Source organism: Elephantulus edwardii, unplaced genomic scaffold (assembly GCF_000299155.1).
Source record: "Elephantulus edwardii isolate Elephantulus edwardi_28Jun2011 unplaced genomic scaffold, EleEdw1.0 scaffold00007, whole genome shotgun sequence".
Taxonomy (NCBI): Eukaryota; Metazoa; Chordata; class Mammalia; order Macroscelidea; family Macroscelididae; genus Elephantulus; species Elephantulus edwardii.
The window spans coordinates 34938867-35010955 of record NW_006399757.1 but is presented as its reverse complement, the minus strand read 5'-3'; the positions used below and the strand labels follow the sequence as shown (position 1 = coordinate 35010955).

Genomic DNA, 72089 nt, shown 5'->3' with positions numbered 1-72089 from the left:
GTAACCTGCTTCTCCCAAGGAGCAGCTGATGGATTTGAAACACATACATTTGGGTTGGCAGCACAATTTCTTACCACTAGGCCACCAAATCTCCTTCAGGGACTAACTGCCACTTGAAAAGTGTTTGCAAGTAAATTCTCTTTTAAAAACTAAGACCTTCTTTCAGAAGCCTCCACTAATTTGCTATACACACAAATATTGGAAACCATAGTGGATGCGTGTGTGTACAGGATTGAGAATCTGACAGACTTTGAATGAAACACCAGCTGTGGCACTGGGTGACTTTAGACAAGTTACTTAACCTCTCTGACCATAACCTAACATCATGAGGCTATTCTGAGGATTAAATCAGATAATAAATGTAAGAGGCTAACCCAGTATCTGGAAAACGTTGACCATTGAAGAATAACATTCTGTTGCTATTATTTTTAATTCCGTTGAATATTTTCAGTTTTTTTTTTCAGGAAGCAATTTTATTTCAGATTGACAGACTAACTTGCCCTAAATTTAGTGAGGAGTGAGCACTTATGTCTAAAATAACTTAGCTCCTCCCCCAAGATTGCACTATTTTTTTCTTTGTATTTCCCAAATAACCTGCATCTCTACTATTATGCTCTCTCACTTTCTTTCTCTCTCTCACACACACTCAACAGCCCAGCACTAACTTGCCCATGTGAGGATTTCAGTAGACCATGCAATGCTAAGTCTAGCAACATCAGCACAGTATTTGGCACACTTGAGCTTGTTGTTGTTGTTATGTGCCGTCGAATAGCTTGTGACTCATAGCAACCCTATGTACAACAGCCCTAAACTCCACTCTGTCCTGTGCCAATCGCACTGTCTCTGACACTCCCATTCCAATTATCCCAGTCACTGAATCAATCCACCTCCTAGAGGGCCTTCCCCTCCTGTGCTGTCCCTCCACCCTACCAAGCAGAAAAAAAATTTAGTGAAGGCACCAAAGAAGGAGACTCATGAACTACCATAGCCCCAGCCTCGAGCCTGAGCATTAAGGACAGCTCCCTCCGTGTGCAGGGTGCAGGCCTGAGAGGAGCCTTGCACAGTCCATGGTTAAGAAGTCAGTTGTTAACTCAACGACTCCAATCCACCTAGTTGCTCAGTGGGAGGGAAGTGTGGCAACAGCTTCCAGAAAGGATACAGACTTGGACACCCTGTGTGGAAGTTCTGCTCTGTCCTAGACCATCTCTGTCGAGATTATAGTCTTGGAAACCCTTTGGGGCAGTTCTGCTCTGTCTAGAATTGCTATGTGTTGGAATAAATCTCAATGGTAATGGGTTTGTTGGAAAAGGGTACAAATGAAGTACAGATCTTCTAATGTCATATCCACAGCCAGCCTCTCTTCTTATTCAGGGTCTTACAGCGTCACCCCCCTGAAGACCAACCCCAAGAAGCCCTGCTGCCCATCAGCCTGAGCGGAGTCAGGGACCCTGCGCAGGATGGCGGCCTGCTGGAAGAGAAACCTCAGTCATAAAACGGGAGGTGAGTTTCTGGACTAAGTGGGGGCGGGGGGCGGGAGGTGGTCACACAACTCAGTGAAAGGGGGCTTGTTTCTGGGAAGCTGAGGAATGGCTGAGTGGTCCAGGTAGGGAGACTTTCCAAAGACACAGAAAGGTTGCTGAGATACAGGAAGTTTGAACATCAGTCAAGCCCAGCAGCCCTGTAACAAGTTTACCCCCGTCTCTGCTCCCCACGGTGCACCAAGCCAGGGAGAGGCAGGGCAGGAGGGAGCAAGGAAGGAAGGATGGTGAACCAACAGCAAAACTTAGCTGGGAACAGGAAGAAGTGCTACCTTGGAATAGGAGTTTGTGGGAAGCCCTGGTTACCAAGCCTTAGGTGGGGCCGGGAAGACGGCTTTTCAGGATGGTTTCTCCCATCCACTCCCAATAACCCACTTCTTTCCTCCAACTTCCTGTCCCTTCCACAGATTCCTAAGGAAACATTGTGGATTGGTGAGTGTGGGTGCTTCTCTTGGCCCAAGATTTCCAATCCCCATCTAGAACTTCTGCAGTTACTGCTCAGATTCGGAAAACACAAAACAAGCTCACACACCCCAATCCCATTGCCGTCAAGTTAATTCTCTCTCACGGTGACCTTCCCTCAGGTTCCCAAGGCTGTAAATCTTTACAGGAGAAACTGTCCGTCCTCCTCCTGGGCGTAGCCCACCACGTCGCGCATAATGATCACCACTAGCTGCTGTGCAGCGGATTCCAATAGTGAGTCAGAGTAGAACTGTACCCCACTGAGTTGCCAATGATTCACTGTTCAGAAGAAAATTGCCAGACCTTTCTTAGGAGGTGCTTCTGGGTATGCTGGAACCTTCCTTCCCCCCCCCCCAGTCACGTGCAGCAATGTACTGACCTGCAATTTCCCCAGTCACACAAAAAACAGAGGCTCAGTAACACCCTCAGTTCCTCAGGCTGGAGAGTAACATCTCTCTACACCTTTGTATATAAAGTGAGCAGCTCAGAGTCAGGCTTGTATTGACCAAACATTTCTGGGAAAGAACTGTGCCAACAGTGACCCCTTAATGGAAGTGAGTGGGCCAGAGGTTGATTAGCAGGTCCCTGCTAATGCTTTCTCTTCTTCCCAGGAAGGTGGCTGGATTACATCCACAAGCCTCCCTGCAGTTAGGTGTGGCCCTGTGAATGAGTTCCAGCTGAAGTTAGTTAGGTACTTACATTTCTGAGCACTTAGCACTCACAATAGGTATCACTAACAACAGGCTACCGCTGTAGGTATCAAAGTCACTCAAACTCACTGCTGAAAGTTGGTTCCTAAGGGTGTGAACCTCAGCAGGAGGTGCTGGAGGATTCTAAACATTGGGAGGGGTGCAACCTCTGGTGTAATTCGTCACAGACCACACCACAGAGTGAGGAGGAAAAACCTACCATCACACACTTCCGAGGATTAATCTTGCTTTAACCTATTCAGACTTCCTGAAGCAAGTGAACATTACAAAACAAACAGAAGCACAGAAATAATTGCTGGTGAGCCAACTCTGGGTGACAGCAAAACTAGACTCCATAGGGTTTTCAATGCTGATTTTTTTTTTTTATTAGTAGATTGGCACACCATTCTTCAGCTGCGTAGGTTAATCATTTGTGTCAATCATGGTTATTAGGTTCCACTGAGTCTGAGTCAACTCCCAGAGACATATGGGGCAGAGTTGACCTGTCTCATAGAATGTTCTAAACTGTACGCTATAACCTAGAGAAAGACAGATCCTTCTCCTATGAGCAGAGAAACATACACTACATGGTTCAAAATCAGGAAAGGAATGTGTCAGGAAAGGGTCCTATCTCCATACATTTTCAATCTATATTCAGAACAGATCATTTGGAAAGCAGGGCTTTATGAGGACTCATCAACAACCTGCGATATGCAGATGACTGTTTACTCAAACTGAGGCGGACCTGAAGTGCTTGCTGCAGAAGGTCAAGGACTACAGTCTTCAATATGGATTGAAACTCAACATCCAGAAGACAAAGATTCTCACCACTGGGCCAACTAGCAGCACATGATAGATGGAGATGAGATTGAGGTTGTTAACAATTATAGCTTGATTGGCTCCATAATCAACACCCTTGGCACAAATAGTCTGGAAATCAAAAGATAAATTGCATTGGGAAAATCTGATTTCAGAGACCGCTCCAGAGTACTGAAAAGCAATGATCTCAGTCTAGAAACTAAGGAATCTAGACACTGGAATCCAGGCCATGGTCTTCACAATTACTTGCTATGCATCAGAGAGCTGGACAATGACTAAAGATGTCAGAAGAACAACAGATTTGAGTTGTGGTGCTGGAAAAGAGTCTTGAACATATCATGGACCACCAAGAAAACAAATACGTCTACCTTGGAGAGTGTAAAAATAAGTTTCTCCTTGGAGCTAGGACTTTGAAGCTCAGTCTCACATATTTTAGGCACATGGCCAGGAGAGACTGGTCCTTGGAGAAGGACATCATGCTCAGAAAGGTGGAGGGACAGTGTAGGAGAGGAAGACCCCAGATAAGATGGATTGATAAAGAGTATTTGGGTCAATGGGGGTTGGTGAGTTGGAATTAGTAAGACTGACTCAGGACGGGGAAGGATTCGGAGCTGTTATACGTAAGGTTACTATGGGTGGCAGGTGACTCAATGGTACGTAACAAAAACAACATGAGGTGGAATGGATTTGAACTTCCAACTTTTCCTTCAGTTAGTATGCAAAAATTGTAACTGATCAGTGCACCTCCAAGGTTCCTGTTAAATTACTCATAAATGTGTATAAACCCTACTGCCACTGAGTCAATTCTGACTCAGCAACACTCAGCTGAAAATTATAACAAACAAACTAGAAATTATAACAAGAGGAGACTGCCCATCTTCCTTTGTGGAACAGCTGGTAGATTTCAAAGCACTGGTTTTGGGGATGGCTGTGCAACACAAAACACACTATCCCAGTAGTTAAATGCATAGAAGTCATCCCCAAACCCCAAACATTTTGCCCTAAGTCCATCCTCACTGAACGTGACATCACGTGTAGAAGAGAGCTGCTCCGTCTCTGTTGTAACCTTTATGGACATGGACCGGAGGGCCTTTCCTCAAGTGGTGTTGCTGGGTGGGTTTAAACAATCAACTTTTAGGTTAATAGTTAAGTGCAAACCTCTTGCATCACCCAGAGCCCCTCTGCGGGTACAAGAAGGTATTAACAAAACAAGGCTTAAGTTATCTAATTGGCAGAACGAGGTGGTCTTTACCTCACTCAGACCTCTCTTTGATCACCAGTGACATTTATGAAAGATGTATAGTCTCCAACTAAAAACAAATGAATTATAAGACTCTTTGGATTTATCTAATGAAAACAATTATAAAGTGTACAGTGTGTGTTAAGAGTTCCATACCTACTTAGCTGTACATTAAGATTATTCAAGAAGTTGGACTCAATGAAAAAGAATGGGCCATCAGAATTGGACAAAGATTTATTAATAACCTTTGTTAAGCAGTTAACACAACCTGGCTTGCTGAGAGTGGGGAGGACTCGAAGCATTTGCTGCAGATCAAAGACTGCAGCCTTCAATATGAGATTACATCTCAACATCAGGAAGACAAAAATCCTAGCCACTGGACTGATAGGCAACATCACATTAGATGGAGAGAGACTGAGACAGTCAATGACTTGACTGGTAAAGGCCGTTGTTCATAAGGTCGTTGAGTCTCACACAACCTGATGGCTCCTAATAACAACAAATGCTCTTAAATCCTGGGAATTGAAGTTGTCATTTTTAGTAGTCATGTCACCCTCAACTTGCGTGATGAAATCCAATCCTACATTTGACACATTGTTCTTGTGGTTGTGATCCACTCTGTGAGATTCTATAAAACTCGAAGTCCCTAAGGGCCTCCACACGGCCTTCCTTATTCACAAGTTAACCAATCTCAAAAGATGGTGGGAGGGGAGCTTTGGTGGCCTAGTGTTAAGGAGCTGCAACTACAATCCCAGAGGCGCACGGTTCGAATCCACCAGATGCTCTGCCGGGGAAGGAGGGACAATCTCCTCCTGTACCAGTCAGATCTGATTTGATGGTACACTCACACAAAAATAATAAAACTTAAAAAAATTTTGAAAAAAAAAGATGGTGGGAAAAGCAGAAATGACACTTTGCTATTGTAATGTTAAACAAGGAATAATTTCAAATTCCAAGTCAGTTTATTCTACTTCTGCTCATCTGCTTATCAGCAGAAGTACATCTTCATCATCAATGTGCATTTTAAGAACCCTTCTTGTAAATAAAATGCAGAGTGTGCTTCTTTTGTTTTAGCAAAAGTACTGATCTTTCATTTATTCCACAAGAATGAAGGAATGTCATGTCTCTGTTTTGGGCCCCTGGAGCTTAAGGCTGAGAATATGACATGAAGATCCCTCTTCTCTGAATTTTACAAAGGATTTTAGTAAAGGAAAGAAAAAAAGAAAAAAAAGGTTAACACATACTAAAATTAAACAGCTGAAGACTAAGAAAATGTTTACGATCTTAAAAATACTCAATAAATTTCAATAAAATTTGCTACAGGTATAGTTCTTAAAGGAGACATTTTTCCCCCATGTCAGATGGTTAGTGTGCCTATGCTGTAACAAGGTTTAAAGGGTGGCACGTGTCATACAGAAGTATGAACTCCCAATCATCATGCTTATGGACCGGAAAAGGATCAAAGGAGACATTTTTAATGGAGGCTGTGGTCTACAACTACTACTAATATTAAAGACAAACAGCAATAAATTATGCAATCAAGTTTTTAATAACAAAGATACTATATTTAACATGGTCAAATATACTTGGCTAAGTCCAGATTTTTTTTTTTTTAAAAAAATGCATCTAGCCCAACAATACAACCATACAGCTTTGTACAGAACATTCCATAGATCAAACAGAAAATACATTTGGGCACAAAAATAAAAAATATTTAAAGAGAATCTCTAAGCAGCATTTTATTTCTGCGAAACAGACATATATCTGGTATTGATTAAATATCTACAAGTGCTTCTCCTTTACAAAAATACATATATTCTTAATAGACTAAGTCATTAACAATGACCTGGTAATTCTTTCACTTCAATTTGAATGATTTATAAGCTAAATCTTACAACCACAAAAAGGTTTTTATTTGTATTAAGATGTTACCACTTTTGACAAAAAGCTTAAAATATCTTATATTTTAAAAGAAAATTAGCAACAGAACTTTACAATAAAGTCGATGATATTCTTCTTTACTGTGAGGGCAACTATGTTAAGAACTGATGCGTGCTGTCGTGCTGAGCCGAGGTGGGAAAGCAGCATGCCCTGCTGCTCCCCTACAAGCTCCTGTCTTGGACCACAGCTTCATAAGGACACTTAGGCCCCCGACCCCCCTTCTAAAAATCAGCGCAAAAGAAAATCAACCCCAAGCAATTCTAGGCTAATCCCATTACACTTTCAATGTGCAGAACTCCTCCAGTGGACTGATGTTCATATGAAGCATATGAATAAATAAGTTAACCTTGTTTACTATGTCTATGCTACCCAGAAATACTTCATCTTCATTTATGCTAGATTAGTTTCTTATTCCATGAAGCTCTATAAAATGAAAGAAAACCAGACCCAGTATTTGACATACATGTGTTCACTTAGATTCACAGGATTTAAAGATAATTAAAATTCAAAAGCATGAAGGTCTTAGAAAAGGGGGCATAACAAGGATACGGACATACTTTAATGAGCATTTAAAATAAGTTATTTTAATGTTTAATTTTATAATTTTCAAAAAAGAAGTGCTTAGTTGTTATAACTCTATTTGAAAATACAATAAGGACGGTTAACAAGCACACTACTTGTGAAAACTATATTACACTACAAAGAGAACCACTTTTAAAATGTTGGGAAATGCCACTGTGTTAAGAACAACAAAACTATAAAAGCACTGTAATGTATACTTAAGTACATTTTAATGATTTTTCAAACTGATGTTTTCCATCAAAATACGACTGACATAGTATATCAAGTAAATCCAGAGATAGTTGGTTATTTTGTGCTTTAAAAGAGTTTGTCTATAGTGTATTTAATGTTTTCTCATTTTTCATAAACCAGACCTAATAGGTTTTACGTTCCTATTGCTCCCCAAACTGTAGGGATAAATATATTAAAATAACAGTAATAGGATTTCAAGTTTTTGTGTTTACAATCTAGAAAATTAAAGTTATGGCAAACTCATTCATTTCTGAAGTTCCCACAACATCCAGCCTCTTATTGGTATAAAGCTTAGCTCACCAGGGTATGCAGCCATTGTTATCCTAGTGACACTTATGATAAACTATGAGCTTTACCTGGAAGGTGGCCCACACATGGACTCCCAAGGGGAACCAACTGTTGAGGAGAGTTCTCACTTTTGTTCGCTTTTGTTCTGTGACTCACTTTGTCAAATTTAGTTTTATGGACAAATTCTAAAACCTAGTAAAGTACTTGCTCAAAAGAACTTCTGTTAAGTCCAACACAAAGTACTACCTTCTATACAAGTAAATACTTCATCATTCTTACCAACGGCTTTCCTTAATCACTTTTCCACACAGTCAAGAACCAAAGGAGAAAAGAAATGTAATTTTAGTTTAAACTGCCGCTATGGAATAATAATAATAAAAAAAAAATCTCAACAAATTACAATTTTTAAACCTCAATTTCAATTTTCTTTTTCAGGAAGAGGTTTCTCTCATTTATCTATCCTCTGTTGTTGTTAAGTGCCATTGAGTCTAGAGGGAGGCATTTGTTGTATTTCTCTCTTTCTCAATCTTGAGATTTCCCACAATCTGGTGAAGTAGACTGAACATTAAGTGGAAGTGTGCTATGATTATTGCCAGAAAAATCCTACCTTTGACTGATGTCACCAAGACAATTCCATGGAAAGTCTTTCTTTGGTGAATATTTTAGCACTCCATCAAGGTTATTGTCTAGCTATATACAACTACATTTTCTAACCTCTAAGTTAAAATTGTTTCTTTGACTAGAGTTATTAATTAACAATAAAATATCTTTGGTGATACTATTTTCTTATGTAAATCTTTCAAAAAGAGATTAATTTATGAGTGTCAATTTAAACAGGAAACCATCCAGAAGGGACAGGTACAGATAACTAAAAATGTATGTAGTAAATTTAAAACAAAAATACACCCTAGCAATGAGGCACTTCTCTTAAAATATTTTCATTAAAGCTAAACAGCAGCTCATAATACTATATAAACACAACTTCTTTCTCAAGAATTAGCTTAAATTTAGGTTACATTTGAATAAACAGTAAGAGTGGACATCTCATTACATTTATGCAACGTAGCATATTAGTATGTGACAGATTTTAAATAAAGAAAAAAAACATACTTTCTAAAGGTGATAGAAAGACATCTGCCTATGTTATTTCCACTCCAGACTGAATGAACAGGTATTCTCTCAACAATGAGCCTTTTGTTTTTCATACGTCCTGAAAGCTTCTTGCTTCCCTACTGAAAAGGTCATATTCTGGTTTCCCCATTGACTGGTGTGATTTACTTCAGTTATAAGTGATGTTTATGAATCACGATTATTCTTCATCTCCAAAATTCCTTGACCCCTTTACATCTTTGCTAAGTCGGATAAAAACATTTTAAAAATCTCTTACAGAAGTCAAGTTCTTTCTGTTTATTGCTTAAGAAACTACAAACTAAAGAAAAAATTAGTTTTATTTATTCTCCCATTTCACACTCAAGATGATTGTTCCTATAGGTTACTTGAGTAAACTATTTAACTAAAGCACCCTAAGTTTATAAAGTTAATCCCAACACCTTGCTAAGCTTACAAAGTGACTGGGGGTATAATTACTGGTGATGTTAGTGGGGATCCAGACATGAAAGTAGATTATGGTGCAGGAAGTTGTAGCTGCAGACGAGAGGTCAGCTGGAGCAACTCAGTAGTTCTAACGCTGAATTACGCAGGACCACTGTGGATGGACACCTTTCCCCAAACTATAACTGAAGCTCTTCTCTATGTACAGTTGTCATCTTTTGGCACATAAACCACTCATTTCACTAGAAATGTTAATTTATTAATATTAAAGAAAGGAATTTGAGATAAAATCATTCCTAATTCTCTGCTTCCTGAATATTTTTTGTTGGAAAAAAATAGTGAAACTATATGCAGTCAGGTAACAGGTCAAATTTAAATAACTAATGTACAGAAAACTCTTTTAAGACTCTATACATTTTAGCTGGAGACCCCAAAACATCCAATTCTTATTTGTATTTTAAAAAATGTATCCTTATCTAATTTTAAGCTAAATAAATGAACTTTAATGTGTAAAACACTCCTTAATCACTGACTTACATGTGGCAAATTCATAATAAAATACTATCTTAAGGGTCAGGGTTTTAGGTTTCACAGCATAACAAAATAATTCCCACAGCTAAGTAGTATATTCCATTTTTGGTTGAGTGTAAAGGTCTGTTCCAACCATTTATAGAGCTAGGTTTTTAAAAAATTCTTTGTAAAAATCTGCCTTTTAAAGTTTACTTGTGAGCCCTTCCAAGTACAAGCATAATCTAAGTATTGCCATAACTTTTTGGACAAAATTCAAAACAACAGAGTACTTTAATACAGACCTTTTGACTTTAATACAGACCTTTTGAATTGGGGGGGGGAAGACAGAATTGAAAAGATACCATAAAGTTTGGCCTTTTATATTATTAAATACAGCAAGAATTTAGCTGTACTGGTATGTGTTTCTCAGAGCTGCACAATACTTTATTTCTAAGAAGCATTTTTGATATTTGGAAGGTATTCATTATGATACATTTTACTGAAAATGTAGCACATCTATCATACAGTATAAAAATGATGTGTATAATACAGATTGTGCTCATGTCAGATTTCTAAACCAATTATTCTTCCTAACTTTCACCATTTTTTGCTAATTTTCAGGGGTTAACCTACTTTAAAGCCATTTAAACTGCCAAGGAAGAATATTTTAAAGAATTGTTGAATTTCAAAAGGTTTACTTTCTTTGACTTTCAGACAAACCTCAAAATGAATGGAAGACTTAATAAAACTGCAAAATCAAGGACATTATCAAAGATCTCATCTTAATGAATTTATATACATAAAACAATAATGCCATTTTCCTCTGATTACTATAGGATCTAAAATGAAATGCCCTCAAGCTATTGATTTTGGTGAGAATATTCATCTATTATACTGTATTTATTCTACTTTATGCATATGGTTTAAAAATACACACGTATCTAACAGGTTTAGTCTACCATTGCTTTGAGACTTTTGAAATTGATAAAAGAGCTAATGTCACCTGCTCTAAAAGTCCTAATATTTAAAATCTTCACAACCTTCCTCATGCCACAGTGACATAAACCTAAGGCCAACTTAAAAAAGCAAAACAATGTTCTTACTAAATGAGATCAACAGTGCAGTGACGCACACAGAAAATGGACTGCACAATGACATTTCAGGAAGCAGCACCCGCTTGTCATAAGGCATTAAGATTAACCTTACTCACACGCTAATTTTATTAGAAGTAAATGTGATGACCTGCCAACATTTTGTATAATTGTGACTCTTATGTCAGCTCTCCAAAAAAGTCACGTATATTTTCACTCTGGAGGGTGAGCATGCCTTCCTGGTACAGTTCTGGGGAACCACACAGACAGGTAACTACTAATGTTGACACTTAGGACGTGCTCTAATGCTAAAGAACAACTAGAATTCTTCACAAAAGGATTTTTACACTCAAGAGCAAACTATTTTGTACATAAAAAGCTCACTGAGAACAAGACAGTGGTGCAGAAACCACTTTCCTAAATATATTCCCCATTCAAAATAATTTCAGATAGTAGTTTCTGGTACAGTACTCTATTTAAACAAGAATTAATAAAATATTAAGTATGTGAAAACTGCAACACCACAAAGACTGAGCCAGTTTGCTAGTGTGATGAAACATAAGAACAATCTTGGTGCAGGCAAGCAAAATATTTCAAAAGCTGACTCGTGGCTGCACACCTGACTGATTCCAACTACAGGCGCACCTTGTGAGACAGATGCCTTACGCAGAATGGCACTTGGTTTGCTCGTAATAGAAACAACAGAGATGCAGGTGACAGTTTAGAGACGTACAATGGCCTTATTTGCATGCTGAAAATCTGGTTGTGTTCCTCTAGTCCACACACTGGTCATTGTGCAATTTGTCGACGAGTAAACAAAGAGTGCAGGATTCATCCTGGTGGCTGGTGGGCCCCTTGGTCTCTAACCAAAATCAATTCGTGGTCGATACTGCAATACCATGGGGTATGACTACAAAACAAGAACAGATGATAAGTAAGATCAGGTTTATTTATACACACTACAGATCATTTATATAACGAAGACTTTTTTTTAAAAAAAATTAGATGTTATTATTGATAGTATGTCCTGGTACTATTGACTATGGCTGTTAAAACTGCAATTACTATTAAAATTCTATTTTAAAAATTGTCATTCTTTTTTCTAGAATTAGCCAACTATTCCACAATAAACAGCATAGGTCGAATGCAAAGGCCTGTGGTCACCTTATAGGTTCTATAGACAAACTGATACGCTTAGGGTCCCAAACAGGTTCAATACAAAATATGCTACACTTAGGGAAAGGCAGGTCTTAAGAGACATGTCCTGCTTAAAAACAGTAAAACTCCCAACACTGGACATGCACGACACATCCACAGGCAGGACTCTGCCAGGACTGCAACCCATGAGGCTCACCTGAGTGGTGGCTAACTAGAGACTTCTAGTTAGGAATATATGAAACTGGACTAGTTTCCACCAATCACATTTTTGTACAGGTTTAATATTTTCCCCCTTTCTGGCAATTAAAATGTGTTTTAATAGCTCTTTAAAAATGTTGAAAAACAGGTTGAAATGTTTAAAAATAAGAAAATCTGCTGTCAAAGACCTCTCCAAAGTACTGAAGAGCAATGATGTCAGTCTGGAGACTAAGGTGCATCTGATACAGGCCATGGTCTTTACAATCACTTGCTATGCATTAGAGAGCTGGACAATGACTAGGGCTGACAGAAGGAGAGTTGATGCCTTTGAGCTGTGGAGAAGACTACTGAATATACCATGGACTGTTAAGAGAATAAACAAGTTCATCTTGGAGAGGGTGAAACCAGGCTGCTCCTTGGAGGCAAAGGATCTGACATAATTTGCACATGTTGCAAGGGGGAACCAGTCCTTGGAGAGAGACATTATGCTTGGGAGAGTGGAGGGACAGCACAGGAGAGGCAAACCCTCAATGATATGGATTGATTCAGTGACTGGAGTAATGGGGGTAGGTGTGCCAGAGACAATGAGATTGGCACAGGATAGAGCAGGGTTTAGGGCTGTTGTACTTAGGGTCGCTATGAGTCACAAGTGGCTCAATAGCACAGAACAATAACAACAACAAACAGTTAAATGAGGCTTTCAGGTCACTGACTCTACTCAACAGTTGATGCTGTTAAAGACTGAAGTGAACTGTTTCATCCTTCGTGTTGCTCTGATGATGTAAGAGAGCTATCAAGCATCTGGATATCACTCAGTGCTCAAGAGAAAACCTATTCCTGCTGGATAAAAGGCTTATGCCACAGGGCTACTTCTGAACTTCACTGTATCCATGCAGAACAAAAGGTCACAAAATCAATAGAGGTCCAATGGTTTTCTTTTTATTAAAGCTACAGATCCCAGTTTTCAAAATGAAATTTGAAGGACCTACTTTTTACCAAAATGGTGCTGTCATGTTACACAACTGAGAAAAGGTGAGTGGTTGGAATGTGCCAGCCAGTCCATGGGAGAAAGAAGGGGGGGTCTCCTCCTTTTGATGTTTACAGCCTTGAAGACCTGAGTTAGGGATTATGTGAAGTAGAACTGACCTGAAGGCAGTGGGGGTTGGTTTGTACTTTTAACAAATTGAGAAAGGGTCTCAGATGGTCACTGACTGAAGTTTCCCCTGCATCTTATATAGATGAATGTGAAAGATTGGTATAGAGAATGTGTGTGTGTGATATGTGCAATATGTGTAATATGTATAATATATGTGTAATATACACATAAAATATGTGAAACATTCTTCTAGGTCGTATAGCCCTGGTCTGTCCACTTGCTGTACAGAGGTAACTTGTGGTTGCTGTGATGCTAAACACTGTGACATTGATGTATCAAATGTGATCATGGTTACCCATGGTGGACAGTGTTGGGTGGAGCTGCCCGATTAAAATAAGCTTGGAAGCAGGAGTGGCATCCACTTCCGTAACAGCTTGCCTCTGGAAACCCTATGAACCTGGAGAAAGGATGAAAGTCAGACAAGAGTTGAGGGCTTTCGTTCATAGGGTCACTATGAGTCGCCTATGACTCGATGGCACTTAAACAACATACAGAGAGAGACCAGTTGGCCTAGTGGACAGAAAGTGATGCTACCAAACCTAAAGTGGGTGACTATAATCCGCGGCCCTCAGGACTGTCTTTAATTGTTTTTGTTCAAATATTCTTCTAGGTCGTATAGCCCTGGTGTGTCCACTTGCTGTACAGAGGTAACCTGTGGTTGTTATGAAGCTGAATACTGTGACACTGAGGAGTCAAATGTGTTAATGGTCACCCATAGTGGACAGTGCTTGTTGGAGCTCCCCGATTAAAACAAGCTTGGAAGCAGGAGTGGCATCCACTTCTGTATAACAGCTTGCCTCTGGAAACCCTATGAACCTGGAGAGAGGATGAAAGTCATGCAAGTGTTCAGGACTTTCGTTTATAGGGTCGCTATGAGTCGCCTATGACTCGATGGTACTTAACAACAACAACAATGTATAATGTGTATAATATGTATATCTATAATATCTACCTATCACATCTACCTCTATCTATCTATCTATCTATCTATCTATCTATCTATCTATCTATCTATCTATCTATCTATCTATCTATCTCAGGTGGCTGAGTGGTAAGGAAGTGCACTGCCACCCCAAAGGTACGCATTTCGATTTTGCCAGCTATACCATGGCAGAAAGATGAGAAATCTCCTCCCGCCTGACTGATTAACTGCCTCTGAAAACCCACTGGAGGGTTACTGTGGGTCAGTTCCAACTTGACAGTACATATCAACAACATTTTATTTTCCCCCCTCCCATACTGACAGAAAGAAAGTGAAATTCTTTAAGCCCTTATGGCCCTCTAAGCATTTATCAAAGCTACCTGTGTTCCACGTAGAGAAGACTCAATGCTGAGTCTCTTTGCCACTCCACTCAAGATGTAACAGATGCATAGGAAAGGCAACATCTCTGGGCTTCTTCTGAAGGAAATCAGATGCTACCACTTCCTAAGGCTGGAGTTAAATGGGCTTTTAGAGTTCAAAACTACCTTGCTTTTCATTTTATTTCATTGTTATTATTTTAAAGTTTATTCTGTTACCTCTTTGAGTCAGGTTATCTGGTAAGATGATGCATGAATCTGCATTTTACAAGCTTCCTGAGTTTCTCTGAGGTTCGGAGATGACTAACTTAAACACTCTATCCTAACTTGGTGCTAAGTCCCCCATCAGCCCCCAGTTTGGCCTTCACTGTAATAGCTTTCTAGCTTTAATCTCCACTGTTGATTCTTCAGACCGCAGGTTTCCCACAAATTGCCAAGCTATTCATATTAGAGTACCTTCAGAATATACAGAACTATCCCATGAAGAATTCTTCCAGGGATGAAGGAAGTAAAAACGGCTTGGCTAACATAATTAATTTGGAATTTTATCTTCTTTGGCTGAAAAATGTTTTTGTCTCCCTACCAAGGAACCTCCATCTAACATACTTTGGACATGTTGTGAGGAGAGACCGGTCCTTGGAGAAGGACATCATGCTTGGGAGGGTGGAGGGACAGCGCAGGAGGGGAAGGCCCTCTGTGAGGTGGACTGATTCAGAGACAGTGCGATTGGCACAGGACCGAGCAGAGTTTAGGACTGTTGTACACAGGGTTGCTATGAGTCGCAAGCGACTCGACGGCACATAACAACAACCACCACCACCAAGTAACCACCGTCACTACCACCACCAAGTAACTGCAAGTAAACATTCGTGTTTGTTCTATGGCAATATAAGAAGACGAATACTTCTGTGTATTTTGCAGGTACTCTAGGTAATATGAACAGCTTGATAATAAATGACACTTGTTACAACACTGAGGCTTACTGATGTGCTTTATGTTCTATAAACTTTATGTCTAGTATAATTGTGCTTTCTGGGTAAAATGACATCGCACGTATTGGAAAGAAATATGGCACATCACTGTGTCTCAGCATTAAGTGATTGTTGTGAGTGCACTCAGATTTCCAAGTTGCTAGTCTTCAATTTTATCACATAATAAAAATCAAAGTACACATTAAAAATTTAGAAAATTTTAAAAAGTGACCGATGTGTTTTTCCCCTTAAGAGTAATCCCCCCATTTAAGTAAACTGCCTTTATTGCAGAAGAAAAAAAACATACAAAAAGCACAAAAGCAAACTACTTAAGTCCTATCATTTGAAAAGAGTAACTACAATTTTAGTAAATATGTTACTCTCATATTTCCCTAAAAATGAGAATTGTGCTCTGCATCCTCAAGACTGTCCACTTGAAAAAATATCTTTTTTTGCTATACACTTGAGTTTATTCCATTTTTTTAAATATTCTGACTTTATCTTGACTCAATGAGGTATTTTTAACTCCCCAAGACAAGTTCCTAACCCCCAGGATTTGTTCCTACAAGTCTAATTGTTGGTTTTAAACAACATATTTGATACATATTATACTGGCTTAAACAGTTTCCTTTTTACTTGTCTAGTATTCTGAGAGTCAAGGACTGCAGCCTACAATATGGATTGAGGTTCAATGTCAAGAAGACAAAGATTCTCACCACTGGACCAATTGGCAGCATCAGGATGGATGTTGAGGAGATTGAGATTGTACACAGCTTTAGTTTGCTTGGCTCCATAGTCAACAGTCTTGGCACCAGCAGCCAGGAAATTAAAAGGCGCATTGCCATGGGAAAGTCTGCTGTTAGGGACCTCTCCAAAGTACTGAAGAGCAATGGTGTCTCTGTGGAGACTGAGGTGCGTCTGATACAGGCTATGGTCTTCGCAATCCTTGTTATGCATCAGAGAGTTGGACAATGACCAGGGAGGAGAATTGATGCCTTTGAGCTGTGGTGCTGGAGAAGAGTACTGAGAATACCATGTACTGCTAGGAAAACAAACAGATTTGTCCTGGAAAGGGTTAAACCGGGTGGCTCCTTGGAGGCAAGGATTCTGAGGCTCCATCTAACATACTTTGGACATGTTGTGAGGAGAAACCGGTCCTTGGAGAAGGACATCATGCTTGGGAGGGTGGAGGGACAGCGCAGGAGAGGAAGGCCCTCTATGAGGTGGATTGATTCAGTGACTGGGATAATTGGGATGGGTGTATCAGAGACAGTGCGATTGGCACAGGACAGAGCGGAGTTTAGGGCTGTTGTACATAGGGTCGCTATGAGTCGCAAGTGACTCGACGGCACATAACAACAACAACAGTGTTCTGAGGGCCCATTCTCCCACAGCTTCCCCAATAGTAAGCACTGCCATTTTCTGCTCTTTATTTGGAAACTTAATATAAAACAGCATTTTTTGGTTTCTAGAAGAAGTTAATAATTTCATATGCTTATTAATGCTGTGTTTGCATCTCTTGTCACTTGCCTGATCATGCTCCTTGTTCATTTTTCTATGAAAAATTGAGCTTTTCCTTGCAAATATGTTTGGGTATTTTACATATTAAGAACCGTAAACCTTTCTCATTCTTATCTTGAAACTATTTCCTTATTTTATTGCAGATTGCTTTTCAACTTAACTTTTCCTTTATGTTTTTCTCATTTACAAATACAATGAGAAAGATCATCCCCACTCTGAGATCAGATACTCAGCTATACTTTCTAGGTGCTTTTGCCACCTTTGATTCACTGGTGGATAATGGAAGTTATGGGGTGAATGTTCACCCTTCTCTCCACCAAAAGTCTCATAAATGAAGTGAAAACAGAGCCTAAAAGATCTGCACTCCCAACTCCACTTACACCGTTGAGTTTAGTTCCTAATAACCAACCTGCATTCTCTCAGTTCCAGCTTCACTGGCCCCCTTACAATCCACAAAGACACCATGTGACCTCTCATCACCCTGAACTGTGCTCTTTTGGCCTGGCATACTCTACTCTGTACTTACACAGCTATTTCTCTCACTTCCTTTTGATCAAAATTATCATCTCTAAGAGGCCTTTCCTTGACCATCTTGTAAAAATATTCTATTCCCCTGGAGACGGAGATTCTGAGGATTCTGGGAAAAAATTATTGGGAGGATAGGACAGGACTGGATAGTGTTTGGTTTTCTTGAGTAGACAATATGGGTCAAAGGAGGGAGCTCTGGCTTAATGGTAAAGGGCTGTGCTGCCATCTCAAAAGTTCATGGTTCTAATCCACTAGCTTCTCTGTGGGAGAAAGATAGGCAATCTCTTCTCGTGTAATTTGATGCCTTTGAAAACCCACTGGAGGGTCAGCTATGAGTCAGTTCTGATTCAATGGCACACAACAACATGAGTCAACCTAACGGCACCTAACAACAGAGAAATGTCCAGCACACAGTTAAATGAATTCTGTATTTCTCGATTATTTTGAAGTATATCTATATAGATTCAAATATATTTGTTTGTCCCTGAGTGGTTCCTTTTATTAGCAAGTGTGTGTTTCAGTTAATAATATTGTTTTAAACTACACTAGCTGTAAAATGCATTTTTGTATGTGACAGTAAAAGTGCCTTCTGTTATTCATTTTAAAGATGTAACCTTGACCAGAAGGCCCTACTTTTCTACATTTCTCAATATACTATAAAATGTCTAGCTTTATCAAGTTAAATAAGAACCTGGTTTAAGTACAAGGGTATTTGGTACTGTAAAAGAGGTCACAATTTAACTTTGTAAAGATTTAGTACCTTTTATAGTACTTAAATTATTATTCAAATTTTGGGGTATTTTTGTCATATATGAGAAAGTCTTTGCTCTTAGGACACATATGGTCAACTCTCTTGATACCTGCAATTTATTAAACACAGATGAAACATCTAAAAAATGCAGATATATACAAATTTTACCAATTTATCCCTTACGCCTAATGTAATAAAAGGAAGAAAGATACATTATTTCCTCCTAAATTATTTTCTTAAGCCTTTTTAGACACTTAATTTGTTTTGCATTGACTAAACATTATAATTTAAATAAGTTAAAGAATAAATTTTAAGGAAGCCACTGAGGGAACTTCCAGCTCAGTTGCCAAACATTTTTGATTAGTGATGACATTTTTTTCTGTTTCACTTTACCCTGCCTCAAAATAAAGCCCACACGGCAACAGAGCTGGCAAGGTGGCAGCTGTTTGTCACATAATAACAATTGTTCTCCGGGAATAAATCAGCAATGGAGATTTTAAAAAATGGTATTACTAACCCATTTCTTGATTAAGTAAAGCTGATCAAAGATCATCTCTGTATCTAACAGTAATCCTTGCTATCTTGTGTTTTCAATTTTTTAAACATGTTTTTATTAGATAAACTTTCATCAGAATCTAAGTTTAAATTTTACCAGTACATTGTTAAATCTTATTACTATTTTTTCGGTCTTAAAAAGAGGAAAGAGATGTCAAGTACTTATGAGAGAGCTTGAGAAGGCAGTTCCTAACAGTCAGTTCCTGACTGAAAATAATGGGTTTAAGATTTAGAATTCCCACCTCCCCCCTTGTTTCAGAAAACCTAAATGGATAACTCAGGGGAGGAAAGCTAAAATAACATGAAGCGGGGAGGTGGGGAAGGGATATAAATGGAAAAGACCAAGTTTTAGAGCTCAAATAAGTACAAAGTTTACAGTCATGTCTGCCTGCGTTGGGGACGGGAGCAGTCACACGGGGATTGCTGTGGTCATATGTACAGCCGTGAGTGCCTCTTACCTGATACAAAGGGCCATCCTGAGGGCAGACTTGCGAAGCTGAGCAGTTCAGACACCGAAACTGCGGAGGAGATGAACTCATCAGATAAGAGGCATCCACAACTGGACACATATTTAAAACGGATTATTTAAAATATGCTAACATCAAACATAAGACTCAACATGATGAATTTTTAGTTAACATTTGCCAAACATGTGGTAGTTATTTCTTTAAAAGAAAAAGAGATTTTAATAACAGTGATTGGTAAAATTTAGCTTGAAGCAATTTAAGCATGCAGATATGAGTTTTGTTTAATATTCTGCAAATATCTATCCAAAAAGTGGGTGGTCTATCCTTCCCATCCCTTCTCCACATACTAATTCCTGGGAGGAAATGTCACCTTTTGAGTCCCCAGGAAGTTATCTTCTTTCTTCCATAGTTTCCTAGATCAATGTCTCCCCTAACTCCTCTCACACTATCCTCTGAAGGCACCACTATTCAAAGAGCTCACAGCACCAAGAGGGAGAGACACTGCCCAACCTGCAAAGGATCTGATTTCCACTTTAAAGGCTTTCTACTGCTCAGAGTAGATACTTAGCTGTCATAGCTATTTTAATATCATTAGATTGTAAGCTCCACGAGGGTACATTTTATTCTTATTTGTGGTTTTATAAGCAAGGTCCACAGCTGGCACACGACAGCCACTCAGGAAATGTTTAAAAAAGAAATTGATTGAAGAGATTTTAAAATTACTGAGTAAGTTCACGTGTAACCTACAACTTTTTCGTGGTTTTAATGACAATTAAAAAAAAAAAAAACAACACACACACCAACAACAAACAACCCTCCAAAATCTTGAGTTTCAGTACTACGCTATTTGCTGTTAGGTGCCTTCAAGTTGGAATCAATTTATAGCTGACACTCCAGCAGATTTTTGGAGGCTGTCAATTGAGCACCAGAGATTGCCCACCTTTCTCCTGTGGGGAAGATGGTGGGATCTGCATTGCTTACCTTTGAGAAAGAAATTCACCACTAAGCCATCAGAGTCTGTCAAGGAGTTATGCAACACAAATATAATTTTAATAGTAATAAAAAGCCCTATTGTGATAGAGTTGGAGCAGATTTAGACCTGACCCTTAGGTGGGATGCAGAGGCTGTAAACCACACAGGAGGAGGCTGCCCCCCACTTTCTTCTGTGGAGCAGCTGGTGGGTTCAAGCTGCTCGAGAGGTGCTACCTATGTGTTAACAGCACAATTCTCAAAGGATGACACTCCCAGAACTTCAACTTGAACACAGCTAAAAAGTGTCAACTATTTACTTTGAAATTATGCACATTTGAGTCCAATATTGCACAGCTCTCCAAAATGGCAAAACAATTAAGCATTTTAAAAAAGTATGTGAGGTATATTCCAGAGATTTAGCCAGGCCTTTTTAAATTCCATATAAACTATAAAGTGATTTAAGTAAGCAAAAATAAATGGAAAATAAAAATAAAAAGAAAAAAATGAAATGGAGTCTATTTATAGCCTTGTAACAAAACTTGAGAGATCATCTATTCTTCCAGAAGACATGAGCAGTTTCTTCTCTGGATTGTTGCTGTCAGGTGCCACTGAGTACAGGATGACTCATGGTGATCTTATGAACAAGAGATGTGAATCCTGTCCTATCCTGTGCCGTCTTCATCATCTCTGATTCACTGGAACCCACTGCTGCAGTCACCATGTCAATCCATCTCATTCAGGGTCTTCCTTTCTTTTGCTGACCCTCAACCTTTCCAAGCATGATATCCCTTCTCCAGAGAACAGCCTCTCCTAGTAACACATCCAGAGCATGAGAGATGACGCTTTGCCATCCTTGCCTCCACGGAGCACTCTGGCTGCATCTTTTCCAAGACACACCTATTCACTCTTTTGGCAGTCCATAGGGTGCTCAGTATTCTTCTCCAATAACACAACTCAAAGGTATAAATTCTCATCCTTATTCACTGTCCAGCTCTCAGATGCACAGCAAGTGACTGAAGACCACAGCCTGAATCAAGTACACCCTAGTCTTCAAAATGATATCACTGTTCTTCAGTATTTTGGAGAGGTTCTGACAGGAGCCTTGCTGAAAGCACTATGTCTGTCTCCTGAGTGCTGGTACCAAGGCTGTTGTTGATTATGGCTCCAAGTAAGGGAAAATAATTGACAGTTTCAATGCTTTCTCCATCTATCATGATGTTGTCTATTGGCCCCATGGTCAGGACCTCTGTTTTCTTGATGTTGAGATTTGTAATCCACATTAAAGGCTATCGTCTTTGAACTTCTGCAGCAAGCACTTCAGTTCCTCCTCACTTTTAGCAAGTAAGGCTGTGCCTTCAACATCAGCGCAGGCTGTAGAGGAGTCTTCCTCCAACTCTGATGCCACGTTCTTCTTCACAGAGTCTGGCTTCTAAAAGGTGGCACCTGTTTTTCTGAGCCAGCTCATCCATACACCAGGCTCACCATGGTAGCCTTTGGCAAGGTTTTCTTTCCTTCTGAAGATGCCCAAGGTTCTGCATCATCAACCTTTGTCTGGTTATGCCAACCCCAAGTTGCTTCACTAAGAGTAACAAGTTCAGCTGGGAAGAGACACTTTCTCTAAGTGATTCTTTTTTCTTTTCTTCTTTCTGGAGTCAATCAAGATGAATGTGCTTTCCCTGACACTGCTAGATGTCTGAGGAAAAGACAGACAGGAGCATGCACTACTTTAGGTGCTGCTCGACTCACTTATTTTTGAGTAGTGTTTAGAGCTGCAAGTTGAAAGAGTTAACTAAAGAAGAATGGCGATGATGAACATGAGAGAAAATGATGAACATGTGAGGAAATGATGAATACAGGAGGAAAAAATCAGATGGGAGAGATTTTCCAGCAAATACGGAGTTTACTTCAGGAGTCTAGATAGAAGCCTCAGAAGCTGAGACAAAAGCCTGCATTTGTCTCCATCTTCTATGTTCTTTAGAGGGAGTAAAGGAAAGAGGTACAGTTTCTTTCCTTCCCTAGCTTCTGTGTATGTGGTCATTAGCAAAAATTTAGAAGTTCAAACTGAGTAGAAGTTTATCATCTTAATTCTCACAAAATTCTTTCAAAATAAGTTTGCTTTTACAACAAGTACAAGTTTTGTAAAAAATTAAATAAGGAATATGGTTTTATAATAAAAAGGCAAAGTATTAAAATCTTAATAGGAGACCAGTAGGGCAAATGCTGTGTTTCTTGCTAAGCATTTGCCATAGCAATTAATTTGAAAAGTTATGTGAAGTGAGTATTTATGTGAATAAAACTGCTTCAGATTCTGTCATAACCTACTATAAACCTCAGGTCTAGAAGGGTCAGAGAAACCCAATCTTCCTAAACTCTGACTTGCTCAAAGCTTTAACACAACTGAGTTGTCTTACTAAGTGTGCAGCTGATCCAATGCCCACGTCACTGGGCCTCAACAGAAACCACAACACAGCTTTGTGAGCAGGAACTAGGTTTTCTTGCTCAAAGTGCTTCCTGGGAAAAAAAGGAGCAGGAGTAATTACAGTGAGGTCTGGAGGGGTTGATGTCTATCAGAGAAAGTTCACTCAAGCCTCTTTTTCTCAGAAGTGGAAACACCTGCTTGGTGTAATTAATTAAGGGCTCAACCAACAGCCTAAAAGCTGATGGGACAAACCTAGAGGTGCCAGCCAACATGGGCCTGCAACGTCACAGCCCTGAAAACACTATGGAGTAGTTTGATTCTGCACATTAAGTCAGAATTAACAGATGTCTAACTAGAAGGTTAAATTAAAAATTTCCAAAGGAGAGCCATATACAAATAAGTGTGTGATGAGTTCTAGTACTGCTGTTGCCTGCCACTGGGTCATTGCAGATTGTTCCAGAGGGCTCTGTGGGCTGGCATGTTTACAAGGGCAGGTTACTAGGTTCTTCTGCCCCATAGAACCACTTTTGGGTAGCAGCTCAGTGTTTAACCACTCTGCCACCAGGGCTTCTTAGGATTGTATCTTTAAAACATCAGAAACAATCATGTTTGCTGTAATCCTTTGTATCTCTCAGACTCCTAATTATCAATTTAATCTTGTGCAGCAACTGTGAAAGGACTGAAGGAGAAATTTAAAATAGCCACCATTTTTGATGCTGAAAAATGCTTTTAAAATATTTTTAAAATCCTGATATTTGCCACATTAAGGTTGGGAAGGAGGGAGATGTTTTAATCTAGATAGACCAGAGTGTCCCTCCTTCCAGGCTTCACATGTCTCCAGTCCAGCTACACAAAAGTCAGCCAGTAATATTTTGTGAGTAGTTATAATGTGTAAGTTCTAGATAACTATGGAATTTTTGGTGAAAAAACAGGTACTTTCATGATTGTATAGATGATGACATTTATTAGGTAGTAACAGTAAATACTGAATATAGGTTGGGACTTTATCTCCATGGCTATTAGCTCATAATTCTTTGTCTCTCTCTTCCATCTGCTGTGCTTGCTTCTTTTCTACCTACTTGTTTCCTACCTCTGTCACAAACAGCTTCATACCATGTGCAACATACTATGCACACTTCCTGCTGTAAATGATAAACTTCTGACATTAAGAGGCAGAACATAACATTATTTATTGCTAAGAAGGATGTTTTATAAAGATCACTCTTGAGGATTTGAACAAGTTGACAAATACTTGGGGAGGAACATGGTTTGCTTTCATTTCAGGGTTTCTTGAAACAGAGTCGAGTATCTAATATGGAAGGAAGCCCAGATCCTAAATCAGACACATAAAACTAGCCACGTGGTTCAAATTCACCAGGTATTCTGTGGGGGAAAAAATAAGCAATCTTCTCCTATGCAATTTACAACCTCTGAAAACCTGCTGGAGGACCAGCTATGAGTTGGCTCCAAATTGATGAGGCATAACAACAAACAAATAATACTAAGTTAATATCTCATATTCATAAAACATGGAGGTAGGAGAATTGATGAAATTAGGTGCTTTAAGCCTTTTCATCTCTTGGACCCATAAAATAACTGTATTTCCCAAAGGAGATTTTAGAGATGCTACTATCTTTGAGGAAGATTTGATGGCTTAGTGTAAGGAGTTGTGCTGCCAGCCAAAAGGCATACAGTTTTTATCCATCAGCTGCTCCATGCGAAAAAGACTGGCAATCTCCTCCTATTTGATTTACTGCCCTTGAAAACCCACTGGAGGGTCAGCTGTGAATTGATTCTGACTTGACAGTACACAACAATAGTAACACTTTCTCTAAAAGTGGAAACCTCATAATGACTCTTGGAAAAGTCAGATGCAAAAAAAGGTTTATGAATCTTCTATTTTGTGGTACTTCTTACCATATTTAAAGTGCTCCATGACTCTCTCATTGAGTATATCTCTAAATTTGTTTTTACCACATTTGTGTGTGTGTAATACTATGGTTTGTATTCAATATGGCACGTCTAACTATTACTTTTCTTAAAGAAATCCAACATTATAGCTATTTCATCTTATTGGAAAATCCCCTTGCATAACAACCAAACCAACCCATTTCCCACTGTTCTGCAGTTAATTCAGACTTCCAGGGATCCTTATATGACACAGAACTATCCCATTGGGTTTTCAAGGCTATAAATCTTCACAGAAGTAGATCATCATATTTTTTTCTACTGTGAAGTGGCTGGTAGGTTTGAACCTGCAATCTTTCAGCTAGCAGTTCAAAGGACAGAGCTAATTTTACAAGGAGCTCTTTAATAATTACCAACAACCTCTCAAATCTGGGTCTTCATTCTCTATTCATTGTAAGGCACAGAGCAGGGTGTACTTGTAAGCTGTAAACCTTGCTGCCATAATGAAGGTAAAAGGTTCTTGGAGATTCCAGGTGGTATGGTATAAAGCTTAGAGTAGAGGCATTTGATCTGAATAATGATCTATCCAAGTTGCTCCATATTCACATTAAAGTTTCAGAAGTACTTAAAAAAATTATTAACTAGTTGCCTTCTATAATAATTATATTTCAGACTTTATAGTTTGGACTTTATTAAAAAAGAGATCATAAATTATTTAGAGGGAGCTCTGATGGCTTAATGGTAAGGAGTCGTGCTGCCAATCCAAAGGCATATGGTTCAAATCCACCAGCTGCTCTGTGGGAAAAAGATGGGCAATCTTCTCCTATGTGATTTATTGCCTCTGAAAACCTGCTGGAGGGTCGGCTATGAGTCAGTTCTGAATTGACAGTATGTAAAGGCAACAACAAAGTGTTTTAGACAGGGTATCAGCGAGATCTGGAGGCCTAGTGCCAAGAGGCTGTGCTACAATCCTGAAGGCACGCAGATCGAGGTACTAGCTGTTCCGCAGGAGGATCAGCGATCTCCTTCTGGGTGATTAACTGCCTCTGAAAACCCACCAGAGGGTCAGCTATGAGTCATCTCCTAATTTATGGTACACAATAACAACATTATGTAATCAGATTTTTGTAAAAATGGTATTATTCTCACAGAGAAATAAGATAGCTCAAAAGTGCAAAATAAAACACCCACTACAGATAAGTATATGTACACGTACACACACACACACACACACACACACGTAGACAAAAGGAGGCAACTCAAAACAGGTGAAGTACAAATGATTCAACAACAAATAATTCAAACTTCTGGATAAAAACTAGATTAAGAGTCTTAATCTCATTTGGATGTATGTGTATAAAATTAAAATGTTTACTATAAAAATACTAGAAGGAACCTCAGGGTGGTCATGACTTTAAGAAACAAGCTGTTATCAGCTCAGGGCAGACGCGCTGAGCAGCACCAGATGAAGCGATGATAGCTTTCCTGACGTCCTGGCCTCCTCCTGGCCGTGGAGCTCAGGGATGGGAAGGGATGTGACCACAACTAACGTGCTTTCAGGGGCCCAATCAACAAATAATTATCTTACTGTTACCAGTTCATTTTCCACATCAAGTTCAACTAAGTTCATTTTATTTATTAACAGTATAGGTTGATTAGAACCTGAGCAAACATAAAAATTTATTTCTAGAAAACAAAGGGAAAAGAGTTCAAATAGAAAAATCTTTATGTTTTGTTTAAGTATTTATTACTTTATAAAAGACAAGATTTTCATTCATCTCACTCTTCAGACAGGTATTTATTATCTGTGTCAGAAACTTCTCTATATACCAGAGATCCAGCAGTGAACTAATAACAAAACTCCCTGCCCTCAGATTACACCACAGTAAACAAACGACACACATATAAAAAAGGTCAGAGGCACCGTGCATCAGATGGCATGAAGTACTGTGGTGAGCACTAAGGCATGAAAGGACTGAGCGTGCCATATTAGGAAATGCAATTCTAATTTTCAGAGAAGTCAAGGACACTGAGAAAGTGACACAGGACAAAACTATTTGAGAAAAGAGGGTAAAGCAAACAAGTTCAGGAGAGAAGCGCCTATCTGGGGAGGTCTGAGCAGGAGCTGCACATCTGAGGAAACACAAAGAAGCCAGTGTGTCTGGAGAGAAAAGCAAGCCAGACTAAATGAGAAGATCAGAGAGGAGGCTAGGATTGTTGTGCAGGAGTCCTAGCAAGAAGTTTCCGGAAGAACCTTTTGACTATTCTCTAAATGAGAGAAGTTACTGCAGTATTTTGAGAAGAGTGACACACACTCATATTTTTAAGAGGATGGTTGTAACTGGAGGAATCCTGGTGGCACAGAGCTTTAAGTACTGGGATGCTAAATAAAAGGTCTGTGGTTCAAACCTACCAATTGAACCCATTGAGAAAGATGAGGCAGTGTGCTGGAATCTACATCTAGAAACATCTAGTGTCTTGGAAACCCTGTAGGGCAGGCTCTACGCTGTCCTCAAGGTTGCAATAAATAGGAATTGACTTAATGATAGTGTGTTGGTCTGGGTTTGGGGCTCTCACTGCTGTGCTGGGCAGATATAATGGGAAGAAGCGTGAATCCAAGGAGCCCAGTTGGTAAGCCCAGAGTAAGGTGGCACAAAGCAGAGGTAAAAGAAGTGGAGGTGATGACACACACCTGGATTCCAAATGTAGTGTTTTCATGGAAAATGTTACAGAATGGATAAATGGTAAAAAATAATCAGGGTTGACTGGGGGCTTTTGTCTGAGTAACTGAAAAAGGAAATAACCAGCCTAAGAACTACTGAGAGGTTGAGGGAGGAACAGGTTGGGAGGAGGAACACAACCAAAGATATGATTTTGAAAAATGAAATGGTTCTACTATGTTATGGTCATGCTAAATGTAAAAGGAAGTGGGTTTCTAGTGCTGCTTTACTGCTTTTCATGTCCACCTGTAGGGTTTAACCACAAGGTACTGAACCATTTTTTAAAAAATCAAGATCTTTTTTTTTAACATATAAAATCAGAGATGGCTATTAGTCATCCAGGTGGAGATATGTGACATTATTTTGTGATATGTGAACCATTTTTTGAACGAACTTAAAAAATATTCCTTAAACAACTAAAGAATTTAGACTACCCAGAAAATGTGTAATCAGAAATACAACTGTGGCAAAAACTGACAAAACTGGAGTTCTATTAATAAAAATTTTTCTTCTACTTTGATATTAAAATAACTGGCAGTGTGAATTGCCTTTAAGGATGAGGAAGGTAAGTGAGCATTAGAAGAGGAATTTTATAGTGAATGATGATGTATAGCTATTTAATATGAAAGCAAATCTACTTAAATTATGGTTTCCAGTATTAAAACTATTAAACTATCAAGAAAGAAAAATTAATGTTCAATATAGTATTAATATTATATGTAATAGCACAATGTCCACTCTTAAATAGCACTGATTAAGAGAGTTCTTAATTTTTCTATAATTAGTACAAAGTATCTAAAACATTTTAGTTTTAAGGATAAAAGAGTGATGTATGTACAGCCATTTAAAATTTCACAGAAACATAAATTAATCTGCCAAATAAAAAGAAATCTTAAAGATGACCCCAGAGAGGTTTCATGAGTTGTTGAAGGGTCCATAACTAGGTAGTGACTGGATCTAAAATGTGATTTTTCTTCTTCCTGGTATTGAGCTCTTTCCAGAAGCAGCTGCAGCATTAAGCCTCACCAGGAAGGCTTTACTCAAGTAGCCCTCCAACAGTAAAAGAAAATTCCAACTTAAGAGGTTAGGCACTTCATTTATTATTGTAGTACTTCAAAATGTTTCTTCTGAAAACAGCCAATGCCCTACCTATGCAGAAGCACAAAAGCTGATTTCTTGAGGATAATTTCAGAACAGTTCCATAGATGTTACATTAATTGTTTAAGTATGTTTTTGATCTATTTTAACATAGATCAGACCCTAATTATACTTCGTAATCTCTACGACTTATCCTTGTGAGTTTATATTTATCTTCTAGTTTTTTTATAGTTAATTGATGTTTTCATGAGGAAATCAAATAAACAGAATAAAACCTAACTTACAGAAAGAGAAATAAAGAATGACACAGAACTTAAAAAATTTTTATATGTTGTCCCATACACACCATAGAACTCTATGGTGAATTAGAATCCTAATGTCTGATAAGACACTGGTAATCCTGGTAATCATCTGGTCTAACCTTCTAGTTAGTCCTGATTAACAGGTTTACCCATACACTCAGGTAATGAAGAGAAATTCTGGTAGCATTTCTACTGTATTCCTTATTCTTATCTATCAGACTCACAACTTCTAGTTTCTCAAATTTCCCTAATATTAATGTTATTTATTAATCAATTAAGATATTCTCAGACCTTTTATCTAACTCCAATTAAACTTATCATTAAAAATATGGATTTTCTTCTTATAGTCTCTTTTGGGTTTTTTTCTATTCCTTGCATACAGCACAGGGGCTAACACATAATTACTAACAGATTATAATATGGTATTATAATGTATAATAGTTAGTGTATAATCTGATTATGCTGACATCAGAAACCACTGGAGACTCACTTTACCCTTAGGTCTCATTTATATAAATGGAGGACCTGAAAAAAAAAATTAACCAGAATTCTACCCTATTTGCCTTTCAAAAACATCTAAGATATAATACTCTTATCAATCATTAAACTTGTAGTCAGAGCAGAATTCAGCCTTCATAAGATTTAAAATATGTGCAGTTGTATCTTCTCTGTCTTGGAGTTAGCAGACATGAACATGTTGCATCATCAGACTCACCTCAAATACAACAAAATCACATTTTACACAGACCTTTGCTTTGTCCTCAGGACTGATTTTCAGAGTGGCTGGGAGAAACCACAAAAAGGAACCAGTTTCTGTCCTAAGTTAGCTTGCTTTTCAGTTGCCAAGTTATAATGTTAAATTTGAGTAACATAATGGTATTCAAGTGAACATATACATGAGGAAATAGAAAAACAATTTACGTTTTCGCCTCTCAGTCGCCATCTCGTCATATAGATGAATTCCATAGTATGATCCTTCCCCATAATTTCACCATTGCACAGCACATCCAACTTTAAAAAGAACAGGTGTAAATCCATTAGTATTAGTCATTTTAAATTTATATGCATTTTACATTATCATTTTTTAAAATTTCAAAAAAGATTCCATTTTAACAAAATAGAACTGCCAACCATCATTTAAAAAGAAATAATGCTTAACCATTTTTATGAAAAGAAGTTCTAACAATCAGTTATAAGTTTGAAATGCAATGTAAACAATCTCCTGAGTTAATATCTTTAGGAAACATTAGAGGTTTCAGACATTTTTTTCTGACTGTTCCTTCCTGAATGGGAAAACTCACAGAAGCACCTTCGCTTATGAATTCATCCTTCAGAACCAGGGAGCAGCTGGTGGTTTCACAGGGCTAATCTTTCAGTTAGCGGGTGAGCACTTAGCCATTGCATCACCAGAGTAAACTTGCAGTCCAGTTAGATCTTTCCTACAGGTCAGTGTCTCCCCTGGCCTCTCTAAGTTTGCCTGATTGGTAACCTGCAAACACTTAACAGGCTCTTCTCTCCAGTGCTTTAGACCCACCAGTGATTCCACAGGAGAAAGAGAGTCAATCCCTTGTTTTTCCAGGTGATTTATTACTGAAGTTATGCATTCAAACTTGACAGTAATAGTGAATGAAATATTAAAACCAATAATTCTGTGCCTAGCTAGACAGAGACAAGAATTCTGAACTTTAAGTCTAAAATAAGCATTGTTCTAATTGTACTGGAAAGAAATTAATTTTTTTGATGCTTTATGGTGACTCTCACGGACATCAAAATATTTTTCAGTTATCACTTTACTAACTTTCAAAGGATAAAAGAAGATAATGTCATTTTCTTACTGTGACTACAAAAAAATTCATAAGCAAAGAAGTCAAGGGACTTAACTTAGGATGCCACTACTAACCAGGTACACTGCGCTTATCATGACAAAAAGCAGCACTGTTACACTAAGTTAGTTATTAGATATTTAATGAAATTGTTTCCTACATTTTAGGCATATCAAGAGGGCCGACATATATTCCTGAAAATTACAGAACAAGTTCAGCATTGGGATAGATCAGGAACTGCCAGGGGACTGAATCTTTTTCTTTCTGGTTGTATAAAGCATAACATAAGCATAGCAGCAAGCAGCAATCTCTTCTCTTTCCATGCTTTTGTACAGGAAGACTATATGTACAAGAAAGCTTAACAGAAGAATAGATTTTTAAACTCTACCAACTTCCTATAAAGTTGGATTCAACAATAACAAATAAAAGTGCACATGGTATATTTCAGAAAGAGCCTAAGAGCCCAAGTCAATTTCATTTTCTACTTTCCACTGCAGTTAAATCTACAAAATGTTATGATCTTTATTTTTACTAAGTACATACTGCTTTGATTTGGTTTTCACATTTCCCCCTATTACAAAACTCCACGTGAACACCAGTGTCACTGACTGCAGCACTATTCACAGAAGCTAAAAGGCGGAAACAATCTAAATGTTCATCTAAAGAACTCAGGATATGCAAATGGGCTACACACAAACAGTGGAATACTACTCAGTCAGAAAGAGAAATGATGTTCTGATGTTACAATATTATAGACAAACCCAGGAGACATTATGCTGAGTGAAATTAAGTCACAATCACAACAAGATAAATATGGTATGATCTTACATATATGAAAGAGGCAGAGGTACGGTACAGACATTAAACTTACTAGTGGTTACCAGGAGTGGGAGGGAGGGTGGAAAGGGAGTTTTTATTAATAGTGGTGGAATAATTTGGAAAAAGATAGTGGTAATTATGGCTGCAACGACAATGGTTGCACTAACTGATGAACACAGTCAACTTTAATGAGCTATACATACTGAAACTATTGGCAAACATGGGGGGCTTAAAACATATATTCTTACCACAATAAGACAGATAAAAAAGTTTGTATTTCTAAAAATATTTGTTTTATATCTGGAGGTCCAAAATGAAATAAAACAACAAACTTTTAACACACATACTAATTAACTAATCTGAGAAAAATTTAAAGTAAGTTTAGAATTAGATGTTTCCTGAGATATCAGGAAATCTAATGTTTATTAATATTTGTGGTCAAATCTTATCACATTTTATTTCTCTTCAGTTATTTCTCCTCATGGCAATAATAACTACAGATAATCAGAAAAGAAATGCTGCCATTGATAGCTTATATAGAAAACTTTATAAACTGGCCTTTTAAAGTTTTCTAAACGCTATTATTAAAACCCAAAGAAGAATGCTAAGAGGTCGCAAGATTGTTATTTGGGCACCATTTGGGAAACAGTAGCTATATTCCTGGACCATATTATCGGCATGCTCTTAGGATCATAAATATTCTCTAGACCTTTAACATGTTATAAGCTGTGCTGTCATTAGCATCAAGGAAATTAATATCTGCTGTAAATTGACCGGTAAAATGAATTTATACAGATGCCAAATATCAATTTTAGCAAATGTGAAATACTACTACTTTTGCATATTATGGAACTATAGGATTTATGAAGTTCTATTTGACAATCAAGAGCTCTGGTGACCTAGTGGGTATAGAATTGTACTGTCAAACAAAATGCAGGTGGTTTCTCAACCAGCTGCTTGAGAAAGATGGGCAATCGCTTCCTGTGTGATTTACGGCCTCTGAAAAAGCCGCTGGAGGGCCAGGTATGAGCCTATTACAATTCAATGATGGTTAGTTAGTTAGTTTTGATGAAAGGGATTATTTTACACTGTAATTTTTAAAAATATAAACACTGGTAATAATGGAACTCAAGTCTCAGATTTGAAAAAATGACTACATTCTAAAATATGCTGGTATTCTAAAATTCCAACCCGTTTAGCTAGCCTATTTATTTTGGGAATACTTAAGGTTAAGTCCTTTAATATTTCCTCCAATTGTAGACCATATAAGCATTATTAATATGTTTTCATCAGGAAATACTACATTAGAATTACACAGAAAGTCAACAGAATATTCTGAAATATTAGATTTTTAATTTGTATATTTCTACAAAATTAACTTAAATGTATTTTTAATTAGTATTTTTTTGTCAATAGAATTTTACTTACGATCATAATTATTAAGGTCAGATATTATTTAACTTACCTCATAAGAACTTGGAAGTTTTAGTTTTAAACTTAGAAATTTTTTAATGGTTCCCACAGTAACACGTGTAGAACATCGGATGAATTTCTTCATTAAGCCCTAAAGTTAAATAAAGATAATAATTAGCAAGCTCTGGTGGCCTAGTGGCAAGAAGCTGCACTGCAATCCCAGAGGTGAGCAGTTCAAATCCACCAGATGCTCTGCTGGAGAAGGAGGAACAATCTCTTCCTGTACCAGTCAGATCCGATTTGACGGTACACACATAATAACAACAACAACAACTACAACAACAACAATAGTAACAAGATAATAATTAAAATACTACTTTGTTTACTTTTATGAAACGATAGATATACTTTATGTCGTCACTTTAGGTAATTTGAAAATACATTCTCAAAAGATTTCCATTTGCAGCTCCTCAGTGGTTGTGGGTAAATATGTTTCGAATTCTTAGTAATCTGCATGAAATTCTTCAAGAATGTATTGTCATGTGTATTGAGAGAGTTTTGGCAAACATACAAAAAAGTATACCTTCTAAACTTTTTTGGTAGAAAATACATTGTAAGTTCAAGACAAAATAAATGTCATAAAAAGCACATAAAATATCTTTTTACTATGTCACTTCTGAAACCATGATGACTATAATATCAGTTCTGAAAGCATCATGAAGGAAAGATCTCTATGATATGATGATTTAGAAAATAATTTATAAAATATCATCATTAGATAATGATTTTATCTTTTTTTATGATTTTATAAATCATTATCTCATAGTTCCTAAATAATGTTTTTAAATGCACAGTAATTTCAAAAGGGACGAGAGTCCTACAATACAATAAAGACAGGCGAACTGTACCACATATGCTCCAGAAACTAAAATAAAAACAACAAACAATAAAACATACCACAAACAACAACAAAAACCAAAAGAAGCCAGCAGCAACTCATACTGCCCATGAGTTAGTTCCGATGCACAGCTGACCCTCGGCTGGGTTTCTAAGGCTGAAAGTACTACGGGATGAGACAGGCAGCTGCTGGTGGATTCAAACAGCAGAGGTGCAGCCTTTGGGTTGCAGCACAAGTCCCTGTGGACAGCACTGCCAGAGCTCCCTTCCAGACATGAGAAGAGGCACTGTACTGACCTTGGGTTGGGAGAATCAAATCCAAACAGATTCTCATGAGCTTTACAGCTACTGATTGAATGTAAAAATATAAAACCTTATGTGTGTTGGTTTTTCTCTCCTTCCTAATGAATGGACAACAGAGCATTTAAGAGAATTGAATATAGTTTCAATAGAGATTATATGGTCCACAAAAATTAAAAAAGACACTGAAGAATATGAGAAGAAATGGAGAAAGAATGCCTACCAACTCCCAGAAAGGCATAAAAAGGAGTTGGAAGGGGAATTAGTGGTGTAAGTCTAAGTATCAGCCACTAGGTGGTGACATTGGCTCAGGATCATTTCCTTGTATCAGTTATTAAAAAACAGGTAGGGCCAGAATGCTCCTTTGAGGTTAGGATGACAAAGCTTTGTCTTTCATTACTTTGGACATGTAGTTAGTTGAGACTATTCCTTGGAAAAGGACATCATGCTTGGAAAGATAGATGGTGAGTAAAGCTGAGGAAAACCCCCAACAAGATGGATCATAGACTTCAGCAATGGGCTCTCATGTCAGAGAAGATGAAAATGGGACAGGACACGGCAGGGTCCAGGACAGTTTGGACCCACCAGCTGCTCCGTGGGAGAAAGATGGGTAGTCAACTCCCCTGTGATTTACTGCCTCTGAAAATCTGCTGGAGGGTCAGCTATGAGTAGGTCCCAACTCGATGGTGCACAAAAACAAGTGGTACTTAGCAGGTATAAAGTTGAATGCTGATAGCTCTGGAGTGTCAGAAATGGCACCATAACTCAATTATATTCGATTATGAAAACACTTTGAAGAGACACAACCACCAGGAAATTTCATCAACAAATTAGTTAGGATTCAATATAAAACTATCATAAAATACACAACTGTACGTGACCACTCACCTTCACTACATTGTCCCCCGACTGTCCATTATTACGTAAACAATCTAGACATATAGCAATCTGTGGGTCACTTCGGTGATAGTCTTTATCATCTTGATTTTCATCACCTTCTTCATCTTCTTTCGGTTTTTCAACCTTTGAAGTATCATCTATGCAATTTAAACAAAACTAAGTTAGATATAATAAATTTTTAAGTTAAGCCACAAAACATCAAATATCAAACAAAACTCAACAGAGCAGGGAAACGCTGCATGGTTCAAAATAGGGAAGGGCGTATGCCAGGGATGTGTCCTGTCTCCATACCTTTTCAATCTGTATGCAGAACAGATTATCCAGGAGGCTGGGCTTGATGAGAAGTATGGCATCAGGACTGTTGGAAGATCTATTAACAATACGCGTTATGCAGATGACACAACCCTGCTTGCTGAAATTGAGGAGGACCTGATGCACTTGCTGCAGAGAGTCAAAGGACTGCAGCCTTCAGTATGGACTGAGGCTCAATGCCAAGAAGACAAAGACTCTCACCACTGGACCAAATGGCAGCATCAAGATGGATGGTGAAGAGATTGAGATTGTTAACAACTTTAGTTTGCTTGGCTCCACGGTCAACACTCTTGGGACTAGCAGCCAGGAAATAAAAAAACGTATCTTGATGGGAAAGTCTGCTGTTAGGGACCTCTCCAGGGCACTAAAGAGCAATGATGTCACTCTGGAGACTAAGGTGCGTCCGATACAGGCTATGGTCTTTGCAATCACTTGTTATGCAGAGAGTTGGACAATGACTAGGGAGGATAGTTGGAGAACTGATGCCTTTGAGCTTTGGTGTTGGAGAAGAGTATTGAATATACCATGGACTGCCAAGAAAACAAACAGATTCAAGGATTCTGGGGCTTCGTCTGACATACTTTGGACATGTTGTAAGGAGGGACCGGTCCTTGGAGAGGGACATCATGCTTGGGAGGGTGGAGGGACAGCGCAGGAGGGGAAGGCCCTCTATGAGGTGGATTGATTCAGTGACTGGTGTAATCGAGATGGGTGTATCAGAGACAGTGCGATTGGCACAGTATAGAGCAGGGTTTATAGGGCTGTTGTACATAGGGCCGCTATGAGTTGCAAGCTACTCAACGGCACACAACAACAACAACAACAACAATAAAAACCATTTTTTAAGAATAAAACTTTCAGTACTTTTAAAATATAATAAAAGTAGTAGCCAGTAGTTAGCAATACTAAAGCCATTTTGTCTATGTACAGTAGCTATGCTATACTTCCCAGTAATTACCCCATGTTAATGATTTATTGAAAACTTATCTATGATAAGAACGCCTGACACTTGCAGAACAGGTTTGAAAGCAGGCAAGAGAACATTTAATGACCATTATTAAGACAAATGGATGTCTGCACTGACAGGATGAGACAGAACCCTGAAGTTTCCACACTGACGAGATGATAACTAGCACTGCATAAGACATTTCAAAATGTTTTCATTATGGATTGTCTACAAGTTATTGTCCTCTCTCACCCTTTGTTTCTCTTCATATATTCAATGTTTGGTGGGTGGGTACAGTCAGGAATTCTGTAATGGCAGCCTACACTGCTGCTGGTATTCCCCTTTGGCTAGCCTCCTAATACAGAGTCTCTCTGGTGGCCTAGTGGATAAAGAGTTGAACTGACAACCCAAATGCAGGTAGTTCAAATCCACCAGCTGCTCCATAAGAGAAAGATAGGCAATCTCTTGCTGTGTGATTTGCAGCTTCTGAAAAACTCACTAGTGAGTCAATTATGTGTTAGTTCTGACTTGACAGCAGTAAGTTGTGGGTGTGGGTTGTTTTGTTGTTTTGTTTTTTTTTTCTTCAGTTTTCTCTCTTTTTTCAGAATCAGAAGCTCTAGGGCTTTAAATGCAAGTTCTAGGGTAACAATCAATTCTATAAATAATTAGAATTATTCTATAAAAAACATCAACCAATTATTAGCATTGCCTCCATATAAAACAACTATAATTTCTAGTTTCACTGGACCATTTATTAAAAAGGTCAAGGTAGCTATAATTGGTGACAAAAACGATACTGTGACATAATGAATAATTAGAGCATTTTTTAAAATATTGTGGTAGTTGTTATGTGCCGTTGAGTCACTTGTGATTCATAGTGACCCTATGTACAACATCCCTAAACCCTGCTCTGTCCTGTGCCAATCACATCATTTCTGACACACTCACCCCGATTACCCCAGTCACTGAATCAATCCACCTCATAGAGGGTCTTCCCCTCTTGTGCCGTCCCTCTACCCTCCCAACCACGCTGTCCCTCTCCAAAGACCAGTCCCTCCTTACAACATGTCCAAAGTATGTCAGATGAAGTCCCAGAATCCTTGCCTCCAAGGAGCAGCCCAGTTTAACCCTCTCTAGGATGAACCTGTTTGTGTACTTAGCAATCCATGGTACATGCAATACTCTTCTCCAGCACCACAGCTCAAAGGCATCAATTCTCCTCTTAACCTCCCTAGTCACTGTCCAACTCTATATTCTAATTCTCAACCCCTTCAAATTAACAACTATTTGATCTCTCTTTCAAACTAAAATATTTTAAATTCTAAAAGCTATTAGATATTAAAAAATCAGCTGGTAAAATGAATAGAATGAATTAGCTCTCTCTCTTTCTGTGTGTGTGTGTGTATGTGTGTGTGTGTGTGTGTGTGTGTGTGTGTGTGTGTGTATAAATAACACAGTGGGAGCTCTGGTACCATATTCTGGAGTGAATTTCACTGCTAAACCAAAGTCTCTGGTCCAGATTTGTATTCACCAGTGGTTTTGCAGGAGAAAGATGCACAGTCTCCTCCAGTTATGATTGATTCACAGCTTCAGAAACCCAGTGGAGGGTCACTGAGTTCATTAAGTTCAGAAATGTAAGAGAGGGGAACAAACTCAATGACAGTGACAGTTATGTAACATGTTAAGAAATTCCAATTAAAGAAACTCGAAGGACAAATTTTACATGCATTTAATCTGTTAAATATCTGAAGCCTATATACAATGCACTGCATTTATTTTCCGAATGCCTTAGACTATATACTAGGCATGCATTGTGGTAGACTCTGAGGGTCTGTCCTAACGACAGTGCTATTACTCACCTGCTCAAACCCTTGCAGTGGTCAAAGTACAGGAATAGATATAGGCAAGGATCAAACCAGATAAACTCAACAGTGTGATAAGGACTTTGATGACAAAGGTAAAATTAACCTTGTAGGCAAATTTAAGAAAGGGAAATAACTTCTAACTTCAGGGTCAAGCATAGATTCAGAGAAAATTTCCAAGATGAAGTATTTCCAGGTTGAAACTTGGAGAAATCATCTAGCCATGCTAATGAATAAGTAGAAAGGCCAAGGTGGGGGTGGGGGGGTGTGTTGTCAACTTCCTTTTTTGACAATTATAGCAAAAGTTGTATCATAGGTAGGTTCTCTTTCTTTTTACATAATCACATGGAACACACATAGGAGCTGCAGGTAAAGATCCAAACTTTCCACTGAACTACAGATCAAATATAAAATACTACACTGCCAAAATAGCTTAGATAATATTCACAAAGCTGTTTTTAGACCTTACAAGGCAATTTATAGAACACCTGGGTTCACAGGCTAGGAGCTCTGATGGTATGGAGTAGTACTGCCAAGACAAAAGCATGAGGTTCAAATCCACCAGCTGCTCTTTGAGACTAAGACAAGCGATCTCTCAAGCAATGTACCGCCTCTGAAAGCCCACTAGCAGGTCAGCTATGAGTTAGTTCCGAATCAGTAATATCAATGGTACACACACCATAACTGCAATACGCACCTGGGCAAGACCATTTTTTGTTTAATTTTTTTAGTCAGATTTAGCCTCTTGGCCACCTTGTTACAAAAAGGCTATCCGACTGCAATCATTCAAAACTGTTCTCAAATCTGCTATAGGACTCAGCCTTGAATTGAAAACTAGAATACTCCTTTAGGAGATGAGAAAATAAAGACAGCATTTTCTCATCAACTTTAATGATACATAAATGACAACTATTGAAAAATTTCAGTGGCACTAAATGCCATCTTGGCTTAAATATCATAATAAAATAACAATAAGAAGGAGGCTACTACTGCCTTATAATTTTAGATATATTCTATTTTTCCCTTTTTGTAGATAATAAGCATACTAACTCTCTTTCATGATTATAATGTCTGCCATGCCACTGCCTAAATTATTAAACATTCTTGACTTTCCTGGAATGCAAGAGAAGAATTAATTTGGGTACTTAGAAAAGATGGTGAAGAAATTCTAAGCATATTTTTTTTTAAGTTTCCAGAAAATCTAAGCTTGGTGTGCAATCTGTGAATAAGCCATTTCATAGTATCAGAGCACAGCAAAATTCCCTGATCTAGCTGTCAGCCACTTCTCGGTTCCCTCTCCTGTTAAAGCAAATATATAAGACAAAGACATCAAATAAACAGATACTCTTCTGTGTTTAGCTACAAGCAAAAAAATAAAAGGGCTTCTTTTCTTTTGTTTTACATGTGCTGCTTTAAGTTCTCCAAGAAACACTGTTAAAGCCACTTGGTTGGTTTTCTGTTTTAGCTCCTTTTTTCCTGTCCAAAGTCCAATGGTCCCTATTTCCAAGTACCTTCAGCTGGAGTGATTCCAGGTCTACATGTTTTTAGTTTGTGTCAAGGTGGTTTTGACTTAGACAGACTCCATGTGACAGAGGACTGTCCCGTAGAGTTTTTGATAAGCTGATCTTTATGAGACTACTAGACTCACAGGTCTTTCTCCCAGATCTGCTGAGTGGGTTCAAACCACTAACCTTCTAGTTAGCAACTGAGGATTTAACTACTGTGCTACCAAACCTTGTGCTGCAAACCCAAAGACATGTAGTTCAAATCCACCAGCTGCTCTGTGGGAGAAAGATGGACAGTCTCCTCTCATGCAATTTATTGACTCTGAAAACTTGATGATGTGTCCACTATGAGTCAGTTACAACTCCACTGTATACAACTACAGGAAGTGTGTGTGTGGGGGGGAGTTCATCATGTAAATAAAGGAATAGAGGAATTTACTGCAGGAGAACTTTAAGCTTTGGGAGAGATGTTAGTTCACTAAAGTTACAAAAAGCTGAGAGACATGAGTAGATGAATTTTTGCTGTGAGAAAAAGATGAAGAAAAAGTCACCTTGTCCATTTTCTTGAGGCTTATTTTTCTTCCAAAATTCGGATTCACGCTCAAGTTCTTCTAATTTAAAAGAAAAAAGAAATCAGAAAGCAATCATGAAATCCTTAAAAGAAATGCTCATTTCATAAAAAATAAAAAAAGCTAAACAACAACTTACGTTCTCGTAGTCCAGGAACCAGCTTAAATATAATTTCTTCTAATGTATTATCCAACCTTTCAAAGAAGAAAAAAGGGATATACCAGCAATGAAGGCATCAAGATTCAATATGTACATAGACTGAAATTGATATCTCATGTTGTTGTTGGTCCGTGCTATTGAGTTGCCTGCGGCCCTATGTACAGCAGCTCCGAAGCCTGCCCTGTCCTGAGCCAGTCTCACTGACTCTGACACACCAACCCCTACTGCCCAGTTACTGTATCAATCCATCTCATCTGGAGTCTTCCTCCAACCTTCTGAGCATGATGTCCTTCTTCAAGGCCTGGTCCCTCCTGACCATGTGCCCAAAGGGTGTGAGACAGAGCTTCAAATCCTAGCTTCCAAGGAGAAACTTGATTTCACTCTCTCCAAGACAGACTTAGTGGTTTTTTTGGCGGTCCATTGCAAAATACAAGATAGACACAATTTTGCCATGTTTACCAGATCAATCTCCTCCACTTGTGGAGCACACCTGTTTCTAGCCTACCACACACAAGGGGTCGGTGATTGCCCAATCCCTGCCTCTCCCTATATATCCAAATTCTCGACTGAGGTCCCAGATTCTTCTTCTCCCTAGAATCACACCATTCGCAATATGACTTTGAAATCCATCAATTAATATGTAAAGTTCCAAAAATTAGCCTTGAGACTGGTTTGGGCCAAAAGAGTATGTAAGGAATGCCAGTGTGCTTGCAAGAAGCACCACACATTCTGTGCATGTATGTACTTGCCCTCCCTCCTTGTCTCCCTTCTCCCCTACCCCATAACCCTAACTCTACTAGACCATCTGAGCACCCTACCTGTGTGCAGTGGCTAATTAGTCACATGAATGAGCCCAGCTAAGACCAGAAGAACCATTTAGCTGACCAACAGACTTGTGAGGAATAATACATTGTAATTACTTTAAGGGAGCTCTAGTGACTTAATGGTAAGGAAATGCACTGCCAACTCAAAGGCATGCAAATCAAATCCACCAGCTAGCTGTTCCTGGGGTGGGGGTGGGGAAGCGAAAGATGAGCAATCTCATCCCATGCACGTTGGTTCCAACTCAACAGCATATAACAGTATTGCTTTAAGCATTTTATTTAGGAGTACAGGTGGTTCCTGACTCAAAACACATTTGCGTTATACGTCACATATCAGTTTTGTTTTGACATTCTCAGTAGTAATATATGTTGTTGTTGTTGTTATGTGCCGTCGAGTCGTTTGCGACTCAAAGCGACCCTATGCACAACAGCCCTAAAACCTGCTCTAACCTGCGCCAACCGCACTGCCTCTGACACACCCATCCCGATTACCCCAGTCACTGAATTAATCCATCTCATAGAGGGTCTTCCCCTCCTGCGCCGTCCCTCCACCCTCCCAAGCATGATGTCCCTCTCCAAGGACCCGTCCCTCCTGGCAACATGTCTAAAGTATGTCAGACGAAGCCCCAGAATCCTTGCCTCCAAGGAGTAGCTTGGTTTAATCCTCTCCAAGATGAATCTGTTTGTTTTCCTGGCAGTCCATGGTACATTCAGTACCCTTCTCCAGCACCACAGCTCAAAAGCATCCACTCTCCTTCTGTATACTACATATAATTTTGCATTGTATAATTTGCTATTGTTATCATTCTCAGGTGTTCATGCACAGGTATTTAGTTATATTATTTCCAGACCCCAAAATGAAATAAATCTCAGATTTACAAGGTAATGATGATGTTGATGATGGCCAAATAAAGAGGTATTCATCAGGAACCCCTTGGGATAGGGCTGTTGGAATGGAAACCTGTTCTAAATTGGGGACTACCTATAGTCTGTTACACAACACTAACTGATAGATCTTTCAAAACTCCTTAAAAAGGCAAAAGAAAAATTGCTATCACAACTCTGGCTCCCTTTTAAAATGAAAACAATCTCCATTCCTTTCTAAGAAATTTAGACCAATGCAAATGCATTCTATTTCCTAGGAAAACATGTAAGTATTTTTCTTTTTCTGCTGTAATAGAGGCTACTCTTTCACACCTTTGATTACATTCTCTGGTTACACACACACACACACACACACACAGTTTTCTCACACTGAAAAGAACACCCCTTAGCCCTTTATTTAACCCGCGGTCACATCAAGCTGTCCTGAAAGCCTCTTTAACATTATTTTGTTTCTATTACTCTACTGAACTCTCAAAGTCATTTATAACTTAGTACTTCTAAAAAATTAAAAAGAAAAAATAGTTTTACTAATTATTTTTCTTCTATATTGCTTTGCAATAGTTTAACAATTTTTATCCAACATTGCTTCCTTGAAATGTTCCTTTCCAATCCTGATTTCTTTCTTTTTCCGTATGCACTTTCTTCACTCTTGAATAATCTTTACCAATCAATCATCTCAAAATAAGTATATTCTCTAATGTTTCCCTTTGATATTTTTTTACACACTTTCTTCCTTTCATCCATGTCTATGACTTTAGCATATAAACAGATAACCTGGGTGCAGACCCATATTGCATCTCTCTGCTGGATGTAAGGTTCTTATTTCTAACATTAGAACATCTCAAATACCTCCCTCCTTTAATTCATCTATGTCAATTTTACCTCATCTAGCTTCTTTCCACAAAATATTAAATGGCCTTTTCAGTTCACTTTAAAAAAAATGGTACCAAAGCACTCCCAAATAGGTTCAAACACTTTGATTTCTCTCTCAATTTACACATTTATTCACCAAGTCCCATAGTTATCCCCTTCTCATCCCTACCCTGACTCTGCCTACCTCCCCATCCTGCATGCGCGTTTACTTCCGCTTTCCTGACTACCACTACAGAAGCTCCTCTACAAAACCAATCGCTCTTCTTAAGGACGATCAGACTCCATTCCCTCTCGCCTCAAGAACATTGCTCCAGCAAGCCCTTCCCTAGTCCTCTCCTACCTTATTAACTTTTTTCCCCTCATAGGGTTATTTCCTTCAAACACACCATTTCTTCTCTATCAAATCAAAACAACCTTCTTGTCCACCTTTCCTGACAGGTACACTGTCCATTTTCTACACTGTCCCATTTCTTTGCTTCCTTTTGTTGCAAAATTCCTAGAGAGAGTTTGTCTGGACTCACTGTTTCTAATTCTTTTACTTTCTTTTCTCTCTTGAAACAATCATATTTGGTTTTGCCTGACAGGGCTGCTCAAAGTGCTCTCCCTTGTCAGGCTCCCTCACTTCTGTGTTGCTAATTCCAACCATCAAACCTCAGCTGTCTGCTTCCCTAACCCAGGAACAACATCCGACATGGCTGAACACTTCTCTCTTACTTGATATACCTCTTGCACTTGGCTTCCAGAATGCCACATTCTGCTGTATTTTTCTCCTACCTCTATGGTTTCATCTTCTCATTTTCCTTTGCTATTTCTTGTTCCCTGACTTCTTAGTGTTGAGCCACTCCAGGACTCTATCTTTGGTTATCTTCTCTCTCTGAACTCACTTCCATAGTGATCTCATCCTGACTCACAGCCTTAAATACTGGGGCTCTGGTGGCACCATGTGTAGTGAGTTGCATGGCTAAACGCAAAGGCTGTGCTTCTCTGGTGGTCTGAATCTACCAGTAGCACTGAGGAAGAGTGCTGTCTCCTCTTGTTTCAAAGAAAGCCTCAAAAACCAGACAAAGGATCACTGCAAGTGGCAAATGGCTGGGCAGCAGTGAGTGTGCATTTGTGTGAACGCTAAAGCTACCCGCCTGTCTGTACATCATACTGCGATGCTGTGTGTGTCTGTGATGTTAGAAGTTAATGCCCCTGGTATTTCAAATACTAACAGGGTCTCTTCCATGATGAAAAGATTTCAGTGGTACATCCAGACCAGGCAATCTCCTTCTGGAAACTACCAGTGGGGGGGTAGGTGGGGAATGAAACAAACAAACAAACAAAACAAAAAATTACCAGTAAAAAGGCTATGGATCACAAGAGAACACTGTCCAGTCTAGTCATGGTAAAGGAACTTTTAGGTTGGAAGGCACTAAAAATACAGAGGTCGAGTGGTGTAGCCTGCAGGGAGACAGGCTGACCATGTCTGCCAGTCTGAGTCCACTGCTGGCTCTGTGGGCGAAAGACAGGCCATCTCCTCCTCCGTGATTCACAGTCCTGGAAAACTTGCCGGAGGGTCAGCTATGAGTCAGATCTGACTCAACTGCAATACGTTGTTTAACTTCTTTTCTCGGGTGAGACAGTAACTAATGGCTGCAACTGTGGATGTGAATGCACTGATGACTGTGAAGGTCGTGCAGGATTGGGCAACATTTAGTTCTGTTGTTGATCAGGAGGCCATGCCTTAGAACCCACTCAACAGCAATAACAATATATGCTAATGATCACAAAATTATTATCGCCAGTCAAGATCTCTCCTCTTGAAGCCAAGACTTGTTCACTCACCCACAGATCACTTTCTCTCATCCCTGAACTGTCTAATGTTGTTATTAAGCGCCATCAACTCGCGTATGACCCATAGTGACCCTGTGAATAACAGATATGAACTCTGTCCTATCCTGTGCCACCCTCACACTTCCTTACACATTAGAGCACACTGCAGCATTCACTGCGTCAATCCACCTGCTTGAGGATCTTCCTCTCCTTCACCAGTCTCCATCTTTCCAAGAATCATGCCCCTCTCCAAGAAATAAGCCCTCCTAGCAAAATGCCTGAATTATGTGAGGTGGAGCTTCCTCATCCAAGCCTCCAAAGAGCACTCTGGCTGCACCCTCTCCAAAACATAGTTGTTTGTTATTTTGGTATTCCATGAGTTCAGAGTTCTTCTCTAACACCACAAGGTCAAAGGCATCAGTTCTTCTATCATCCTTATATCCAGCACTCAGATGCATAGCAAGTGACTGGAAAGATCATGGCCTAATCAGACACACCTAAGTCCTCAAACTGACATCATTACTCCTCAATAATTTGGAGAGGTCTCTGACTGTAGGCTTTTCTAATGCAGTATGTCTTCTTATTTCCTGGTTGCTGGTACCAAGGGTGTTAATTGTGGATCCAAGCAAGATGAAGCTCTTGACAGTTGCAGTCTTTTCTCTGTCATGATGTTGCCTCTCAGTCCAGTGGCAAGAATCTTTGTTTTCTTGACCCTGACATATAATCCATACATTGAAGGCTGTATTCTTCAATCCTTTGCAACAAGTCCTCCTCACTTTCAGCAAGCAAGGTTGTGTCATCCACATAATGCAGGTGTTATTGATGAGTCTCACTCTAAACCTGATGGCACACTCCTCACAGAGTACAGCTTCTTGGATAATCTGCTTGGCATACATACTGAATAGATATGGAGAGGGAATACAACCCTGACATACTCCCTTTTAAACGCTATTAGAATTGCCTTTTAACTAGTCTTGTATTAGAATTGTCTAATAGACATCTAATAATCAACACATCCCAACCTTTTTTCTTTGTCTTAAACCTGTCATCCAATCAATCAGTAAATTGGCAAGAACCTGTGCTGCAATTCCAGAGGCATGCAGTTCAAGGCCACCAGCTGCTGTGTGGGAGGATTGGCAATGTCCTCTTGTGCTATTAACTGCCTCTGAAAACCCACCAGAGGGTCAGCTATGGATCAGTTCCAACTCTTCAGTACACAACAACCACCTCTTTAAAAATATATGCAGACTATGACGACTCCTAGTCCCTTCTACTGCTACCATCTCTTACCCTGGAATGCTGAAACTGCCTTCTGGCTGTTCTCCCTGCCTCTACCTGTCCTGCTCAATGCAGTGTACTCTAACCACAGTTGCCAGAACAATCCTCTCAAAATGACGTCCAAGTCTTTAATCCAAACATTGCAATTGCCATCAATTTCACTTGGAGTAAAAGAAAAAGTGACTTATGAGGTCCTTGATTATCTCCCCCTTTATCTTCCTGTTCTCATTGTCCATTACTTGCTCCCTACCTTACTGCCGCTTCTCAGCACTGGTCTCCTCACTGTTCCTTAAACATGTCTGAGGAGCACTTTGCTGAACGGGCTGCTCCATTTACCCAGAATATGCATGCTTCTCCATGTGGACACATGGTTAATGACTTCATACCCATGATGTCTTTGTCAAACTTCACCTTCTCAAAGTGGCCTCTCTCATCATCTTACTTAACATCACTATCTGTCCCTACCTCCACACTCCAGTCCCTCAGCCTTCAGTACTTTCTCCCCTTTGCTGTTTTCACTTTCTAACATACTATATAGGAAGCTCTGGTGGCCTCGCCCATGGAGAATTGAACTGATAACCCAAAGGCCATGCACTCTGGTGATTCTAAGGCACCAGTGGATTGCGGGAGAGAGATCCATCCTCCCATGAGATTTACAGACTTGAAAACCCAATGGAGAGTCAGCTATGAATCATTTCCAACTTGATGACAATGAGCAGCAACTACATATTACTACATAATTATTATATCTTTGTACAAAAATATTAGCTTTACAAGAGCAAAGAAATTTCACTGGGTGGTGTTGTGTTTTGTGGTTGTTTTTTTTTGTTTGTTTGTTTTTTTTTCATTACTGACTCTTACACACACTGACATGGTGCTTGAAGATGGAATGCATTCAGTAAGTATTTGTCGAATGAATGATTCCTTTATAGAAACCTCCACTCTCCTTCTACTATCCACATTCGTGATTTCCAACAGAAATAAGAGTGAAATTCATAATTTAAAATTCTCTAGTAACAACATTAACAGAAGTGTTTCACATGTTTTTTATGCAAAAATTGTTAATGTCTTACCAAGATTGATAGAGTGGTGTGTTAGGGAAAGAAAGAGAAGGCTCTCCATGAGCTGGACTGGCACAGTGTCTGCAAAAACAGGCTCAAACACAGCAACGACTGTGAGGTGATGCAGGACGCAGCAGTGCTTTATGTTGCACTTAAGGTCACAATGAGTTGAAGCCAACTCAAGAGTACCTAATAACATCTGTTTATAGATTACACTATCTCAGATAAAATGCTTTAACATGAAATTCATGCCAGCAACACTGAGCTAAAGTACCAAGAAATATGTTATATCATAAAAACTAAGAGCCCAGGATAATTTTAAATATGTAATAAGACTAATGCCTTTGAGCTGTGGTGCTGGAGAAGAGTACTGAATGTACAACGGACTGCCAAGAAAACAGATTCACCCTTCAGGAGGGTTAAACTAGGCTACTCCTTGGAGGCAAGGATTCTGGGGCTTCGTCTGACATACTTTGGACATATTTTAAGGAGGGACAGGTCCTTGGAGAGGGACATCATGCTTGGCAGGGTGGAGGGACGGCACAAAATGGGGAGACCCTCTATGAGGTGGATTGATTCAGTGACTGGGGCAATTGGGATGGCTGTGTCAGAGGCAGTGTGACTGGCACAGGATAGAGCAGGGTTTAGGGCTGTTGTACATAGGTTCGCTGTGAGTCGCAAACGACTCGACGGCACATAACAACAACAATAAGACTAACAAAGAATAAAAATGAAAATCAATTAAAAATCTATAGCCTTTAAGTTGTATGAACTACAAAATATATTTACTTACCTCAACATTTCTAATGGATTTGTCTCATGAACTTGGTTGCCACATCTTGGGCAATCATTGCTATCTTCAAAGTGTTGAACAATACAAGTCTTACAGACTAAAAAGAAATAAGAAGCCTGGTTATAGTGTATCATTTAAACTAATACTTAAAGGAATTTTAACTAAATACATCTCTTTAAAATTCTCTATTGCCAGTACTTTGCTTTAATAAAACTCCTTAAAATCTTAAAACTGCAACACTGTAACAATAGCTGACATGAAAGTTTACTACAAAAAGATGAAACGTTTTTTATTATGTTGCTTATTATTTTTAAGTATATTCACAAATCCAATTTTCATTAACACTACTTATTTAAAAAACTGGCCCCTTTGCACAATAAAACATTTTTTCCCATTTAAAGAATGAGGAAGGAAGAAAGTATGAATCAACTATGATGACTGCATTTATTTCTTTTGCCAAAAATTTATTTGAATGTGACAAATATGGGTTTTTTATGAAATTTAATACGTTTTAACCTGTTTGGATATCTTATTTTTTTTTCTTCATGGCACCTCTCTCCTGTCTCCCATATCCTCATTATTTAAATCGGTTTTCTTAAAAAATTCATATACACTGTATTACACACCATTATTCATTCACATTGTGTTTCATACAATCATTCTCATGCATTACGTTTTATAAAATTAATCACCATTGGACCTTGTCCATCATCACCCTGTCTTTTCACCTGGATCCTTCTCATTTGATTCCCTGGCCCTCTCCACCCACCAAACCGTTCAATCCTATAGTTTTGACCCTCCCCTCTCTCCTTTGATTTCCTATACATATTTTACTAGTTATCCTTTTATTTTTACAATAGTGGTCTTATGCAGTATTTGTCCTTATGAGGCTGAGTTAGCCCACTCAGCATAATGCTCTCCAGCATCTCTCGAGTTGTGTAGTATTTTTCAAAACTGTTGCTCCTGAGTGTGGCATAGTATTCCATTGTGTGAATGGACCAAAATTTCTCAATCCATTCACTTCTGGCGGGACATATGGGCTATTTCCATGTTCTTGCAATGGTGAGTAACGCTGCTATGAACATTGGTGTACAAATCTCTGTTTGTGTCTCAGTTCTAATTTCCTTGGGGTATATTCCTAGTAGTGGAATAGTTGGGTCATACTGAGTTTCTGTGCTCAACTTTTTGAGGAAACACCAAACTGTTTCTTTGACAAAGTGCTCATGGGATGAGCTAAGAGTTCCAATGGCACCTCTGGGTACTGAAAGCAGGATGGTAAGTGTGTGCCTGCAGGTACCATAACTCCATGGAGTACAAGGTAGTGATGTGCAAAGGCAAGAGAGGTAAACTGGAAAAAAAGAAGGATAAATTGATCATTAAGACTTTGTTTTAATTAATGCTTTATTGTGATCTGAAAGTTTACAGAGCATGAAGATTTTTCCATTCAATTATTCATAATTACTAGTCTCAAATTTGCTGCACTCTCCCCACTTCCATCCTGTGTGCTTCAATTCCATCCATCCTTCTAACATTTCCTTTCCCATCTGCTGAGATTTTCTTTCCTGGTAGAGTCTGCCCCCCTTCATTTAGTATAAGTGATGATAAACTAAGATTTTTAGAGATTTCAAACAAAGACTTAAAGAAATATGATTTCTTCTTCTCATTCTCAGAGGCTTAGGCCAAAAATAACTTTTCATTCATTTTGTCTGACAGTTCTGTTGTTATCAGGTGTCTTACTGTTGCCAGTATGATTTTTTTTTTGCCAAGGACTGACCTCTCCTGATAATATGCCCACAGTGTGTGAGACAATATTTCATCATCCTTGCAACCAGGTTATTCTTACTCTAAGACAGATTATTTGTTCTTTGGGTAGTCTATTCAGTCCTCTTCATCAACATACCACTCAAGGATATGGATTCTTCTGTGGTCATCCTTATTCACTGTCAAGTTTCAGAAGCAAAGGAAGCAGCTGAAAATACCATGGCTTGGATTAGGCACACCTTAGTCTTTAAACTGATATCACTGCACTCGAGCTTTGTAAAGAGGTCCTTCATAGCCAATTTTTCCATTGCAACACGTCTTTTAATTTCTTCCATTGGTTTTGAACATGGATCCAAGTAAAATGAAATTGTGGATCTCAGTCATTTCTCTGCCTATCATGATGCTGCCTACTAGTTCAGTGGTGAGGATTTTTGTTTTTTTGATGGTATGATATCATACACATTGCAGGCTGTAGTCTTCGATTTTCTGCAACAAGTGTTTCAAGTACTTTTTGCTTTCAGCAAGCAAGGGTGTGTCATCTGCATAATGCAAGTGGTTGATGAGTTGTCCTCCAATGCTAACGTCACATTCTTCTTCATGTAGTGCTTGGATGATTTGCTCAGCATACAGACCAAAGAGGTATGGAGAAAGGACACTACACGGTTTCACATTTTTCCTGATTTTGAATGGGGCAGTACTCTCTTGTTCTATCTGGAAAATAATTGCTGGGTCTAATTAGTTTCACGTGAAAGTGTTCTGGTGCTCTGGTAGCACAGTGTGTAGGCAGCAGCTGCTAATCCAAAGGCAGCACCCTTCTGGGGGTTCGGATCTACTGGCAGCCCCTCAGGAGAAAGATGGACAATCCTTTTCCATTCAATTTACAACCTCCCTAAGACCCAATGTAGATTCAACTATGAATCAGTTCTGACTGGACAGCAGAGAGTAATAGAGATAACTTTAGAATAAGGAGAAATTAAAATGTTGCACAATAAAATATTTCTACTCTAGTTTTCTTTTTATTCAGATTATCTAGTGATGAATACCATCATTATCAACTTCTTTAAGGGTTTACACATCAGACACTGTCCTATGTACTTCAGCATGCATTTAATTAGACATAATTTAAGAAGTTAACCTTCACAACAGATTTTGTGGGTACTATAATTAGGCCTTTTCCAAAAGGGGAAACTGAGGGAAGATATTTATCAATTTACCTAAAACCAGTGTATGTATTTATAAGCAGCACATTATATTGGTTATGTGATGCATTCTATTAACATTTTATTTGTATAGTTCTTTAAGCAGCCCTGGTTGGACAGTGGTTAAGTGTTCCACTGCTAACCAATGTAAAACCTTATGTTGTTGGCGGTGGTGTTACGTTACATGATGTCAAACTGGAAATGACTCACAGTGGATTTTCAGAGGCTGTAAATCTTTCTCCCTTAGAACACCTGGTGGATCTGAACTACCTGCCTTTGGGATGACAGCACAACTCCTTACCCACTAAGCCACTAGAACTCCCTTTTAAGAAAGTTCTATTGTGCTCCATAGCATTTCTAGGAGCCATAAAAGACCTAATGTTCATGGGTATAATACACAGGAAAAGAACTCCTTACTTATTATTTGAGGGAGTCTTAAGCATTGTCTAGTTGTAGAATTAGATCTCCTTTTGTGTAAACTAAATATTCTGTATAAAACATCATAAGTCATCTTAAATAGTCAGCTTGTTTCTTTAAACTCTCTGGGTTAGTGGGGGAGGGGAAACTAACTAGAAAGCCATTTCTCACAACCCTTTTAAAAGCTGTTATAAAGCCCAACTTTATAATAACATATATTAGTATCTGAGGAAACACAGAATTTCAATGAGACAGAGAAAATAAAACAAAGACCTGCTTTCTTCAGAATGCTTACAGTCTCATCCCACAAAGTAATCTTTGATTCTATTTTATAATTTTAAGTCTATACTAGCTGTAAAGCACCTTTTTAAAATACCTTAAAAGATATTTTAATGTCAAGTTCTTTAATTGTACAACATTTTAAACTGATTAATTCAACTGGTCCAAGAACACCAATGAACAGATATCAGGCTATGCTTAGGTTTATATATGGTCCAGACCAACTAGAGTCTTCACTCCCACCAGCTGCCACAAGAAAACATCTAGGCCCCAAAGGGAGGCAGGCTCACAGATGTAACCTTGAGTTGGAAAAACTAGTGACATGGGTTATCATTTAGTATGCACTAATCAAATAAGAACCTGCACTGCAATCCTGAAAGCCTGCAGCTCAAATCCACCAGTGGCTCTGTGGGAGAAGGATGGGCAATCTCCTCCTGTGCAACTAAATGCTTCTGAAAACCCACCAGAGAGTCAGCTCTGGGTATGACGCAGCAGTACACAACAACAATCAAATACTAAAATGAGACCTCGTGGCACAATAGTTCGACAATCAATGGCTAATAAAACGCTTGTGGGCTTGGACCCTCCAATGGTTGGCTCTGTGACAGCAATAACTTGGGGGTCTATCCCCATTAAGATCACAGTCCAGGAAATCTTCTCAGGCACTTCTACCTTGTCCTATAGGGTGGTTATGAATAGGAATGGACTCAACAGCACCCAACAACAACATTCAAATACCAGGCTCTAGACTCGGTTTTGTATGACTTGTTACAAGGACTGTTACCATTCTCCTTTGGAAAACGAGGGCTGTGGTGTGGAGAGCAGAAGCAGGCTGGATGCAGGTGCCCAGCTGGTGGCAGAAATAGCATCCAGTCCCAGGATATACAGCTGCATGGTCTAAAGCCTAAGCCATTCACATTTGCTCCCTGGAATAAAGATTGCATATCATTCACTGCTCTTTATATTTAGTTCATTATAAACATTAATCTCACACTTAACCCACTGCTTTCAAGTCAATTTGAACTCACAGCAGTGCTACAGGACACAGCTGAATTGCCCCTTTGGGTTTCCAAGGCTGTAAATCTTTACAGAAGCAAACTGCCTCATCTTCCTCCTATGGACTACCACCGTGCCATTAGGTCTTCTAAATTTAGGCTTAAAGTTAAAGGAATTGCCTATTTTGACCATTTATGAGATTTGAAGGAGGTTTCTGTAGAAATTAACAGAGAAATGGTCAATACGGCATCTAAAGCAGTGGTTCTCAAATTCAGATGAGCATCACAACCACCAGTGAGATTCTTCAAAGAACTGACTGTCAGGTCTTGTTGCAGACACACTGGATCTGAATCTCTGGGAGATTAGGGCCAGGGCTCTAACTGACAAAGCTCTCTGAGGTTCTAATTTAACCAAAGAGATTAACTGGGAAACATGGGCTAAAGGGAGGCCACAGGCTGCTCACACAAACTCTCAGGCTACTCTCTCTCTTATGTTGCTCCATTCCAGGATTTGACCCTCTAGCAAACCATAAAGAGAAGTCACTTTATTAATTACCACTATGAAATTACCATCACAAAATAAAACATAACCCAAAGAAAATGTGATTAGTGCACTTTCACCATAATGAAGATCTCTATGCAAAGTAACATAGCATAATCATTCTCTCTGGGCGCTCCAGTAGCTGAGGAATAAGCAGTTGCACTGTCAACCCCAAGGCAGTCAGTTTGAATCCACTAGCTGATTGGAGGGAGAAAGAAGGGCAATTACCTGGCTGATTTACAGCCTCTGAAAACTAGAGAGTGAGCTATAAGTTGGTTTTGACTTGATGGGAGGAAGTTCTCACTCACTCGGAGCTCACCCTGTGCTGGGTTTCTGAAGTTGTAAACTCTACTGAAGGAAAATGTCCATTTGCTTCCCTTGGAGCTGCTGGTGGATTAGAACTGCCAGAGAGGTGTGGTCTTTGGGTTCGCCGCACACCTCCCTACCCACCAGAGCTTCCTTATAAAAGTCCTAGATAGAAGGAAATTGGTTTGGGTTTGGAGTCCAGGTCTGCCATTACTTTTTCTGTATGTCTGTGTAAAAGGGAGATAAGAAATGTATCAACTGAAGAGAATCCTTGAAAGGATTAAATGAGATGATATATGTAAATTTTGTAACCCTGTAAATATTCGATAAACGTGAGCTATTAATAGAATTAGAATGCTAAATGAGCATAAGATTATAACAAGAAAAATTAGAATAAATTTAATCAGTACTATGATTAGTTTGTTACATCAGATTAGTTTGTACGTCAGATTAAGCAGATAATCTCTGCTTAAGGAACTTGAAATGCTTACTCTTGTTAACTTTTATCCTCTGCAACTATCTCCCCCCCTTGTTCTCTAAATGACTGCTTCTTGGTCTAAATACAGGTTCCCATGAGCATAATAAAGTGTTCTGGAACTTCCATTCTTTGCAATGCTATGCATAATTTGCTAAAATCCACACAGGTAAAAGCCTACGCATAGTTTATAAAATACAGATAAGCATCATTCTGGTATTCTCTGCTTTCAGCCAAGATTCATCTGAATTCAGCAGTGATACTCCTTGTTCCACGTCTTCCTCTGTATTCATTCGGGTTGAATTTCTGGCAGTCCCCTATTGATGTACTACTGCCCAAGCCAGTTTTAAATTATCTTCAGGAAGATTTTATCTGCACATCAGAATTCTACTTCTCACTAATGTTCATACCACCTTTCTTTGGAATGGACACATATATCGATCTCTTCTAGTCAGCTTGCCAGGTAGCTGCCTTCCAAATTTCTTGGCGCAGACAAATGAGACTGTTAAGTGCTACACCTGTTTACCTGAAGCATCTTATTTGGTATTCTGCCAACTCTTAGACCTTTGTTTCTTACCACTTTGGTACAGCTTGTACTTCTTCCTTCAACATCACTGCTTCTTGACCATGTGCTGTCTCCTGAATTGGATGAACACTGACCAATTTTTGGTGCAGTGACTCTGTGGATTCCTTTCATCTTCTTTTGACACTTCATGTATCCATCCATCATTCAATACTTTGCTCACAGAATCCTTTACTATTACAGTTCTGGCTTCTAAATTTTTTTCTTCCATTTTCTAAGCTGGAGAAATGTTAAGTTTGTTCTTTTTTTAAGTTTCCTATCTATGTCTTCATCTAGGACATCATCACAATCAACACTCACAGTCAAGAAATCCAAAGATACGTTCCACTGGGGAAATCTGCTCTTAAGGACCTACATAAAGTTTTAAAGAGCAAAGATGTCAGTTTAAAGGCTAAGCTATGGTATTCACATGGTATATGAGTCATATATGAATCAAGCTATGGTATTTTCAATTGCTTCCTAGGCATCTGAAAGTTGAACAATCAATAAAGAGTAGAGAAGAAGAACCAATGCCTTTGAGTTGTGGTATTGGAGAAGAGTATTAAATATAACATAGGCAATCAAAATAATAAACAAATCTGTTTTGGGGAAAAATACAGCCAGGTTACTTCTTAAAAGCAAGGATAGTGAAATTTCATCTCACTTGGTTAGGGCATATTTTCAGAGAGAACCAGTTGTCATAGATATTATGCTGAGAAAGCGATAGTCAGCAAAAGAAAGGAAGACTCTCAATAAGATGGACTGACAGATTGACTACCCCCAATGGGCTCAAGCATGAAGACAGCACAGGATAGGGCAAGGTTCAGATCTGCTGTTCATAGAGTGGCTCTGAGTTATAGTTGACTGAACGCCATCTAACATCAACTCTAATCTTTGCACATTTGATCACAATACTTTGCTTTCTCTTCACAATACTTTGCTTTCTCTTCGTGTCGCGCCCTTGAGGTCTATGGTAAGGCCCAGGAATATGGATTGCTAACAAGTTCCCAGATGATGCTTGGTGATACTACTAATCCATAGACTGAATTTTGAGGACTAAATGTAGACAGCATAAGATTATTACACATTAAGTATCAGATTTTTTTTACACTGTAATTAAGAACTTTTGCACTCATACTTACTAAAAATGCCTAGTAGTATATCTGACTGTGAACACTCTGGGTCTGGTTTTCTTTATTTTGCTATTTTAGTGAACTTAAGTTTTGTGAAAACCAAACCCAAATGCTATCTTGTAGACTCTGACTTATGATATCACCCCATCAGGTTTCTGAGATGGTGATTTATGATTATTATTTTTTTTTAATGGAAGGAGACTGCTTCATCCTTCTCTTGAGCAGCTGGTAGATTCAAACTATTGACCTTCCAGTTAGCACCCTAGCACATAATACATTATACCACTATGGCGCTCGGAGTGCTGTATCTGCTTAAAATGTCCTGTGACATTAATCACCTCTTCATAAGCAGGGTGTATTTTGCATAATTTTCTGCTTATGAGATTATAAGCATCACAGGGCATTTTAATCACAAACTTGTAATACGTAAGCTCAATGCAATAGCAATGGGGGAAAAATCTGCACATAAGTGGACTTGAACATTTATTTCAAACCTGTGGTGTTCAAGAATCAGCTCTAAATTATATGTGGACTTTCCATTGCAAAAGAGGTTGGTGGCTCAAACTTTGTGTTATTCAAAGGTCAAGTGTACTTAAATTTTACATATTCATTCTTGCATATTATCCCGTAAAATCAGCAAGTCTCTTGTCACACCAACTATAATTAACTATCATTTAACGCTACTTTTTTGTGTAAGTTAAAAACTAATTACAACAATATGTTTCCCTCCAAGAATTCTTTCCAGTTTTTTAAAAGGAGAAAAAAAGAAAGCCTTTTTTTCCTATACCACAGAATTCCATGACTATACCTCTATTTTTCTAAGGGAAGAATCATGGAATTCTTAAAGGGATCCCTGACCACAAATGGGTTAAGAACCAATACACTGTATTCTTTACACTTTAGCTGCTGGAACAAAGCTCTTTTGTTCTTTGTTTAAGTGAAAGTCTTTCATTTTAAATCAGCAATCCACCAGCAAACACATGCTAAGCAGCTTCAAAAAGTTTCTCAGGGCCCTGGTGCAAAAAGAACACCCCTTAATGTAGCCCCTGCTTAAGACCCACAAAGCCTCTGGAATTTTCTAAAAGACGTCCTCTTAAAATTGACAATTTCTGACCTACATTGCCTATATGGTTTTCAAGTTTCCTATAACTACACTTAAATCTTTGAAAGGAAAATAGCACACAATAAAATATCAATGTATTAACCATTAATTTACACCTTTATTGAATGCTCCAGGACCAGGTAGTAGGGATATGCTTAATATACTCATAGTAGTAGGTGAATGACTGAGAGACTGAGATTTAAAGGCTGGAAAGCTGTTATCTGGGTAGAAGGGAAGCAGCACAATTCAAAGCAGAGGCAGCAGATGAACCAAGTAAGTGGTAGGCAGATGGTAGGCAGAGGGGGAGGAAGAGGCCAGCACAACTTGATCACAGCTAAGCCTGAAGGCAAAAGGGATAGCTCCAGTTAATTTTAAAATAGGTGAAAGAGTAATCTTGAAAACAACTAGCAACAACAACAACAACAAAGAATGACAGTTATAAAAAAACAGTAAGGTGTTTTGAACAACCGTCATTCTAGTATAGATCCGGGGTGACTTTGGTAAAAAGAAAGGCCTGAACAAGAGCAGCATAATTATGAAAAAACTAAATTTGGACACTTTTGTTAGTGGATTTAAACCACTCAGATTCAGGGTAACTATTGAAAGATAATGTTTTCTTTCTATAACTATAATTTTATTGAATTCTTTTTTGTGTTATTGCTGGTAACTTTGGTCCATCCACCTCTCTGTGACGTCTCTGTGAGAAGGACTTCCTTCAGTATTTCCTGCAACATTGGTCTTGTTTTCATAAACTTCCTTAGTTTCTGCTCTTCTGAGAATATCTTGCTCTCTCCACATTTGATGGACAGTTCTTCTTGGTACAGTATTCTCCGTTGACAGTTGTACTGTCTTCATTCTTGCATGGTTTCTGCTAAGAACTTGGCACAATCTTACTTGCTCTCCTGTACAAGCTACCCTTAATTTTTCCCTAGCTGCTTTTATAATTATCTGCTTGTCTTTGATTCAGGCAAATTTTACCATGATATGCCTTGGTGTTTTTCTTTCAGAGTCTAGTCTATATGGAGTTCATTCAGCTTCTTGGATGTATATTCTCTCACTCTTCATGATACCTACCTAGAAAGTCATCTTCTAGTAACTCTACCACAACTTTCTCAGTGCCTTCCCCCACCTCCTTCTGTTCTGGACTTCCAATTATGAGCATCATATTCCTCCAGATGCTGCCCAACATTCTCCTTTGGATTTCTTCATTTTCCTTCCCTTTTTATTCTGTTTTTTGCTCTATCAGGTCATTTCTTTTTTAAAAAATTTATTATTAATTTCAATGAATATTTACAGAGACTTTGGGTTTCCATTCATTCATTGTTGCACTTTTCCCCCCTCCCAACCCTCCCCCCTAGTACACTACCCTCTTGGAAAAGTAAAAGAAAAATTTTTTCATTGTTTTACAATCCCTCCTTCCAGGTCCACTCCACTATGCAGTCTTCGCTCTGGACTCCTGTCATGACAAAAATACCTAATCACATATCCCTTTTAAAGTTTTCTCCCTCATCTGTTTCAATGCAGTACACATTATTGAAATCATCTTTTTCAGTCTCCCCACAACTCTGAGGTTAGTCCTGTTTTACAACAGTGGCACCATGCAGTATTTGTCCTTTTGTGGCTGAGATACTTCATTCAGCATAATGTCCTCTAGAGTCACCCATTTTTAATAATATTGCATGAGTTCCTTGTTTTTCAATGCAGCATAGTAGTCCACGTGTGAATATACCACAGCTTCTCTATCCATTCGTTTGTTGATGGGCACTTAGGTTGTTTCTAACTCCTTACTATTGTGAACAAAGCTGCAATAAACATGGGTGTGCATATATCTGCTGGGATGTCACTTATGGTCTTTGGGGTATATTCCCAGTAGTGGAATTGCTGGGTCAAATGGTATCTCTATTTGCAACTTTTTGAGAAAGCGCCATACCACCTTCCTAGGTGGCTACGCCATTTACACTCCCACCAACAATGAATAAAGGTTCCGGTTTCTCCACAACCTTGTCAGCATTTGTTGCTTGCTGTTCTGTTAAATTTTGCTATTCTGACTGGGGTGAGATGATATCTCATAGTGTTTTAATTTGCATCTCTTTTAGAGCTAGGGATTTTGAACATTTCTTCATGTGCTTGTTAGCCATCTGAATGTCTTCTTTGGTGAAGTGTCTGTTCATATCCTGTGCCCATTTTTCTACTGGATTATTTACCTTTATCTTGTTGTGGTGTATCATGTCATTTCTAAGAGCTCTCTCTACCTTCTGTTTCTCTGATTCTGTGCTCCATCTCATCAATTTCGCTCATCTGTCCCTTCAACATGTTGAGAGCTTCGGAGATGGTAGTCCTAATAGTCTGGATTGTTGTTTCTTGTTTTTCTAATGCCTCACTGGTTTTATCTGCATTGCTCTGAGTTACTTTTTTAAAATACCTCTTGGACTTTGCTTGTAGAATCCTGCAATTCTTCAAGTTTTTATTTCCTCCAATGGAAATATTTGAGCATTATTCTTTTGAATACTGTGGCAGAAAGTTTGATCAGACTTTCAGGCTTTAGGAAATCCACTGATTATGTGTTTTGGAAACTTTTTGAGGGGTGATGTCTTTTGCTTTGTGTGGGGTGTGAACCAGACTGCTTCTTCTGTGTCATTGCTGTGATGAGTTTTGCTGTGGGTTTTTGTTTTTTGCCTAGGGTCCTAGCAGATCCTAGGTCTGATGACCTTGGCTGGGAGCTCACTGCTCCAGAGGAGAAGAGGTCAACTCATCTTGCCTGAAGACCTTTCTGGTCTCTGAGGTCACGGGCAGACTTGCCTCAGTTTGGGATCTCAACACTCCAGGAGGGAAGAAGTAGTCAACTCACCCCGCCTGCGGTACTTCCTCTTCAGTCCTGTGGCAAAGTTCACTGGAGCTGGGAAAACTTTGTGAAGTGTACTTGCTCTGCCTCGGCTCTTTCCTCTTTGGTCCCTCAGCTGGCAAGGGAACTGGAGGAGAATTTACCCAACTTCTGTTCCTTCTTCTCTAGTCTCATGCCAAAGTTCTCTGTGTTTGGGGAGCCCACCAGAAAGGGAAACCACTCTCTCTCCATGTTCTTTTGATGCTTCCTGGATCACTCAAGATTTTGGCTAGAAAAACAACAACAGATGCCTTTAAATTATGGCCCTGGAGGAGAGTACTGAATATTAATGGACTGCCAAAGGAGCAAACCTGTCCTTAAGGAAGTACAATCAGAGTGGTTCTTAGAAGCAAGGATAGTGAAATTGTGTCTCACTTTGGACATATTTTCAGGAAGAACCAGTCCTTGGAGAGATGTATCATGCTGAAAATAGGTAGAGAGTCAGCAAAAAAGAGGAAAACTCTCAGTGATATGGACTAACAGTGACTAAATGGTCTCAAGAATGATAACAATGGTGAAGATGGTGCAAGGACGAGGACAAGGTTCAGATCTGCTGTTCATATGATTACTATGAGTTACAGTCAACTTGACAGCACCTAATAACAACTGGGCTTTAGATACTCTTGAGCTGTGAAAAGGGACTCTATTGTATCTGAGATCAGATGAATGGTAGGAAGACTAGTAAGTGAAGTCTTTGGTTTAGCCTATGCATTCAAACCTTCTATAAAAGCCAAAGGAGTGAAGGGATCTTTCAAGAACAGTTAAGGCAAGTCCTGTGAAAAAAAGAAGTTTCCATTTTGGGGCAGAGGGTGCTCTAATAGGCAGGGTAAAGCATACAAGAGAAGGAGTTGGTTTCATTGTCTATGTGCCTATTTCTGTGTTTAATTAAATGTGAATCTTGTAATTCATACATTAAACAGTTGTGGATTGATATGAGAGTATTACTACTGATTTTTCATGCTGGAACAGGAGCATAATTACCTTGCCTAAGTTCATGATTTTCTTCAAGAATGACTGCACATTAATCCTGCATTTCTGTTCCCTGAATAGAAGAAACTGACTATTCCTTAAATGGTAGCCAGTTATAAAAAAGCCAGGTTATCAACTCTTAAAGAAGTAGAATTTGAAATGATATCAGGTCTATAGTTGAGCACTTAAATTAGTACCCAAGTGGTGGCAAATATTCAAGTAGAAATATGGGAAATCAAGAATGCAAGATTCCTGCAAAGGCCCAATAGAACTCATTTTAGTCCACTGATCTTATTTGAGGAGAGATTCATTACCTTAAAAGAAACTAAAAGCCTTGTGTAATCAAGTCTAGCTTTAGTACTTGTTAAACAATGGGGTGGTTTAGTAAAAAATGGCTCCTGTGACTTTTGTATCATTAAGCAACTAGACTTGTTTGCCAAAACAAACAAGTGAGATGAAAAAATATATGTAGAATGTTTCATGATTTAAGTGATGAGATAAATAAGAGAAACTGAGGGCGTCCTGAGCTTCCAATCCCCTTAAACAAAGTGAACCGAACTGGGAGTGTGGTTGAGGATATTTTTAAGACTCATTGGACAGTCTCCTTGTACTTTTCGAAGCCTCTGGTAAACCACTGTTTGGCCCCAGAATGAGATGCTCCTGTAGCCATGTTTGAGTAAGAAAAGGGAAGGAAACACTGAGCCACTCGGGTAAGTACAGCTTCTGCAGAACACAACCAAAGTGGGATTCAATTTGGTCTGGTTTCCTCCTATGGGTTACAGCCTTTACAGCAAATCCCAATTCCATGCCCAGTAGGAGCCTTGGCCCAGTTGAATTGATTACTCCCCGCTTTGTTGCTGTTGTTGGGTGCCATCAAGTATGATTCAAGGACACTATGAACAAATGTGAACCCTGTTCTAGTCTGTGCCATCCTCATTATCTCTGATACTCTTGAGCACACTGCTGTAGTCACCATGTCAATTTATCATGTTGAGGGTGTTCCTCTCTTTCACTGACCACCCATCTTTCCAAGTGTGATATCCCTTTTGCAGGAATAGCCTCTCTGAGCAACTTCTATAGAATATGAGAGCCAAAGCTTTGACATACTTGCCTCCAAGGAACACTCAGGCTGCCCTTTGTCTAAGACATACGTATCCATTCTTTCGGCAGTTCATGGGATATTCAATAGTCTTTTCCAATACATTTTATATAATTAGAAAAGTAAGCCTGCCAGCCTCTAGGTTAAATCTATTTGCTACAACAGAAATTTTACCTAAATATTAGCTACCCCCAGGCCAATTTAAGCTGACTGCTATAGTAATCTGCTCACAGCTAGCAAGTTGTAAATGGTACTACCAAATGCTAGAGAAAATACATTAGCAGGTAAAGAGGCCCAGAAAGCAGCTGGACCCAGGTGTGTGCCAGTGCTCCCTACGTTACCTGAGGGCAGTTCCCAGTACAGTAAAGAGGATTTTACAGCTCTAAAGATTGGAGAACCACCAAGGAAACAGAAAGGTGGAAATGGCACACTTCAAGGAAGAGTTTTCATATCCTAAGATTACACCAGACAACTCGCTTTGAAAAGAAGTGATGTTACACTGGGTCACCCAACACATCACAGGAAAAAAAGCTAATGGGAGCCTTTCACTCATGACGGGCATTGTGGACTCTTGTACCAGCTGTTGTGCTAAATACAAGCCTAAAATTTTGGACCCAAAATAGCAGGGTCGCACGGGATGCGGTCTTCCTATACCAAGCTTAATTCCCTGGCCTCTTCAACAGCTACAATTCCTTTGATTATTACTGAATTAGAAACAGACTCAAGTACTTAGTAGTGTTGGTGGGCACATTTTCAGGGTGGACAGAGGCATTATTCGTTAAACTGAAACTTCCTGAGAGGTAACTCCAGCACACCTAAAAGGAACTGTTTCCAGGTTTGGTTCACCTAGCAGACTCAAGAGTGACAAAAACTCTGATTTTGTGCCTATAAGTAATATAGGGCATCTGTAGGATCTTAGTAATTAAGTTTCATGTTGTCTGGAAACCTCAATTCACTGGTAGAGAAAATTAATCAAAGCTTGATGCAACATCTGAGTAAACTTTGTGAAGAAATTAAGTTACCCTGGGTTGATATATTGCCATTACCTTTGCTGAGAGTTCATACCACACCAGAGGGAAAGCTTAAATTCAGTCTGTTTGAAATAATATATGGTAGGTCATACTTCCTTAACTGGTTTCTCTATGGAGGTCTATCCAGTAATAAATGGTCTAATGATGTGTTAACTAATTTATTTCAGGGCCTTATGTGTCTAGCAGAGGTTTCCTGCAGAGGTGGGCACATACCTGTTCCAGATGATGATCAAGGTCGTGCTCTGTGTCTGGAAAGATGTTCACTCAAGTGAACCAACCCTGGACACTGTCCTCCTGAGCACTCACACTGCCACCAAAGTAAAACAGTGCAAGCCATGGATTCCTAATTCCAGAATTCAACTCTCCCCCAGGACTGGGGAATCAAATGGAAAGCTAAACTCATCCCAGATTTCAAGCTAGAAGTTAAAAGATCACTGAGGATGAGAGACTAACACCTACACAACAGGTTTTGAAGTGAAGGCCCAGCAGTGCCTCCTCACCTTGGAGCTTCACAGGCACGAAGCTAGGGAAGTAGCAGTCAGTAAGTGGTTAGCAGTACCAGTGCCCATTTAACATTCTCGTAGCTATTTCATGTACATTATGGGAGTTCTGGTGGCATAGTCTGTAATGAGTTGCATTGCTAACCCAAAGGCTGTGTATCTTCTGTGGTTCAAATCTACCAATGAATCAGTAAGAGAAAGATGGCCAGTTTACTCCCACTGCAATTTACAGCCTCAGGAACCTGATGGAGGGTCACTATGAGTCAGAACTAATTCAACAGAAGTGAGTTTTAATTTGTAGAGTTTGATCTCTATGTCTGAGATTTACTGTGAACTTCTGTTTAGGTGAAGGCTAAGGAAGGCTTTGCACTCATCAGACAGGCAAGCAGGAGTACTGCCTTGAGGCCTTTGTTTCTCTTTCCCATTTATTGAACACTCTGTGGAAGGGAGGTTGGGAAATTCCCCAACGGCAACTTGCACTGCTGCTGGATTTCTCTACTAGCTAGCCTCCTAATTAAACGTCATTCTCTCTTCCCAGAAATGAGTCTTTCCTTTGTGAATTCAGTTACTCTAGGGAGAAGAATATCTGAATTTTAGAGTAACATTTTTACTAGGGGCATGGAGCAGATGGTGTATCTCTGCTTCCCCTTCCTTCTGACTCGCCTTTTTCTCTTTCCTCCACATAGTGGAGTGTAGACGAGCACCAAAGGTGCTACAATTAATATCTTTCTCATTTCTTTTCCCTTTTTTTATATCTGCTGGGCAATCAGAGTGTGTTATTTCCAGAATTCTCTATATCAGAAGAATCTGTGGAGAGAAGCAGCCTCTTTGGTATAAGGACGAGAGGGAAAGAGTCGAAATATGTTTGCATAATAATTTTAAAGCAAGACTGAAAAACCGTTATCCCTCTCAAACTAGGGCAAGCCATTAATGATCCCTGGACCCCATCCGAACTCTAGTGTGGCCAATTCCAAGGGCTACTGTCCCTGAGAAAGCCTAGGATTTGGGACTCTAGAAATTGCAGAAAATACTCTAGTTCCTTCATTTAGAATTCAGTCAGTAGCAGTATCCTGACATGTATCTACTATTATAGTTCATTATTACTGACCTATCATCATTTGAACTTATTTTATAAATTTATTTTATTCAGTCTTTCTCTGCTTGGCCATATAGATTTCAAAAGGGAAACTTCCATATATGGTTTCATGCACCAATAATACAGCTTCATTTATAGATTTCAAACTTGAACAACAAAACCAAAATCTTTAAACTTCCTTAAGAGTTTTCATTATGTTGTTGTTATGGGCTGCCAAGTTGACAACAACTCATAGAGACCCTATGAATAATGGCTTTGACCCCACTGCCACTGTTACTATGTCAATCCATCTCATCCAGGGTCTTCCTCTCCTATGCTGACAATCTACCTTCTAAGCATTATGTCATTCTCCAAGGACTGACACTTCTTGACAACATGCCCAAAATATGTGATATGGAGCTTCAAAATCCTTGCCTCCAAAGAGCAATCTGGTTTCAACCTCTTTAGGACAGATCTCTTTTGTACTCTTGACTGTCATGTTAAGTTCAATACTCTTCTTCTCCAGCATCACAACTCAAAGGCATCAATTCCTCTTCCGCCGTCCTTAGTCACTGTCCAGGTCTCAAATGCATAGCAAGTATTTCTCAATTGAGAAGACCATAGCCTGAATCAGGAGCGTCTTAGTTTCTACAGGCTGTCATGCTTGTTCTTTAGCACTCCGGAGTAGTCCTTGACAGGAGCTTCTCAATGTAATTAGTTTTTTTTATTTCCTGACTGCTGGTGCCAAGAGCGTTGATTATGGATCTAAGCAAGATGAAATTGTGAATAGTCTTAATCATTTCTCCCTCTATTCTGATGCTATCTATTGGCCTGGCAGTGAGGATCTTTGTTTTCTTGATGTTGAAATGCAATCCATATTGAAGGCTGCAATCCTTGACCTACTGCAGCAAACATTTAAGTTCTCTTCAGTTCTGGCAAGGAAGGCATGGCATCAACATTACGTAGGCTGTTGGTGAGTCTTCCTCAAGTCCTGATGCCACATTCTTCTTCATTAAGTCCAGCCTCCCAAATTACCTGTTCAGCATATAGATTAAAAAGGTATGGAGACAGAATACATCCCTGATTCACATCTTTCTTAATTTTTCTTGAATTTTAATAAAAGGATTATCTAAATCAACATCATGAAATATAATGTATATGAATTGTTAAATATCTATTTTCTTTGTTATCTTTCACTCACATTGTATTAAAAGATTTTTTTAAAAAAGAATTCTTACTCTTTAATTACATACAATTAAAGTCTCTGTACAATTATTTTAATAAGATATTCTTTTTATAGCTTAGATCAAGGTAAAAAAACTCATTCCTCAGGATTCCACAATGCCACTTACCAACATTTCTCACATTCTTCCTTCTCCCCTTTGGCTACTATACTTGATTTTATTCTCATTCCAAATGCCAATACTACTCTACATAGGAAAGCACCTGGTGGAAGATACAAAACCTAGGATATCCTTACAAATATAAAAACCTAATCAGCTTTTTCGAAGATGGCGCCAAAAGCGAAGAAGGAAGCCCTTGCCCCTCCCAAAACTGAAACCAAAGCAAAGGCATTAAAGGCCAAGAAGGCAGTACTGAAGGGCGTCCACAGACAAAAAAAAAAAAGAAGATCCGCACGTGACCCACCTTCCGGCGGCCTAAGACGCTGAGACTCTGAAGGCAGCCCAGATACCCCCGGAAGAGCGCCCCCAGGAGAAACAAGCTTGACCACTATGCCATCATCAAATTTTCCCTGACCACTGAGTCAGCCATGAAGAAGATAGAAGATAACAACACACTTGTGTTCATTGTGGATGTCAAGGCCAACAAGCACCAAATTAAACAAGCTGTAAAGAAGCTCTATGACATTGATGTGGCTAAGGTCAACACTTTGATTAGTCCTGATGGAGAGAAGAAGGCCTATGTTCGACTTGCTCCTGATTATGATGCTTTGGATGTTGCCAACAAAATTGGGATCATCTAAACTGAGTCCAGCAGGCTAATTCTAAATACAAATTTTTCTCACCAAAAACAAAATAAAACAAAACAAAACAAACCTAATCAATGGTTGGAGAACACTGTTCTTAGTGCCAATTTATTTTATCAATACAAATAAGAGACACATTTGCATGAAGAATAAGACTTGCCTATGGTTCACCATAAATACAAACAAAAACCAGTTTTAGGAATCCAGGGACTTGACAGTGTGTCAGGTGTAAACTGCAATTGAGTCAATTTCAACTGTAGTACTCAAGACTCCTCTGATGCCGGGCTGAGGACCTAACACCATTGCTTACTTTCCTATACTGTTTGCTGCTGAGGTTAAAGGCATTGTCTTTTAGTCTTGCTTTTTCCAAGTTTATTCTCTCTCAACAAATGGGCTTGATGGGTTGCCAAAGGGTTCTGCAGGTCAGACTGACTCAGTTAAACTATCACTCACTCTTCGAGACTTTAAATTGCTGTCACGCAAAAATAAACCTTGCCTATAAACTGATTGTTGACACTTGTAGACTTGTCTATTTCACCCCCCCTTCCCAGTGAATAACATTTAGATAGGATATAATTGCTCATCAAAGAAAATTTTCTTTCAGAATAACATATATGAAGTTTGCAGTCTATAGGAAGACTAAATTGAAGACTCTCTGTTTTCTTCTCATATTTCAAACAGAAGTGGCAATTTCTGCTGGAGAAAACCAAATACAAAGACAATGTAAAAATATTAGAAGTAAAACAAAGTAGTCTGAGTGGGAAACATAAAATGCAGTGTCTTCAGTCTAGAGTTGCCGCATCTTGTGGCCGTTCTTTGGAGCATACTGGAGCATATCCACAATATGACCATTTCTACCACCTGTGTCTCACAGCAGCTAGCCTGCAGTGACAGCCTTAATTGGCTATTGTTCCCTGAATCTGAAAAGCACATTCTAACCTGAGTGTCTTTTTACTCTTACCATCTCCTCTGCCAACAATGCTCATCCCTATACACTCACAGACCTTGATCATACTGCATTTCTGTCCAAACACCATATTTAAATGGCTGATCCTGACCCCTGTATGCGGAATACTAACTTCTTCTCCTATTCTTAATCCTTCTTTGTGCCTCTTTCTAGTATTTATTGCTATCTAGCAAGACTTGTATTTACTTATTATTAGTACACTCTACTAGAACACAGACTTCTGAGAATGAGAAAATGTTAATTATGTTGTTTACTGTTGTCATCTCTGTTACTCAAATAATGCCTGGCATATATATTCAATAAATATCTGCTGGATGATATTTACCTGTTAACCATTCAAGTTAAATAACAATAAAGGGCAACAGCAAAGTAATAATTTAAGATAGTTTATAATAGTTATTTGAAAAATATGAGTCAGGAATACAGGCTGCCTCCAGATTATGAATGAGATCAAAGCCTAAATTTTTCTTCCACTCAGATGTCAAAGACTGGTCCCTCCTGGCCCAAAGTATGTAAGACAGAGTGTCAAAATCCTAGCCTCCAAAAAGAACCTTGGTTTCACCCTCTCCAAGACAGATATATGTGTTTTCTTGGCAGTCCATGATCTGGTCAAGATTCTTTTCCAGCACCACAACTTAAAGGCATCAGTTCTTCTTCTGTCATCCTTTGTCATTGTCTAGCTCTGATGCCTAGCAAGTAATTGCAAAGACCATGGCCTGGATCAGGTGCATCTTAGTCTCCAGACTTTAGCATCAGTCAAATATTGTCTTAGTACATGGTATATATTTTACCTTTAAAACACGTGAAAAGCACTTCCAAAGTCATCAAAGCATCTTAAATATAGTAATACAGTACACAAGTTCCTAGGTTTCTCACATCTAACTTACAGATGTTATTTCCACCTCAGTTTCAGTTGTGATTGTTCTACTTTCCTCTGATGCATCATCAGCACTTTCACTAAATGTATACTTTGACAGCACAGCTTCAAAACCAAAACCCCAATGTCATCACATGGATTCAGACTCAGAGTGATTCTTTAGGACACAGTGGAACTGCCATAGAGGTGTGAGGGCTGTAAACCTGCATAAGCAGCCCATCTTACCCTGCTGGAGCTGTTGTTGGCAGGTCTGAACCACCAACCTTTCAATTAGCTATTGAGCTCTTTAACTACTGGGGTCAGAGTTACAAAGGTAAAGAAGACAAAAATTTAAGCTACATGCAAAATTATACACAACACAGTGTTAAACAGCAGCCATATAATGCTTCTTGATGGTCATAAAGTGGTGCTTTGTTAGTTATTATGAACCGTAACTCAAATTTTAAAAAATAAACATTTTATGGCAGTCCCTCCTTAAGAGTTGTTCATAAATCAGATGTTCTTAGCCTGGGACTTACTGTACCCCAAATCATAGTCGTCGTTGTCATCGTCGTCGTCATCATCATCATCATCATCCTAACACATCACCTGGGGAGTTTTTTAAAAATACACATGGCCAGACCTTACCACAGGACTCACCAAATCTCCCCTGGTGGGATCCTGACAATTCCTATTTTTGAAAAGTTTTTCAGGTGGTTCTGTGTTGCACCATTTTTAAACTACTGGCATAACAGTATATTAGTTCAGGAGAAGGAAAGTGAAGGTGTTTTGCTTAAAAAAACAACCAACCAGCCAAACACCCCAAAATGGATGTCATGTTAGAAAAGCAAGGACTCTGGAGTTGAAAGTCAAATTTAGGTGGGAGACTGAGAAAGTTACTGAACCTCTCAACTTCCACATGCATTAATGGAGATAAGCTTTTCAGCCTCTCTTCCTCCCCACAGTGACTCCAAACTATTCAAAAAGTATTGTAAAACTAAAATGAAAACAAGTATATAAAGTACATATTTTGGTGATTAAATAACATAATTGGAATTAGTTTCATAGAAAAAATATTATTGGCAGAAATGTAAAAAATATGTGTAATCCTAGCCTAAGTGACTATAAAAAAAAAAACAACCAACCCACCACAAAACACCTCTTCTTTTTTCTGATGAGATGAGATGGGGACAAAAATGTCTAGAAGTTTCAGAGCTGTATTAGGACAGTAATTCTCAAACCAGGGAACTCTGGTAGCCTCCTGGTAAGGAGTTGTGCTGCTAACACCAAAGCAGATAGGTTGAATCCACCTGCCGCTCTGCAAGAGAAAGAATGGCGCTCTTCTGTGTGACTCAGAGCCTCCAAAAATCCTCTGGAGGTTTAGTTATGAGCTGATGGCACACCACAACAACATTGACAACTTTCAAACCTAGAGAGCTCATAGTGGTGAGGATGGGTGGGGTGTGCGGATAAGGCGTCAATCAGAGGGCTGCACAATTTGATGGGTTGGAGTGGATGGGGGAAGGAAATGGGAAAGACCGGGTGTGAAAAAAAATGTATATGAACTTTGTAAATAAAGCAATATAAAAGAAAAAGAAATAAATAAAATAGAATAGATTGCTAGACACACTCTTGTAATTGCTGTTGCAAGCAAGCCTTGTGTCGATGATTGTTGCCTTTGAGTCCATTTTGACTCAACACCACCTCATGTGTGTAGAACAAACTGCTCTGCAGTTTTTAAGTCTGTGACCTTTTAGAAGCAGATTGTTCGCGTCTCTCTCATAAGGTCCCCTGGGCAGGCTTGAACCACCAATCTTTCAGCTAGTAGTTAAGTGCTGAGCCACTGGTGTCACGCAGGGTCTCTGTAAATCTACTGCCTCATCTCAATGCATTGATAATTAGTCAGAACACACTGACAGCTAACCTGCAGGGTCAATTACTGGCATTTTTTAACCTGTTCACAGAAGAAGCTGATGCCTTTGGTCTCGGGACCGTACAATAAGAACTGAATTAAAGTATGCATATCTTAACAAAACTTTTGAGCAGACTAATTCGTTCAATACAATTTTGTAAGTCAAAACCATTAAATAACTAACAGGGGGGAAAAAACCATACCCAGTAATAATGAGGATGCTTTTTAGAACATTTTCTAAATCAGATGAAAGTCAGCCACTAAGACTGAAATAACAAAAGTTTATGCCTTTGGTATTTCAATGACATATCTGAAAACTAAATCAAAGAGGGTAATTCTCCAAACTCAAAAACTGGTCATTTCAAGCACTGCAAGGTGGATGCCTGAAAAGAATACTCACAGGTGTGGAGACATTCTGTCACTGTGGTCGGCTTGATGAGATACCCTTTACAAATATAGCAGGTGATGTAAGGATTGAAATCTTTCACCAAGTGTTTCTTCTGGGTAGCCATTCGTGGTTAACAGAGACTGGCTTTAGTCCAGGTAAATGGGGGTATTAAGTGGAGGGAAGTCTGATCTCAGTAGTTGGTGTGCTGTCCCCAATTGGATGTCCTGAGGTGCGTGAATCCAGACTTCTCACAAGATTGATGATCATCACTCCTTTTGGTCGTTTTGCTTTCCCATATCTGTTTCCACAATAATTTTAAAAAAGAAAAGAAGAAAAAGTGTCAAATTCCTCAGACTGTATTAATTTCATTATAACAAGTAGTAAGTAGGTGAAGAAAACTATTTCCTTCACTTTAATGCTCATTCTTTTGTGAAGCCACTATAACTTAACTCAGAATGGGACACTCCTTCAATTCAAGAGCCTCAACAGTCAGCATTGTGCAAATGACATTCAGCACTCTTAACTCCATAACTTAAACCTTTAACTTTGCAGAAATGCATTTTAACCACCTGCTTGACTTCTCTATCAAGAGTCCCTACCAATACAAGCTAAAGGGTCCAAAATTGAAGTCATCATCTTCCCCATGAAAACATTTCCCATTTCTACCTAATCAGTAGTCAGATCAGTAATGCCCTCTTCCCATTCCTTTCCAAGCCAATCTACTTGCATATTATCTTTCATCTGCAATCCACCTAACATTTTACTGCCAGCTTTATTTTATTCAATCACACTTGATTCCCCTGTACAAAGAATATGAGCAGCTTCTCTTTATAAACAGGAAAAAACCCCAAACACAACTCAGTTGCTGTGGAGTTGGTTCTAATGCACAGAAACCTCAAGGGTTTTCGAGTTGCACTGAGCTCCACAGGGGTTTTGGTGGCTGTGTTCTTTCACAAGCAGATCACCAGACTTCTCTGTTGAGGTGCATCTGGATAGATTTCAGTGGGAAGAAGCTGTGCTGAAATCTCAGAGGCATGCAGTTCCATCCCAGTTCCTTCTCAGGAGAAGGATGGACAATCTCCCATCTGAGTAACTGCCTCTGAAAACTCACTGGAGGGTCAGTTATGGATGAGTTGGTTCGGACCCGCAACAAACTATTCAACAGTTTACCTCCTGAATGCACAGGGACTTCATATGAGCAGGAAAATGTTGAACTTGCTCAGTTTCCTTCCAACACCTTTCTTCAGGCAAAGTGATGGCCCCTCACCCAAGCTCTAAGACCTCTAGCCAAACAAATCCTTGCTTTCCTCTGTCTGGATCCTACCTATCCTTGGAGGTCCATCTCTTAATATGTTCTTCCCTTATAATCACTCCCTATGTATGAACCCTTTTTTTCCTCTCAAGTATCCCTTTCATTTTTATTTAGTTACATTCAGGTCAAAATCCTTGATAAACACCAGTCACATTTCATAGAAGTGAACGTGGGCAATGTTATTTATCCTAATTCTCTGGAGTTCTTTTTTAACTGTAAAAGGGAGTAACAAGAATGACAACTTCCAAGACTTGTTATTGTTGTTAAGTGCCTTCGAGTCACCTGTGACTCATAGCCCTAAACCCTGCTCTATCCAGTGCCAATCTTATTGTCTCTGACACA

At 39.0% G+C, this 72089-nt stretch overlaps 1 protein-coding gene across 1 annotated transcript; it reads right to left on the bottom strand.

Moving 5' to 3' along the window:
* Window positions 1–11608: 11608 nt before the first annotated feature.
* On the bottom strand, window positions 11609–70733 carry PCGF5 (polycomb group ring finger 5). The gene is made up of 9 exons (XM_006880330.1): window positions 70448–70733; window positions 48001–48097; window positions 40451–40506; window positions 40294–40353; window positions 35106–35254; window positions 33073–33171; window positions 29887–29976; window positions 19538–19597; window positions 11609–11852 (listed from the first exon to the last, which is right to left on the bottom strand). Exons 1-9 carry the CDS (start codon window positions 70557–70559, stop codon window positions 11805–11807), a joined length of 771 nt encoding a protein of 256 aa, XP_006880392.1. The 5' UTR covers window positions 70560–70733; the 3' UTR covers window positions 11609–11804.
* Window positions 70734–72089: the final 1356 nt, after the last annotated feature.

Excerpts from the sequence above, each read along its gene's own strand:
- PCGF5 (XM_006880330.1), bottom strand. The coding sequence starts at position 70,559 with ATGGCTACCCAGAAGAAACACTTGGTGAAAGATTTCAATCCTTACATC. Across the intron at positions 40,507-48,000 it reads AATCCATTAGAAATGTTGAG|GTTGGATAATACATTAGAAG; the intron begins GTAAGTAAATAT and ends CTTCTTTGAAAG. Across the intron at positions 11,853-19,537 it reads AGGATGGCCCTTTGTATCAG|TCATACCCCATGGTATTGCA; the intron begins GTAAGAGGCACT and ends CTTGTTTTGTAG.